General features: G+C 37.0%; 2 protein-coding genes and 1 long non-coding RNA gene across 3 annotated transcripts in view; all 3 read left to right on the forward strand.

Annotated features, from left to right (window-relative positions):
- Positions 1–1,411: 1,411 nt before the first annotated feature.
- Positions 1,412–29,128, forward strand: LOC118808969. The gene is made up of 12 exons (XM_036571847.1): positions 1,412–1,904; positions 4,018–4,362; positions 5,674–6,024; positions 10,541–10,642; positions 10,751–10,846; positions 12,912–13,004; positions 13,229–13,303; positions 14,370–14,486; positions 26,317–26,415; positions 26,786–26,839; positions 28,190–28,213; positions 29,088–29,128. The coding sequence occupies exons 1-12, from the start codon at positions 1,853–1,855 to the stop codon at positions 29,126–29,128; spliced, it is 1,449 nt and encodes a 482-aa protein (XP_036427740.1). The 5' UTR covers positions 1,412–1,852.
- A 19,905-nt stretch (positions 29,129–49,033) lies between these two features.
- On the forward strand, positions 49,034–55,871 carry LOC118808886. Its single transcript, XR_005007315.1, has 6 exons — positions 49,034–49,096; positions 50,414–50,512; positions 52,216–52,234; positions 52,340–52,397; positions 52,780–52,864; positions 55,141–55,871. It is a non-coding gene; the product is annotated as an uncharacterized LOC118808886 (long non-coding RNA).
- A 3,252-nt stretch (positions 55,872–59,123) lies between these two features.
- Positions 59,124–72,089, forward strand: part of LOC118809628 — a 25,539-nt gene continuing 12,573 nt past the window's right edge. Inside the window, exons 1-6 of the mRNA XM_036573098.1 lie at positions 59,124–59,237; positions 60,227–60,568; positions 65,390–65,716; positions 68,820–68,924; positions 69,052–69,156; positions 71,144–71,236. Coding sequence (XP_036428991.1) covers positions 59,186–59,237; positions 60,227–60,568; positions 65,390–65,716; positions 68,820–68,924; positions 69,052–69,156; positions 71,144–71,236 — 1,024 coding nt within the window. The 5' untranslated portion in view covers positions 59,124–59,185. The remainder of the gene's footprint in view (positions 59,238–60,226; positions 60,569–65,389; positions 65,717–68,819; positions 68,925–69,051; positions 69,157–71,143; positions 71,237–72,089) is intronic.

Raw genomic sequence — 72,089 nt, forward strand, 5'->3', positions numbered from 1 at the left:
CTCTGTATGCAAGAGACAAGGCCAAAAACCAGTATTTGCTGGCCGTGATCTTTGGGCCCTCAGGCAGCACTGCATTAAAAACACATTATTCTGTAGAGGAAATCACTGCATGGGCTCAGAAACACCTCTGAAAACCACTGTCTGTGAAAACAGTTCATCACTGCATCCACAAATGCAGGTTAAAACTCTAAAACACAAAGAAGAAACCGTTTATAAACAGGACCATAAATGCTGTCACCTTCTCTGGGCCCAGTCTCATTTAAAATGGACTGAGGTGAAGTGGAAAAGTGTCCTGTGGTCCAATGAATCAAAATTAGAAATTTTTTTCCCAACTTTTTTGGAAATGGGGTGCTCAAAAATACTCAACTCTACACCTAAAAGCTACCACCCAGCAGGGTTGTAGTTCCACCACACCCGACTCTAGTATTCAGATGCTCTTAAAGATGTTGAACAGGTGTATGTTCTAAAGCATGTGAGATCAGGACTGGAACTATGCACAGATTGTCACAAGCAGGGTTGGGCAGTGATTCATTAAAATTAATAAAATTAATTAAAATTCAGTTGAGGCATATTTTACCAAAGTAAAGGTTGTAGTATGTTTGTCAGGCATGTCTCTCTACACTACAAGTGATCTGTATGTTATATGTACGTGACACAGTAGGAATTTAAATGTCATAAAAAATCAAAAAAAGAAATGTGTTATCAAACTAATGGTTGTATTATTTTTGCAAGATGGGTACCTGTACACTACAAGTGACTTTAGCTGTGTATGTCTTATGGGCGTCTCACAGTAGCAATTAATTACATATAAAAAATAATCTCAGCAATTCAACTAAGGCACATTTTATCAATCTACAGGTTGTAGTATGTTTGTCAGATCAGGTCAGATGTATACTTGTTACATCTAGTGTCGGTTATTGATTTTCACATCATCTTTGCATTTCAGTAGGTTTAAAATCTTTATAAATAACGCCAACACGCTCATGTCTTTTAATGTTTTACGCTTTTAAGCAGTACCCGCACTTTACCGACGGTCCCTTATCGTTTTCGGCGCCTACTGCAGCGATTCCGGCTATTTTCATCAAAAGTACTCGGCGAAGTGGAAAGATCGAGTACTTTGACGAAATATGAAGATTGTAGTTTGTTGTCTGTTTTACCACGACTTAGAAAATGTTGATTCAGAATTTGTAAGAGGTTGTTTGTGAGCGATAGGAGGGGCGAAACGCGAATATCCGCCGAATATCCAATATCAACCGAACTTTACACAGCGCGGTGTGTGTCACTGTCTTTATATCTTGGGGTGGCAAAGTGAGGACCAACGTTTCACAGGGCGGGACGCATGCGCGGCCATACCGGCTATAAAAACAGAGGAGCTTGTATTACAACAGAAACAAAGGGGGTGTGACCTCATTCTCCGCTCAGCACGCCGTTACAACGAGTGTGGAGAGAGAGACGAGAGACAGAGATACTGACTGAGGCTTTGTGGAACTGAGGAAATAACACCATTTAAATCGAATAGGATAAAATATCTGCCACAACAAGTACAAAAAACGAAATTGCTAATACACCCTCAGGTTGTACAGTAGTGCAGTTTTAGTGTTGCAGTAGAGCTGCTGAATGCAGCGCAGTATTTGGTAAAATCAGTAAAACACAGGTACTGCGATTCTGAATCAGTTCAGTGAGACGTTCAGTGCTGTATTCCTGTTGGTGATTGGCTCGTTAGTTTGGTAGCTGATTTGTGATTGGCTCGAGTCGTCAAGTGATTGACAGCCTCCCCCCTTTGTCCCGCCCAAGTCTGAGAAATGAAAGTAAAATTGTTTGGTGCAGAACCGTCTTTCTTTCAGATGTGAAGATGAGCTTAATAATTTGTCTTTTTCTGTCAGGAGTTCTGTTCATCTGTGACGGTAAGCAGAGATTTAAACACTTCGTTTAAACAGCTGCTTCAGTGAGGAGAGTCTAATGTAGTTCAGTCAGACTGAAATGGGGAAGCGCACGGTGCGTCTCCGTCTTACACTCCAGATAAAACATGATCTTAAATGCTCTTTCTGCGACACAGTAACACAGTAAATGGTGTTTGAGTCGAGCATTTGAAGAGAAAACAGGTTTTAATTGCGAAATTTATAACCTGAAAGTAAAAAGCAAGCAATCATGTGTCACATTCAATAGACCCACATCTTGACTCAGTAATAGGCCTGTATATTAGGGGTAGAGGACTAGGGCACGAGTTATAATCCCAGTGTTTTTATTTTTCCATTTGAAGAACACGAAAGTAAAGCAGGAAAAGTGGTTAAAGCAGATATTGCATTAAAGGCAAAGGAGGTGTTTTATAATTGTTTTTGTCTTTTGGACGAAAACCAGGATGAAGAAGGAGAAACAGCTAATGCCTTTTTAATGTAAATATTCAAAGGATGTGTTTTGGCCCTTGCAGATAAAACACCTTGTAGGCATACCAGGCCAAAACATTGTGTCATATTATGACGTACACTCTTATAAAGAACAGCATTTTCAGGACACACTCTCTCCTAATTCAACTCATTGTCTTATTAGATAAATAGATAGATAGATAGATAGATAGGCATTGTCATTGTTTAAATATGTAGGAAAAAAACATTGAGCAGCTCCTGAATTGACAGCAAGGACATAAATAGAAAAAGAAAATAAAGATAAATAAGACCAAAGATGTAAAGATAAACACAATGAGATAATATATACAGTGTAAAACAAAATGATATATGGTGCAAGATGAAAAATGTCTCAGTCTTAGTCTCAGTTTTAGTCTAAGGGAGCTGTAAGCTCCTTGTGGGCTGGGTCATGTGTGTAGGGTAGGATAAATGTGCAGAATATGGGGTCTTCAGGACAGGGGTTGGGAACCCATCATTTAGAGAACCCAATGATACCATATTCCGCTGCAGTTATGTATTGTAGCGTTTACTGCTATGAAAGAAGGACATACAGCTTATGCACAATTCATTGTGCTTTGTTAACAGCTGTAGTTGCCCACAGCTTCGCCACACACAAACAGGCTTTAGGCTGACAATTAGCTCAAGAATTAGCTCAGGCTAAGGCACTCCCCCCAGCAGGGGAGAGCACATTTGGCTATGTCTGCACTCCTCGCATCAAAGCCCCCGACTGACTGAGTTTTTCCGGCTTTATAGGCATCAACTCAGAACAAAGTGCCTAATCCTGCCTTTACAATAAATACTGTAATAAATAAATGCCATAAAACACTTAACCCAGAATTAAACATGTAAAACATTTATGAACATGCTACAATATTTTTAAATTGCTTTGACTCCACCCTGTCCTGACCCCATGCTTTTTATCTTTTTTTCTGCTTAAAAGTTATGAAAGTTGAAAAGGTTCAAATATGCACCTTTTCCTCTTGGAGAGTGAATGTAGAACCTTTCAAACCCATTTAATGTATTCAGGTGTGGATACTCCACCCATATTTGAGTAAGCACCAAAGAACTGATCCTTGGTCCGCCAAAAATAATAAGTCTTGGTTCATTTCCAAGTGAACTCTTGTTCGCTGTACTGTCTGTGATAGGAGGCTAAAATCTGTGAGCAGCGGATCTGGACTTTATGGAGTGATAGGCTAATGAAAGTTATAATAAAATACATTTTTTGCACTCATGGAAGCAAATATGAAGGTAACTGAGCATTTGCATCCCTGCTGAATTTCTGCCCAATCAAAGAACGCTCATGTGTGTAATTAGATGAACTTTAGCCATGGCAGTGTGAAACATACTGATCCAGATGAAACACCTAAACTCTGGTGTGGAATTCAACAAATTAACAAGGTGTGAAAACAACCTTATATTGTTTGTACCCTAAGAGAATAAAATTTACCTAGACAGTGCTCCTGCGATGGACTGGCGACCTGTCCAGGGTGCATCCTGCCTTCCGCCCAATGACAGCTGGGATAAGCTCCAGCACCCCACCGCCACCCAGAAGGATAAGCGGTTTAGATGATGTATGTATGTATGTATGTAGACAGTACTCTTTGTCTTCTTTCAGGGCTCCATGTGCTAGGTCCCTCTGATCCTCTGACTGTGGAGCTGGGGGGCTCAGTGATGCTGCCCTGTTATGTTGAAGTCCCAATATCACCGGAAGAGCTGGAAGTGGAGTGGAAGAGAACAGACTCTGACACCTTAGTACATTTGTTTCAAGGTGGAGAAAGTCGACCAGAGGCTCAGGACCAGGCTTACAGTGGACGAGCCAGTTTCTTTACTGAGGAGGTTGAGCGTGGAAACTTCTCTCTCCTCCTCACAAATCTGACCACTAAAGATGCAGGAGTTTACAACTGTTCTGTTTACAGACAACAGGAAACTGGTCAAACATCAATTGAAATAAAGGAGATTGGTGAGTGAAACTGATTTTAATAATGTTCTATAGAAAATTATTTTGACTGTAAAATCCTGAACAGGATGTCTTATTTTATAAAGAACAATATGTGAGAAAGTTCAATCAGTACAAATTATGCACCGGTCATGACTTTTTATGGATTTTTTTTACCAGAAATGTTCAGATTTTCTTTTGCTTGATTTGATTAGCCTTAAACTCACCCTCTGTTAGTTAAATATAAAAATTGATCATATTAACACAATTCTAGTATAGTTAGCCAATTTTACAACATAAATAACATAATGAACCAAACTGCCTCTTTAAATTAGTAAATGAAAAATCAGTTCCATATCACACAATCAAATAAAGTGGCACATTGAAGAGGCAGCTGTTTATTTAACACAATATAGTCAAGCATATGTAAGCTATGACATTTTAGTAGCAGCAGCATTAAAATACAGCACTCATACCTGCCACACATTTCATTAATTGGTATATTAATTGGCCAAAATTAACACAGTGGTAATGCCTATTGTGTGTTTGGTCCAAAAACTGCTAATCTTGACCATTTCCGATTGTGCGTCCCTGTTTTGTATGAATTAGCTGAATCCATTTACTAACAATTTTAATTTGAGATACAGTGAGGTGCCAGTTTATAAGATACACTTATCTTTTATGTAAACTCATCGACAATTTTATCAGGAACACAAACCTTATAGGTGCTATTATATAGGTTTACAATTACTGATTGTAGCTGATTTCTTCCTGCGCAGTTTATCAGCATTTTATCAGCTCTCTATCACATACATTACTGGTCTTTCTGAACACAGGACTGCTGTTGACCAAATATTTTTTGATTGTAGGCAGTTCTCAGCACAGCATTGAAACTGGCATGGTAGTGGCATGGTATTGTGTGGAACACTGGTATGAGTGTATCTGGCTCGGTGGTGTTACTGGTATAAAGGATAGCTAACACAAATTATGCATAGCAAACACCCATAAGTCACCCATAAGAAATTTCTAATAATAAGGGCAGTAAGCTTACAGACTGTGTACAAAGTCCAGCTACACGCTGATGTGCTCGTACCAGTGTCGTACACTACCATCAGTGTCACTGCTGTGCTGAGACTGATAGTTTCTGGTTAGTGGTTTCTTCCATTGATAGATGAGGTAATGAAAGGCAGATAACATATCTAAAAATGCTCCTATCTCCTACCTGGTACAAGGTACCTAATAATCTAGTACACACTGCATATTTTTATTTGTATATTCTGATCTGAGGCTTTAAAATTAAATTCAACACTACTGTTTCAAATGATTGTTTTTCAGAGTATTTGATTGTGACTGGAGGTCATGTTGTGTCTGCATATGTGGGTGAGGACATCACTCTGAATTGTTCTGTGGACTCCAGTGTCCCACCTGAAAAGCTTGAAGAGGTCTCATGGAAGAAAGTGGATCAGCAGATACAAGTGCTGATCTTCATAAACGGTGAGGTCCAGACTGAATCAACCCATGAGAGATACACTGACAGAGTTGAGTTCTTCAGCCCTGAAGAAATCCAGAAAGGAAATTTCTCATTTAGACTGAAGGATCTCCGAACTGAGGACAAAGGCCTGTATATATGTGAAGCATTCTCTGGGGAGTTTGCTGCTAACACAACTGTGGAAGTGCAGCAGCTGGGTAAGTCAACATTTTTGTACTCTTTGTAAGGTGTATAGAGGTGCACCGCAGTCATAAGTCACTAACGGACTTGAAAAGTTTAACATAAAAAGACTTTTGAGTTTTCTTTAAACTAACAGTGTACAATTTTAATATTCTGAAGTTTTAAATTCAAGAAGTGTTGTGGGAAGGTGCTTGAAAAGAAAAAGGAGTCACATAGCAGTACTTCCCCATCATTAAACAAGAAACTAAAGTAGGTGGGTAGACTAGCCTGAATCATTACTCAAGTATTGATACTTGGGTAAAACAATTTAACAAATAAACGTAAAAGTACCTTTCCAAAAAAAAAAAGAAAACATTTTGACTTTATGTACAAAAGTATCAGGTCAAAAAACCTACTTAAGTACTGAGTAACTTAAAGAACTGCAGTGGAACTTGTCAGAACTTCCAACATCTATCAGCACAGGAACTGAAGACATACGGCTTTGGGATTCCTTAGGTCTAAAATAAAAAGCTAAAGGTCAGAAGTCAGAAATGAGATGAATACAAAAAGCAGTAAAGATGTTTTTACTGACAAAACATCATGAAATTAATAGATAGATAGATAGATAGATAGATAGATAGAAACAAAGAAAGAAGGAAAGAAAGAAAGAGAGAACTTTATTGATCCCAGAGGGAACTTGCAGTGTTTCAGTAGCAAGACATATAATTGCACATAAACTTAAATATGCTATGCAGAAAAATAGAAAATAGAAATAAATCTAGACATAAGTTAAAGTACAAAACACAAAAAGTAATTAGTAGAACAAGAGTACAAATCCATCATTATCTTGCTGAAGTACATGTACTTGGGTAAAATAAGATTAGGATGACATTTGGATGTAATTGACAGGCTATTGATTGGTATTTTGATAGTTTCCTACTGTTCGTTTTTTGTGTGGTATCCACTTTTTTGTCAAAATTCTGTCTATTTTTAAATGTAAAGGTTAAATTCAGATACAAAGTCCAGTGCAGATCTGATCACTGATAAAGCAGTGTGATCTAGTGGCAGAGGTGAACTGGCTTATGCCAGAAGAGCAGCAAATGGCAGATGGCAAAACGCCATTAAACCACCAGTCATCGCATCTCCTTCAGTTCCTGACCTGATTTTAGATTGGTAGACCTAATCTGCCTAAGCTTGCTGAAATAAAGTGTCCGTTTGGTTATTATTTACTGCTCCATGTCATTATTTATTGTCTTGCTACAAAACATTACATTTTAACGTACATAGTCCATGACTGGGCGGCACGGTGACGCAGTGGGTAGCGCTGTCGCCTCACAGCAAGAAGGGCCTGGGTTTGATTCCCGGCCGGGCGACTAGGGTCCTTTCTGTGTGGAGTTTGCCTGTTCTCCCCGTGTCTACGTGGGTTTCCTCCGGGTACTCCGGTTTCCTCCCACAGTCCAAAAACATGCAGTCAGGCCAATTGGACGTGCTAAATTGCCCCTAGCAGTGTGTGTGAATGTGTGTGTATGTCTGTCTGTCTGCCCTGCGATGGACTGGCGACCTGTCCAGGGTGATACCTAGTCTAGACACAGTGGACTTCTGTTACAGAATCTCTTCGTACATTTATCTACAAATTGAAATATTAGTTAGATGTTTTATTCAAGTATGCTGTTGTGCCACTGAATAAAAACCAGTGAGATGCAGCATGTTTGTAGACAAAAGGAGTCCTGTAGCATTCTTCAGACAGTCCCAACATCATTTAGCGTTGGTTTAAAGAAATATTTTAATAAAAAAAAAACTCCAGACTACATAGTATGTCATACATACACAGCACATTAGTGGTGACTGTAACTAGCCTGTATTGTAGATGTGAAAAGTCATTCAATCAGTCTCATTACTTAAACTATGTTATGATGTATAAACATTGAATCCATTCACTCTTGGAGTGGATGTTAATCATTTTACAGTACTTCACAGTACTCTGTTGAGAAATCACACCCCTGATGATTTGACTGAAAGCTTAGTGTGTCCAGAGATCTCCAGTACTCATGGAATCATTCACATTTATTGTGACCATCATAGTAGTTGTGTGATGTTGGGAATGTTTTTTTTTTTGACAAACAGTATGGACACTGGTCCTCATTAACGAGCACCAGTATGGCACTGTGTCTCAAGATCGTTAGTGACCAAGTTCCCCCTTCATGGCTTCAGTTTATCTAGATTCATCACCAAATGGTTCCAGAAATATCACAGTGAGTTTGCATTGCTTCAGTGGCCTTCAAGGTCCCAAGATCTCAACCATACGTCTTTGGGATCAGATGACAGCGTTGTCCAGAATAAAGCTGCAGCCACCTAAAGGCTTTTTGTCCACCGGTCAGTGAAGTACAGCAAGATGCATTTACTAATCAGAACTCAGCACTATGTACCCTGCTCAAGTACCCATGTCTGCTGTTTCCCATTATGTAACAAAAACATGAAAACTACATATATATATATATATATATATATATATATATATAAATATGTATGAAGCTTGGTGGGTAGGTTTCACATCATAAGACATGCAAATGGTTCCAGTTTTACGCTCGGCCACACGTCACATAAGTGGGATGGTCTTATTGATGTATTGCACACAATACTGGTCATGCAGATGTTAGAATGTTGTTGGCAGCAGTGGAAGGAGTGGAAAGCATGCACCAGTGACATGAAGAATCTGGAAGACGTACATGAACCACGGAGAGGGAGGACCAACGGATTGTCTGACATGCGCAAAGTGACCCAGCAGCCACGATTGTGGATGTTCAGTGAGCAGTGATGCCCTCCATGAGTCATCCTGTTAGTGACAGCACCATTTGCAGATGGTTGCATGACGCAGGACTACATGCACACAGACCTTACGACAACTGCCTTTAACACCACGTCAACATCGCCAAAGACTGCAATGGTGTCGTGCCAGACTGTCCTGAAGTGACTCAGAATGGCAGCGGGTCGTCTTCAGTGACGAGTCCTGCTTTTGTCTTGGTGGAGGCGACCGACGAATCCATGTGTGGAGGCACCGTGGTCAGCGCCAAGATGAACAGTTTGTTGTCACATGGCACACGTCCAGAAGGCCTGGTGTCATGGTGTGGGGTGCAATTTCGTGCGATTCCAGATCACCTTTGGTCTTCGTTACAGGCGCTTCAGAGACGGAACTGACCAAGATAAAAATTATATTTTTACAGTTTGGAAAGATGTGTTCACATTTTAAGCATGGCTGCTATATTTTATTACTACAGAGCAGTGCATTTCAGCTGTTAATGAAAAAAAAAGGTATTAGGGTGTAGTTACTCTTTAAGTGTTATTTGACATTTACATTTTCAGCATTTAGCAGACATTCTTATCCAGAGGGCCTTTCAAAAGAGTTTTGGTGTATCCTAGTACAAATAGTACAAACTGCCTTTGAGCTGAGATGCTGACAGAAACAAAAGCCAGTACTGAGGCCTAAAAAGACAGAAACACAATACAGAATTAAGATAGAAGTGCAAAACAGTATACTTCAATATGTGCTAGTGTAAATAGCACGTATTGAATCATTTGTACATACTGTATGTACACATTTGACTCAACCCCCCAGCCACCACCACCACGTAGGTATCATTAATTTAACAGCCAATATTTGCATAGCATCGATTACAAGTTTTTTATAGGTAGAATGAAAGGTAAAAAAACAAGCTAAAATGTATACTCATCTGACCATAGCACACATTTCCATGGTCTTTCAGACCATCTGAGATGAGCTTGGCCCCAGAGAACTCTGCATAGAATTCATGTATGGCTTTCTCCTTGCATAATGGAGTTTCAAGTTGCATTTCTTGATGCAGCAGCGGGCTGTGTTAAGTGACAACGATTTTCCAAAGTACTCCTGAGCCCATGTGACTATATGTATTACTAGCATGACACTGTAGTGCCAACTGAGGGCTTGAAGGTCACACACATTCAGTGGTGGTTTCCAACCTTGCCCTACACAGACTGAGATTTCTCTGGATTCCCTGAATCTTTTTACCATCTTGTGCTGAGAGTTTTTTTTTAACTGTTTGACAATTCTCTCATGAAGTTTGGCACAACATGGTGAGCCATGACCACCGTGCTTGCAAAGACAGGAACTTCTTGTTTCTTTTGCATTTTACAAAACGTACCAATTTTTCCGGGAATGGGGTTTGTAGGTACCAATCTATTAGAAAAGACGTGTGGTGGTTGAAGTTTGCATATTTAGTTTTGGAGCCACAAGTAGTGAAACAAGTAATCTCAATTTTGTTGAGTATATGATATGAGGGTAAAAGATTTCTGACTTGTTTTATCTGAACATTAAGGCGATGAGATTTCATTACGTCTGTTTCCGCAAAATGTTAAATTTGAAACTCAAAAACTTAACATACACAACAAGTTACGATAAAGTCATATGCTCTACCTTAATCAAATAAAAACACATTGTCATTTGAAAAGTTTACATCAGCCTGCATACACAAAAGAGCATTTAGCTGATCATAGCATAATCATTCTGTATTTCTACTACAGGTTTTTCCAGTATGCACACAGGGATATTGCTTCTCTGTGTGCTGGCATTTGTATTTCCGGTTTTTCTAAGCTATCCAGCGTCTACCTCTTTAACAAAAAATGGTAAGTCATTTTTTCAATTGATTGCTTTTGACTTCAACAATATTTTTGTGTAACTTTCTGTTAACTTATTATCATCACTCAAACACAAATTCTGTGTTTCCTCTGTAGACGACAGCAGAAGAGCCTTAGCTGTACAGTACACACTTGTCTGTTGTCCGAACATTACTATGTGCCTTGCCTTCATCCTTTGGGGCGTCACTGAGGGTAAGCATTGTGATTAGTTATTTTAAAAACTCTTAATAACTATGCCAGCAAGGCTTTTATTTCAAAAAAACTCCTTAACCAACGAGCACTGGTTGAACATTATGATGATACTATTGTGTCTCTGACCAAGGGGAAATGGAGTAATGTTGACCACATGTCGTTATCTTAGCAAAGCAGATTAGTTTTAGTATTTTAATAGTTAAGAGTTAGATGTAAAGAGTTTGGAACTAATTTTTTCAGTATGTTTTCATATACTCATATAATTTTGTGGTTAATTTCTAGGAGTGTACTGACAAACTAAGCTCAAAATCATTTGATTCCATTCACAATACTGAGCTCATAATTAAATATTCTAATTTAAAAAATGTGAAGGTGTTCATTCTATGGTTTATATGAATAAACATATGGTTAGCATAAGGCTGACATATTTTTATTAATTTTCTGTTCTCTTGGTCAGGTTTTGTTGCTGAAATTCTTATAGCAAGCAAGAAAGGCCTTGAAATATTTTTGAAATATTATTTTGAAATTATTTTGTATTATTCAGTTTGACAGAGATATTCACTGTCAGCTGTTTGTAATGCCTGAACTCATGTGAAACTGAAAGAAAAAGCTCAACGTCATTTATTTTTTTAATTATTATTTATTATTACTTTATCACATCTGTTGCACTAAAGCTGTCTGCTGCAGAGAAAAAAGGTCAAAGTTCATAGCTCTCAGACAGTTCTGTAGCCTGAAACCATCCCTCCTCCCCTTCAACCCCTTCTTCTCCTGCTAAAAAGTTCTTAATTCAAATTGATTTGTTTTGCCCTTTTTACAATTACAATTGTCACAAAGAAGCTTTCCAGAAAAGTCCAAGTCCAAAAAAAATAACAGAATCAGAATCACTTTCTTTCACCAAGTAATCTGTCTTGGTGAGTACACACATATATGACATGTAACATACTGAACAGTACTGAACACAGACTATTAAATGTTACTTAAGATAATAAGGCATTTAGCTAAGAGACAAGAAACATAAAAATGTAATGAATACAGTGTTGCTTGAAAGTTTTCGAACGCTTTAGCATTATGTGAATTTCTACATAAGTGTGACCTAAAATTTGATTAGATCCTCATTTAAATTATAACAATAGATAAGGATAACCTAATGAAGCGAATTACACAAACAATTATATTGTTTTTCATTCATTTATTTAACTAAGTGGCCCTTATATTTTGGTTGGCAAAAGTATGTGAACCACCTGAATCAATTGGGTGGCATTTAGGTATGAGTGCAGTTGACCCTGTCCTATTTCAAACATTAACCACCATCAAAGTCTGGCCTTAACAAAACACATTTGTTAGCACATGCCATGTCTCAGTTAAATGTTATTTCTAAGGACCTCTGAAAAACATTTGCCATTGGACTGGAAGAGGTTCCAAAAGAGTTTCACCAGAGTTTAGACTTTACCAATCCACCATCAGACAGATAGTGTACAAATGGAGGGAATTCAACACCACTCTTACCCTTCCTAGAAGTGGTCTTCCAACAGAAATGATTGAGCTAATTGAGATGCAGCCTAATTTGCAGCATTTTTGGCAACATTTTAGGTTTTCTCTTGAATTCTTGAGTAAAACACAATCAAAAGCCTGTGGAGTGTGCTAAAGGCTAGATTGTACAAGCAAGGACCGATGACTCTGAATCTGTTAATATTCTTTGTGGAGTAGTGGTCCAGATGCCTTACGATGTTTTCCCGTGTTATTAAAGAGGCCCATATAAAACCTAAATTTCCTCGCTTTTTTGATACAATAAGAGTTGCTGTATTGTGTAAACCTTCAAATTTCAAAACATTCACCTCAGCAGTCCATATATTTGAGCTGTGAAGATTTTAGTACCGTCACATACCGCTGACCACCTCTACTTCTGACTTACAGTGTATTCAGTAGTTCTGGAGTACAGAGACACAACTGTGGCTGAAACAAAAATGCTTTCTGTTTAGCTTACTGTATTTTTGTTGGTGTAACACCTTGTGTTTTGACTTGAAATGTAAAGGACACTTTATTAAAGCTGTTTGTTTTGCTCCAGGGTTCTTCACCGAGGCTGCCACTTGCTCGGCTCTTAATCTGCTAAGAATTCTTTTCCTGTTTTGGATTGCTCCTTATCTAAAAACATGGCAAGGTATGTTTTACTGAGCAATGTGGAATAATGGGCAGTTACTATGAAGAAACATTAACATTTCCTGGATATTTGTTTTATTTACTTGAAAATAAAACAAATGGGAAAAAAATATATATATATGTGTGTGTGTGTGTGTGTGTGTGTGTATATATACAAGGAATGTATATTTATAATGTTTCCCTGATGAAAATAATGACTATAGTTGTGGGCTTGTTGTCTTACAGGAAACATCAGAAGATTCATTAAACAATCAGCAATCACACTAGGGTATGCTGTGATAACTAGTTTTGCTTATTCAGGTACGTATGCATAAATTATTTTATGGACAGGTTACAGTTTATTCATATATACACACAATCATAAAACTATGGAAGCAAGTATACTTAACAGCAGCTTGCACTGTCAGCAGCACAACTGCCTTTTAAAAAAATAAGTGTGCAGTTCAGTGTCCTTAATGCATCATCTGTCATGTATAACTAAATCGTCACGTTTTTTTAGAGCCAATGTTTGGCTGAGCTATACTATTTATACATAAACAATTTTGAAGAAATAGTGGAATAAATCTGTATAGTATTTCCATATGGGAATAGTTTGGCAAAAAATCAAATGTATATGATTTTCCACTTAGCCCAAATGCAGTCAGCCACAACATGTTTGTTTCTCAAATTTTCCTTCTTTAGTTTAGAACAGGAGCTGCTAGGCTAACATTGCTAACGAACACTAGGAGTCAATAGTCTCTCAGTGCGTTTGCAGAAATATATGCCCAAACCGCAGTGCTATACTGAGCATTTAACGTATCTATGCGACACTGTGTGCTAGAGGCCTTCTTTAGGAAGCACACCTGATACTAGATAGGTTTACCTTTTGAAGTGTCTACTAAGTTCCAGTTGGTTTTTGGTGTTTGATTACACATTAAGCTATAACCTTTACTAGGCCTCAAGCACTAAATACAGATATTCTCAGAATTTGATTTGAACAAATCTAGTTTCTTGTAAAAGAGACTTACTGTGGTGATCTACGCAACTAGTTTAAGAAACAATAATATTGTTCAGAAATGTAAACATTGTCAGTGTCAGTAATAAAATACACTGGTTTCCTTCATTTGGGCTCAACAGGCTGTTCTGGCTGGGTACAGGCTTACATGAGATTTAAATGACATGGTTTATTTCAGTGTTTTTAATCCTCCTCCGCCGCACAGTTTTAACTATTCCCTGCCTCAGCATACCTGATCCAGCTCATTATCAGCTGAATATCAAGCCTTTCATGAGCTTGATCAGGTTGACTGTGACAGGGTATAGTGCAGGGCAGTAGGTCCTCAGCAGCAGGAGCAGGAAACATTGATCTGTTGTTTTCTTCGTGTTCTAGGTCTTGCTCTGCATTCGTGGCGGTTATATCAGGGAAGCCAAAATATTGGAATACTGGTTCCCTCCGGATTTCTGCTAATACCACTGCTTCTGTTGTACATATTTAGCTTAATTCAAGGTAGGAATTAAAGCCCTTTATTGCATTACATTAAGCACAGACACTTAAAGTAACCTGTCAGGTTGCTGAGTTCTGTGTTGTATTTCCACATGCTCATTGCTTAATACTCTGCTCCAGATTTATTGCAATTATGTATCAGCTTGTAAGATTGAAAAATACAGTTCAAGTCAAATGTGACATTCCTTCTCATCACAGTTGTGTGTTAAGAGAAGAGTGAAATATAGCTCCTCCAGAACACAGTGCTACATTTAATACAGAGCAGCAGCAGACAAGTGGATGGTGACAACAGTACAAACATTCAGTAAATACTGGCCCCTGATCCTGATCCCAAAAATTGCCTGACCCCTGATCCCAAAAACTGTATAACCTTTGGTGTCAAATACTGCAATGGGAGTGTACACTTACGCACTAATAAGATCATTATCTAATTTCAGCAGTTCTCAGATTATTGAAGTGGTCATATCAACAGAAATTATTATTACTGAAAAAAAGAAAATGATTAAATCCTTTTCAATGATAAGAATTCAAAAGCTGTAATTATTTTTCCACAGTTCATTTTCAAATATTGCATTCAAGAGTTTTACCATTAAAATTATATTAAAACTTGGCAAAAAGTGGCCTATAGCAACTTTCTTATAGATCAGTATCAGTCTTTCATTAAATAGTGAATTCAACTGTATGCAGAATGCTACATGCATGTCTGCACAGTGTTATATTTATATATCAGAGTTGGAGTGGCCTGTGGTGGTGGGTGGTGGTGCCCAATGTGATATCTATTCATGACACTTAAAATCCCTGGTGGCACCCATGTATCAAATTAAAGCCATTGTCATATTTCAAGGATTTCAAGACAACTGGACTTTAGCCAAATAAACCGGTTATTCAGTGCGTCTATACTGTTAAAAGGATATCTTTCCTTATTTTCTACATTTGCGTACATGCACAAAGAGAGCTGTGACGAACTGCCTGCAAAGCAGTATAACAGACTTGCTCATCAAATTACTTCATTGTGTGCAATCTGGAACAATATTGTAGATAGAGCAAAGTATGTTACAAACAAAAGAAAACTTGGCAAGAAGATAGAATTTTACGTCACCAGCTTCTTCTTCAGTGGGTTTATTGGTGGGCCCAATAACTCAGCTTTATTTTTATGTTGCTGAAAACACACCAAACTGTGCCAAACACAGTGAGGAGAAACTCTCTCCAGCACTAACAGCTAAAACCACAGATTGGATGTGGATTTTCTGATTTCTGTATTTCTTTTTCACCTCACCAGTTTGTTAACCACCATGTTAGCTGTTAGATTCGAAGTGACGAGTACAGGAAGAGCCAGAGGGATTAATACAGAAGGAAGTGTTTGGGTCTAGACAGAGGATTTGCCAGGAGGAAGAGTCCCATACCCACACTACATAGTTGTCCCCATTTGCTTTGAAAAAATGTCACCACTTTTAAGAGTTCTACAGTGACCACTGCTTTATTGTATTAATTCCAAAGTTAATAAATAAACAGATAGACAGGTGGAGAACAACTTTACACTATCATACCTTTTTAGCTACCATTTCTTTAGAACATTTTTAAAACTATTCTCTGCTTGTTACTGTTTAAAGTACCCTTAGTCATAATTTACCACAGTCAACCACAAAATTAAATTTATCTTGAATAATAAATTGTTCAATATTTTAATATATTATTGTTGTGCCCAATAAACAACTAAAATGACACAGAAGCATCCCTAAACCTCAACACTCATTAAGAAGTAAAGATCTCAGAATATGTGTGATTATGCAAATTGTAACCATCCCCTTGCCTCCCTATTTCTAAACTCTGCCCCTTTCCCTCACTAACCTGCACATTCTCTCTTTGTTTTATGAGTCAAGGCAGAAACAAAGTTCCCACTCTAACTTTAATAATCAGAAAGATCCTGTTTTTCTGTCACTCAGGTTCTCAGATTTTATTCTTTATCCTCCAAACTTGCCTCAGTGCAGCTTCACTGAGCTGGAATTGCTGGTAGTGTGTGAAGTTGTTTTAGCCTTTTTGCTAAGATAGCGTTAGCCTCTGATGCTAAACGGGTGAACCAAAGGTAGCTTAAGATCACAGTGCCACACACAAACACAGGTTTACTTGCTCAAGTTTGAATCTTTATCCTCTAAACGTGCACAGGGGGTGGTCTTTGCACTAGGTAGAGGTAGGCAGCTACCTAGGGCCCCAGAAGCCAAGGGCCACCAAGTTTGTCACTGCACTCCCAAAGCTAACCTTTGTTTTTTCAGTAAGTGCTGCACAAACTCAGCAGACTGTACATAATGCTAGCATTAAAGTTAGTATAGATAGCTCCAGTATTGGGCTAATAACTCAAAAAATGAAATCCATTACAAGTTATTAAATACTGCTCTCAAACTGTAATGGGATTACTCTACTAGTTACTTATTGGAAAAAGTAGCATCTCATTACTTATCACTTTATAAGTGTACCCTGAGGGACTCCACACAGGCTTAAGGTCTGAAAACTTCCCATATTTTGTGAACCTAAGGCAAGATAAGATTCGACTCATGTAATGGCCATCTCACTAAAATGCTTTTAGTTTATACTGTAAAATGTCATGATCTGCTGTGTTTCAAATTTCTAGAAATGTTTGGTCCGCCATGACCATACCACTAAAATTACTTACACTTTCCTCCTTTTTGATAAGGTCAGTAGAGGTCAATTTTCTTTAGAGCGGACTCTCTGTAGCTCATACAGTGTATTTTGACTTAAGATTTGACTCTTTTCTTAAAGAATATTTTCCATGACCTTGGTACAATATGAACAAAATTGAGATACTGAGTCTATAATTCCCCTCCATCTCCTTGTTCTTTTTAAAGAGAGGAAGAATTACGCAACGTAACAGTTTGTCTCCTCTGTAGCATGTGTTGCAAAACCCAATGGCATGTAGCTTGGTCAATCAGTAGTATTCATTTTGACACTGAATGCAGCATCAAAGCACCTGTGAAGCAAGAATCTGAATAAGGATCATTTTTCCAGAGTATCTATTGATGGAACTTTTGACCTTCAGTCTTTAGAGATTTTAGTCTTTACAACTATTGTAAGAGCATCCTTGTTTCATTTACAATATCAGCAGCAAACTGTAACTTTAAGCTCCGAAATGTAAAGATCCTGTTCTTATTTTTCAAAAACCTTTGCTCAAAAGACAAAGACTCACCAGCATTATTGTGTTCATCCATTAACATTAAGTGTGTGTTAAAAGAAATGTGAATCTAAATGTAATAGATACTCACTTACTAAATAAATGCTGATTATATTTCATAGACTTGTGGAAAAGCTTAGGGCTGAATGCAGTAGGTATTCACTAAAACAACGTAGGCAGATATTACTTGTGCTGTAACAAAGCACACTCACTTACATCAAATAGCATGAGGAAAGAAAAACACCCCTGGTTGGAGGACAGTACAGATTGTTCCTAACTTTAACTAGTTCAATCTCTGTACTATGACAGTGCCCTAATATACATTTGCTGTCAAAGTATTGCTGAGTGACTGGAATAGGGAATCAGAGTATAATATGACATCTTCCAAACTTCACAGAGAAGAATCAGTGGTGGTGATCAGAATTTCATTCTAGTTTCAACAAATCATGTAACTTGGTTCCAATCAGAGTTCCATGGTGAACTGAGGGACAGTAAAACAAAAGGGAGCGCACTAAACATGGGAGTCTGGAAAAACTCTAGGAAGCTGAAGGGTCAGATGCTTTACATTTATGATTTGAAGTTTAAAATAGTCTAGTTACACAGGCAAGCTTTAGAGGGCCCTGTAATGAATTTCAGCTTACTGGTGCACAGTAATTTTCACAGCCTGGAAAATCTCTAGGAAGTACTTTATGCTTCTTCTGGAAAGCATACCAAATAGCTTGTAATCTAAAATAAAGTAACCGTAAAAGTGCAGCCATCTCCAAAGAACAGCCTAAAAATAAATTGTCTTATTTAATTTGAAGAATCTTTCAATAATGTTACGCCCACTTCCAAAATTGGAATTCCAACAACCATGGTGAAGTGAGGGACAGTAAAACAGAAGGGAGTGTACTAAACATAGGAGACCAAATATCAATCAGCCTTTATTTAAACTCAGGGTACATTGACGGAGACCTTCATTTACACTGTACCTGAACGTTATAAAATAAGAGACTGAAAAGAAAAAAATATAAACCTGTGATCATAAAAGTGTAACACAGAAATAAAAACAGAGCCCAGGGGCCGTATTATAGAAAGTTTGTATCTTTTTGTGTTAACTTAAGATCTGACAGGTCAAGATAAGATTTTTCACAAATTTGTATTACAGAAGCAAATCTTATCTTAATTTAAGAATCTTATCTTACAGCATCTTTTATCTCAAGTTAGGAAATCTCAATTTCCTCGACTGAAGTCGACAATCAACTGTCGCGTCTGCTACCTAGCATCCGACCATGCGCACAGCTGAAACGTAAACAAGTTAGTTAGTCAGACAGCTAACGTTAGCTACCGTTACTGATGTAAAAAAGGTCAAACAAAACTAAAGGGCGATAACTTAAAGGTAAGAATATTATGTCAGCGTTTTGTGCTGTTTATCAGCGTTTTATGCTCCCTAGTTTCACTTTCAATACCCAAACGCTTTAGCCGAGCGCGCTAATGTTATTCCTCCTAATAAACAACACACGCTCAGCTCCGTCTCCTCATTATTCACCACCATCACTGTAATTTTTTATCTGACGAGTTTTCATCAACAATAACACACAAAGGTAATAAGAGGGGCGGTGATTGTGTCTGCAGCGTCTGGGGCTTTTAAAATGCTGTAGATGAATAACATCGTTATGCTACTTCCAGTGAACTGTGCTGCCTATCACTGCACAAAACAATGAAAACAGACAGTTAAAACAGAAGTTAAGAAGTTAAGCTCTGGGGTTTATCTTAAAGTTTAAGGATATTTAGGATATTTTGGCAACTTAGGGTGTCTCTGTAATACCGTTTGCTTATCTGGAAATAAGATAAGATTATAGACTTAATAACTGTTGTTCTGTAATGGCTTCTGTCCTAACTTCAGTCTTAACTGAAGTTGCCATGACAACAAAGCAGATAAGATATGATCTCAGACTTAAGAATTTTCTGTAATATGGCCCCAGACACATAACAATAAGAACTGCAAAGTAAAGGTCAATTAAAACAACTAACAGTATCAAAATCAAATGAACACCTGAAGTTAAAATAAATAAATACATACATAAATAAATGGAATAATATAAATATAAAATAATAATATTAAAAATAGTGAAAATATAAAATAATCAATAAAAATGAACAAGTTTCACCTACTAGAACCTAAAACTAAAAGATTTAGAGGGCGAGCAGTGGTGATTTAGAGATTAAAAGTTTAAAATAGTCAAATTACAGCAAGCTTTAGAGTGTCCTAATTTTCCCACATAAAATTTTGTTTCACATAAATAAAAGTAAAGCGAAAAACAAAAGGAAAAATAAAGACAAAGTACTTTGTACACAAAGAGTGAAGAAAAATTAAACTAAAGTGCTAAAAAGATACAAAGTGCAGTGCCTTAAAGAAATGAAACATCATTAAAAGGAAGTACAAAGTACAAGTACAGATAAAAAACCTAAAAAGCAAAGGTCTTAAGTGTTAATAAAATTAGCTTATTAAAGGTAAAGGGCAGTAAGAATAAAGTGCAAGTCTTAAAGCTCAATTATAACCACATAAGAAAAGAGGAACTTTCAACTTGGATTAAAAATCACTACATTTGGGCACATCTGCAATGTTCTGGCAGTTTGTTCCAGTTGTATGCTAGATAAGAGCTAAATGCTGTTTCAACGTGTTTAGTTTTGACTCTGGGCTCTACTAGCCATCCTGTATCCATGTATCTAAGAGACCTACTCACTTTATATTCTTTAGACACATCTTAGATGTATTCTGCACCTGAACCAGGGGTGAGGAACTGAGGGCCGGAGTCCAGCACAGTTTGGTGATTTCCCTGCTGTAAAGGAGTATATAGAGATTGAATAAAAGAGGTCTAAGAACTGATCCTCGGTGGAATTCCGTGTGCCACTGGCACACTGTCACGTTCATAACCGCAAATGGTAACACAGTAACTCCAGTAACTTCTAAATAAGGCCTGAGCCAGTTAAAGACTGTGCCAGAAAGTCCTTCCCAATTGTGCATCATGTCTAGAAGCATTTCATGATCTACAGTGTCCAGTGTAACACTAAGATCTAGTAATACCAGAGCTGATATGTTACCTGAATCAGTATTCAGTCATATATGATTTAACACTTCAGAATAACCATTAAGTTTAAAAAAAAATGCTGAGTTGATTGAAAATAACTTTTTCAACTGTCTTAGCTCTAAAAAGCAGAAGCATCCAGAGTTTTCTTTTTAAGAGTGGCTTAATGGCAGCTGTTTGTAGTGACTTTGGGAAAATGCCTGGCAGCAGTGAGCCATTAACTATTTGCTGCAAATCAGTTACTACAGAGTTAAAATGGTTTAGTTACATGATAGTGTGAGACAACATCATTGATTTAAGGTGCCAAACCGTTTCTTAGTCACTTGTATTAAATTGTGCCATAACAATCAAGTTATTTCTAGATGGGTCATAGAGACGGCATAGTTTCATTATTTTACTGTGTGGTATTGATGGTCAGTCTAATTGTTCTATCCGTATTTCATGCTGAACAGCACCCTCTACTGAGGAAATAGCTTGGTCTTATACTCCAGCTGCCACGCTTTGCTGTGAAAGATTATCTGGTGCAATCCTGTTTGTTTACCCTGTCGAAAGCATCGTCTGTAAGTGTTTCAGCCGCTGTCAGCTCAACCCATGAACATAAGTCAGAACACAGCATTCAGCTAACACCTCTTCCTACGGTAAAGCAGGAACCCAGCCAGCGTGTCGTCATCGACACGTCCCGGATAGAATGCGGCCCACCAGGACACCAATCCAGTCCACTTCATCTGAAAAATAGAGAGATTCCTTCTCAACGTGAGAGAGATGACCCAAAGCCTAGTGATTGGTTCAAACAACCTAAGCCAGCCCACAGCTCACAACATATAGCTTCATCAGCACCAGCTCCCTCAGACAGTCCTCTAATGATGGATCTAGCTAGATATTTAGCTCGACGAGAACTTGTAACTACCGGTTTATCTCACTTCGATGATCATCCTGAAAACTAAAGAGCATGGAAGGCTTCTTTTGTCAATACAGTTTCAGACTTAGGCCTTACAGCTAGCAAGGAGCTGGATCTATTATCAAAGTGGTTTGGCAAGGAGTCCCCTGCTTATGCGAACCGCATTAGGGCAGTTCACGTAGACGACCCTGAGACAGCTTTAAAAATGGTGTGGGACTAAATGAGTGCTACAGTTCTCCCGAAGTCATCGAAAGTGCTCTCTTTAAGAAAGTGGACAGCTTCCCTAGGATTTCAAGTAAAGACAGCCTAAAGCTGAGAGAACTTGGAGATCTCTTGATGGAATTGCTTTCTGCAAAGGAAGATGGCTGTTTACCCGGGTTAGCCTACTTGGACACTGCCCGTGGTATCGGGCCCATAGTGGAGAAAGTCGCCTATGGTTCACAGGAGAAATGGATTTCTCAGGGCTCAAAGTTTAAGGAGGAGTATAATGTCTCCTATCCACCTTTCTCTTTTTTCACTCAATTCAGACACGACCCAAGCTTCAATCTGCTAAACAGCAACAGCTCTCGGAGTGAAAAACCCTCACAGAAACATGCCAGCTACAGAATGCCAGTGTCTGTACACAAAACTGATATCTCTCCAACTGTAGATACAAACACAAGCAGCACTTTCAAAGACAATCCAGCCAGACACTGCCCTATTCACAACAAACACCTGCTGAGAAAATGCCGTGGCTTTAGACTTAAAACTACTGAAGAAAGAAAAGCTTACTTAAAAGAGAAAGGAATATGTTTCAAGTGTTGCGCGCCAGCTTCACACGTCGCCCGCGACTGTGATGAGTGTGACAGCAAGAATCACAATACAGCCCTCCATCCTGGTCTACCCCCATGGGCACCGAAAGCATCAGACCCCTCATCAGAGCATGGAGGGGAGGAAGAAGTGCGTGCATCATCATCACCTGCTGTAAACTCTCTGTGCACTGAGATTTGTGGCAAAGGGCTTTCAGCAAAATCCTGCTCGAAAATATGTCTCGTCAAAGTATATCCAAAAGAGAATCCTGAACGTGCCATTAAGATGTAGATCTTTGGCTACATCAGAGTTCTTTGATCTGTTAGGTATTTGCAGCAGTGAATTTCCTTACACGTTAAAAACCTGTGCTGGAATGACAGAAGCTTCTGGTAGGAGAGCATCCGGTTATCAGATTGAAGCTGCAAATGGTGGAGTCAGTCTAACACTCCCAACGCTAATTGAGTGCAATGAGATATTAAATAATCCTCACCTTCAGCGCATTGCTACGGAAATCCCGGCATTAGAACCTGATGCCCACATCAGTCTCCTCTTGGGCAGAGACATCCTCAGAGTTCATAAAGTGAGACGACAGATCAATGGACCTCTTAATGCAGCCTTCGCTCAGAAACTAGATCTTGGGTGGGTTCTCATAGGTGATCTTTGCCTAGGAAAAGTCCACAAGCCCACTGTGCACAGCTTTAAGACAAATGTGCTGGAGAATGGAAGACCATCATTCTTCACTCCATGCCACAGCCACACCTACTTAAGAGAAAGTGTCAACCACAGCCTTGAGTTACATGCTTCCAAAGGCCACTGGGGAAGCAAATTAGACGATGGACTTGGGCTCATTGTCTTCAAAAGAACATGTGACCATGACAGGCCCGCTCTTCCTATGGAAGACAAAGTCTTTTTAAGGCTTATGGATAAGGACGTCTACCAAGACAATTCAAACAGCTGGGTGGCCCCTCTTCCTTTCAGAAGCCCCAGACTGCCCCTTCCTAACAATAGAAAACAAGCCTTAACTTGCTTCTCCTCTCTAAGGCACACCCTGGAAAGATATTCGACAGCGATCACGCTGAGCCTGCACCTCCACTCAGAGAGGGAAAAGAATGCTGGTATTTACAGACATTTGCTGTTTATCATCCAAGAAAACCAAATCAAATCAGAGTTGTATTCGACTCTAGTGCACAGTGCAATGGCTTCTCCCTGAATAATGTTCTCCTTACAGGACCAGACTTGAATAATAGTCTCCTGGGTGTCCTAATCTGCTTCAGGAGGGAATATGTGGCAGTGACAGCAGACATAGAACAGATGTTTCATTGTTTCATTGTGCGGGAAGACCATCGGGATTATTTGCGCTTCTTCTGGTTTCCTGATAATGACCCCAACAAAGATATCATGGAATTTAGGATGAAGCTCCATGTATTTGGGAATAGCCATTCACCAACAGTGGTGATCTACAGCCTGAGGAGAGGTGCAAGAAAAGGCGAACAGCAGCATGGCCCTGACACTGGCAGTTAAAGGGGCGCCAGTTCTCTGTAGATGATGGACTTTTCACGCTTTGCTGTGAAAGATTATCTGGTGCAATCCTGTTTGTTTACCCTGTCAAAAGCATCGTCTATAAGTGTTTCAGACATGATATAGACACTAGTTTAATATTTTATAAGTATGTGAGATTTATGTTCGCTTTAGCTCTTTTTTCTTATTCATGTTGAAAAGGGCTATGTAGCCTTGTTCTTATATCATCCCATCAGAGCTTGTTTGAACATCCCGAGTGATTAGTAAGTCAGAGAAGATTCAGAAATGATCATGAAGGCAAAAATGTTGAGACCTTATCTAGAACGTGGTCTGAGTGTGCATCGGTTCTTTCACATGCTGTGGGAGACCAAAAGTGTCAAGTAAGGCAAACAGTTCTTCAGCATTATTGTCCATGTTGTGATCTATGTGGATGTTAAAATCACTGGTTATAATAAAATTAAGTTGTAATTAATGGAGATAACTGACAGTAGTTCAGCAGTCATCAGTAAAAGTTGCAGCTTATTTTTTGGGTCTGTAAATGATGAAAAAATAAAATTCTGGGAGCACCCTTCAATATGAAATAGAGGTATTCAAAAGAAATAAAGTTAACAAGTGCAATCTCTTTGCATCTTTAACTAAAGCAGCCACTCCCCCTCCTTTCTTACCAGTTTGGTGCGTATTCATAAAACTAAAATTTCTAGTGGCTGTCTCAATGAGAATAGTAGCACTGCTGTCTTCTGCTAACCATGTTTTAGTGAGAAACAGAAAATCTAGTTTTGTGGTGTAGAGATCTCATATTAAATAGAGTTAGCTTTGTAGAGATATAGGGAGTCCCTGTAGCAGTCTGAAGTTGTCGTGATACAGGAAAAAGACTAGAGTGGTTTGGTGACACCAATGCTGAAAGCTGAATGCACTCGATTCCTTCGGTTTCTAATCAACACAGGAATAAAGAACATAAGAGTCCTACTGGGTCCTGGTAGTTTTGCATAAAGATGCATGTTGTAGTGTAAAATGGTAGTGGCAATTTCATTAATATAGATATTGATATTTACAATAAATCACCTGGTAATTTGCTTAGTTGGCACCCTTAAGAAACTACAACTATAGTCCCTTTCAGAATTATGGGTGCCCATGGTACATACTATCCATAAGGAAAAAATAGTCATGGTTTATCAGCTCAGCTCAAACTATGGGAGAAACAGTAAGCTTCGACTAAAATTAAGTTCAAAGAAACAAAATATTTGAAAAATACTTAGTGTGGAATTGGTGTAGCTCCATTGCTGCTGTCCATGAATTTGTGTGCATGAAATCTGACAATGTTGCATAAGCTACATGTCCAAACGATTCTATTAGTACTCCATAGTGGCATGTGGAGGAAACACTGATGTTTCCATCCCTCCATATCTCTAAAATACTTCCACTTCCCTGTATGACTTCTTTAAATGTGAAGACGTTTTAGTGTAATCAAACTAACCTGTTTCACTTTATACGCACAAGCTTGGCCCTACACAGGGATTTTTTGCCTTCTCACAGTAGCAAATATTCAGCGACTGGCTCTCTTCCCAAAAATAGTTTTGTTGCTTATACATCATAAAGCATGACATCAGCTTTGGTTAGATCAAATTCAGCATGCTTTTATGAGACCACAGCGCACGTGTCTACACAGCACCCCTTCAGACCCAGGACAACTCTAATGCTTATAAACAGACACTGTTTAAAAAGGTTCACCCAGTCTGATGCTATCTTTTTTAAACAACGGTAAAAACTAGAGTCCTGTGTTTTTGAAGAAGGACTTAACTACATTATTGAATCTGTGTGATATGTACGTTTGTTTTTCCTATTAGAAATGCAATGCTTTCATCTTGACACAAAAAATAGTTTACACTTGTTGTCACTCTTCACCTGCTTGCCAGCTGTACATAAGTGTTGGATTTTAAATTATGGTTCTAACCCTTCCCATGTGCTCAGTCTTTAACTTGCTTTTTTTCATAATAATGCTAATGTTAATTATTAATGTTGAGTTTTAATTAGGGTTGCAACAAATATTGAATAAAATATAATAAATTTGATAATTAAAATATTATTGCATGCTTTCCACTGCATGGTGAGTCAACTGTCTGTCTGACAGCAGAAAGGTACTTAATGGAACTCCACTGGACATCAAGAGTAATACAGCTGAGTGTAGCACACGCTTGGGTACAGAGTGTTTTTTGAGCAGCTTTAAAACACTTGATCCTATAGAAGGGCTGTAGTCAAGCCCATCTTTGTAGAGTCCAAGATCATAACTATTCGACAAGGTCAAGCTTTGTCCTTTGCCAATGACATGTCATTACAGATCCTACTAATTATTTTTTGATATTTTCTTTTTGAATAAAGGACTTAAAAAAATCAAAAAAGAAGAATTATGGAATGATTGTCTAACAGAAGCTGTTAATTTTGGACGAATGTTTATTTCCGTGTATGTCACTACAGTAGGTAAGTAAACACTTTCTGTTCTTTTCACTGTTCACTTACACATTGTTTGATTTTTGTTCATATTGTCTACTATATTTCTCTTGCTGAATTGTACACCTTTTGTGACTTCAAATTGTGACTTCAAAATTTCAGTTGATTTTCAGTCTTAATCATTTGTCTGATTGCCATGAGCAGTGTTTAAGTTGAAGCATATCAACCTATGTAGTATTATTTCGGTTTTTCATTTTATACACATCTCAGTAAGTAAAATGTGTGTGAAAATGTGTGTAATGTGAAAGATCAATATGAAATAATTATATCAGCACAAAAACTTTTTTGAAGGCAAATGTACTAGACCACATTAACATAAATGTCATTCTCTCATTTTCAGCTATTGTTTTGTTAGCATTCCTGCAATTTCTGCAAGTATTGTTAATCATGTTAAGTAAGTACAATGCTCTACATATCCTTGTAGAATTCTATTTAATTATCAAAGGAAAATATGTGTTTCCTTGTGGAGGAAATTTTGGACCATTTACTGTCATTAAAAAGGTAATGAAACAAGTATGCATAAAAAATGCAGTCTTCAAAAATTCTTCTTCCTCCATACACAGAGCTGATCATTAAGACCAAAGAGTTCAAGTTTAGTTCCACCTGACCAGAAAGCACTCCTCCAAAAGGCTGCATCAGGTTCTAAATGTAGGCCCTTACACCAACTATCTTCTGATTATGACAGTTGGCCAATCAGAAGCTTCTACAAAAAAGTCATTACATCAGTTTCTGAACTGGTTAAAGAGACAGTGAACTTTTGGCCCACTGGAAATAAAATACAGTGAATGGAAGCTGAAATAAATCAGTTTTTTAAAATGACCTCTGATGTAAATAAAGCAGATGCCCTGACTGACTCACAGAAACAAATGTGTGGCAACATTGTGTGCAGTTGTGAAAAATTGAGTTTGAATGTCTTTAAGTGTATGTAAACTTTATACGTAAATATTTCACAAACATAAATGTCAGTGACAGGCAGGCAGCCTCCATAAAAGCATAACAATTTCCTTGAGCTATTATTTTGAATGATAAAACATTTTGAAATGCATTCCTCTGCCTGTGCTGTCATGTTAAAAGGCATGCCAAGCCCTATGTTAATTTTGGCTGGTGTCTGTTTTTTTTCTTTTCTTTTGTTTTTTTTTACCGTTGTTGTTTTTCCTTCCCTGCTATTAAGCAAGTTACATTCATGGACTCAAATATGCGAATTCCAGTTTTAGCTGAAATGCACAATGCTAGTCACTAGAGGATTAATATTTTAATCAACTCAGTCATATGATGGTAGTGCCTGATACAGCACCATATAGTAGCAGGCATATGTCTGAATCTGGCTTCCCTAATGTTCAGTAATTCATGTTAACACAGGATCAGGGGAAATGGTAAATTTAAGATATTTTCATGAAATAAAGCGCAAAGTTTAATTTGGTCATTTTAAACAAAAGATACATTTTAAGTGCTAAATCCTTCACATTTCACATTCAATTTGTAGTACTTTTGTAGTCTTTGTTTTAATTTACTTTTCTATGGAGCATTTAAAGACACATTACATTTCACATTATTGTTCAGTTTCAAATATTTTTTTTGAAATGTGCAGCACTTCCTTAGATGTAAAATGCAAAATTCAGTCTACACTGTTGTAATATCATTGTGTTGATGAGATTTTATTTAGGTTTGCACAGGGGTAACTGGAATGTTTGCTAAACTAATGGCAAACACTATCATATACCTTTGCTTGTTTTCTTTTACACAGGTGTCGTCATCATAATATTGAAGGGTAAGTCTAAATCCACATTGTTCATAGAGTTGTAAAGTCAGTTACTGTACTATACTGAAGAATGTTTGAAGTACATACAAACTATGAAATATCACCATTTTACATTTGCAAAAGAAAGCAGCAAACTCAAGAAGTATTGAAGTGTTCTAAGCTTTCCCTTACAAAACAATGTTTATTCAAGCGTGCTATTAGTATACTTCTTTTAAATTAAAAAATAAGGGACTTATACTGACAACTATACAGAAAAGTCTGTTTGGTGCATACTTGAACTTAATCTTTTGATCGAGATATACTTAAAAAAATCAGTATTTTTGTCTTATGCATATATAGTTTAAGTATACTTGGTTTGTAGTCTGGGGTGGGATAGCTTAGGGTAAACAGTACATGGGTAGAACTGAACATGATCTTTTAGGTGTTATTAACCCACATAGAATCAAAACATTTGACTGTTTTTATTGACAATTTTTGCAAGGTCTGAGTTTGATTTTTTTTATTTATAAAGAAATTTTTTATTTATTTTTTTTTTATCCTGAGTTTGTCTAACGGATTTTATATGTGTAGTTCACTTGTAGTGTTCATGTTAGTTAACTTTAAATCTACTTAAAGTACAATTAAAGGTATTTTTCAAGTATATAAATTAATACCTAGTAAAATGGCAAAATAATATACAAGTAGTGATCTACAAGTATTATATTAAGATCACTTAAAGAAAATTTACTAATATACTTGCAGTATAAAACTATTAAAGTAAAAGTTTACTGAGAGTACATTTAAAAGTGTATTTTTTATAAATTAAAAAGTGGAATAGAATTATTACGGCAATGGAGAGGCAGAGATGGCCACACATGTGCAAGGTGCTCCTCTCCCTGCTCAGGGACAGCTGAGGCCAATCCAGGTGGAGCATGGACTCTTTAAAAGACTGGCTGTCTTCAGCATGGAGGGGGGAGAGAGCCTGGTCTAAAGAGACTGAGGAAAAAGGACCTTAAGATAAGAAAGAAATGAGAATAGTTCAGATTGGTTTCTGTTTTTGTTCACTAATGTGTAAATAAAGACTCTGTTTCTTGGCCTGCATGGGCTCTCAGCCACAGCAGCTCAGCCTCTCTCCAGGCCGCCACCAGAGTATATAACTAGTAAACTAAAAGTATACCTATAAGTTTACTTATAGTGTAGTTCACAGTATAGATGCAGTACAAAGTGAAACTATGTAAAGTGTAGTAGTTGTGTACAACAGAGAGAAAATCTAATAGCGTGTTGTCTGTTCGTGTTTATGGGTTTATTTAGTCTGATCCGTCCCTATAAATGTGTGTATATATACCGTTTGCTTGTGGAATACTTCAAAGTCACTTTCATAAACTAGAAAGTGGACTAGTATTATGTAATTAGTAACCTAACAAACTAACACTGTGTATATATATACATTTTACTTGGGAAATACTTCAAAGTATAAAAAAAAATATTTCATAGCAGGACAGTTAGTATAGAACTGTATGATTATTTTGGAGATTAATGTGCAGCACTCCCTTAGATGTAAAATGACATTCAATGTACACATCTGTAATACCATGTCAGTGTGTTGATGAGATGTACTTGGGTCGTGCAGGAATATTATTCTGAACTAGTCGTAAACACTATCATACAACTTTACCTGTTTTCTTTTACACAGGCAGATCATTCAGAGGATCAATGGGTAAGTCTAAATCCACTTTGCTTAAACAGTTCATAGGTCAGTTGTTGCACTCAATGGAATGTCTGAGGTAAAAACGAACAAACTGTGGAATATCATAATTCTACATTTTCAAAAGAAAACAGAAAACTTACGAAGTATTGTAGTAGTCTTTAAGATGTTCATCTAGTGTGTCTTAAAGCTCTGTTGTAGACCCTGACACCCCAGCCAAAATGAAAAATACAACCTGTAACTATCACTACATCTATCACTATCATGTGCAACCATGACTGCTATCAAGACAAATATTTTATAACAGGACAGTTAGTATAGAACTATAGGATTATTTTGGAGATTATTAAGGATATATTAGGTTTTGATTAGCAGGACAGTTAGTATAGAACTATAGGATTATTTTGGAGATTATCAAGGAGATTTTAAATTTAGATTAGCAGGACAGTTAGTATAGAACTATAGGATTATTTTGGAGATTATTAAGGAGATATTAAGTTTAGATTAGCAGGACAGTTAGTATAGAACTATAGGATTATTTTGGAGATTATTAAGGAGATATTAGGTTTTGATTAGCGGGACAGTTAGTATAGAACTATAGGATTATTTTAGAGATTATTAAGGAGATATTAGGTTTTGATTAGCAGGACAGTTAGTATAGAACTATAGGATTATTTTGGAGATTATTAAGGAGATATTAAGTTTAGATTAGCAGGACAGTTAGTATAGAACTATAGGATTATTTTGGAGATTATTAAGGAGATATTAAGTTTAGATTAGCAGGACAGTTAGTATAGAACTATAGGATTATTTTGGAGATTATTAAGGAGATATTAGGTTTTGATTAGCAGGACAGTTAGTATAGAACTATAAGATTATTTTAGAGATTATTAAGGAGATATTAGGTTTTGATTAGCAGGACAGTTAGTATAGAACTATAGGATTATTTTGGAGATTATTTTGGAGATATTAGGTTTTGATTAGCAGGACAGTTAGTATAAAACTATAGGATTATTTTGGAGATTATTAAAGAGATATTAAGTTTGGATTATTTTGGAGATTAAGGAGATATTAGGTTTTGATTAGCAGGACAGTTAGTATAGAACTATAGGATTATTTTGGAGATAATTAAGGAGATTTTAGGTTTTGATTAGCAGGACAGTTAGTATAGAACTATAGGATTATTTTGGAGATTATTAAGAAGATATTAGGTTTTATCCTTAGTCTAAAAAGAGGTGAGGCATGAACATACATACTAGCACTCACAACTCAGACAACAATACCCCCTGTAAATATTATATCTGCGATGTAAATTATGTATATAATACAGTATGCATATGCAAAACTCACCTTTAAAAGTAAGAAAAATGCGAAATATTGCAAAAAGGCAAAAGAGAAATATTGAATTTTTTATTATTATTTCAATTATTTTCATTCGCTTCTCTTAAATGTTGTACTAGAGATATTCACTCAACACTCTATGGCCGCTTGACATATAGCGTTTAACGCAATTACTGCCATTTACTGGTGAAGAAAAATAGCAGTACCTTCCAGCTGCGAAAACAGTTGAAGTGTTCCATTGCAAAATGCTGTGTTTCCATCAATAAAACATTTAGATATAGCAAATTTTTTAAAAAGAATAATAGATGTATAATGGGAAACACATTTTCATTTTCTGAAGGTGGTATTTCTCAGAATAACTGTGGCATATATTAAGATTATTCACAGTTTTAATTAAATCAAATGCCTATTTTCAGTAAATAAACTAGTTTACAGTTTATTAAACATACAACAGTTCATGTTGTGCTCTGGTGCTCTGTAGCTAAAAGCAGATTTTTCATAGTTCAGTAATAACGCTCGGTCCCTGAAGGAGGTTTTTGTCCCAGTTTGCCTGCAAAGTTATTGATATGGCATCTAATAGTACATTTGTCATCTAGCCTTATGACAAGGTACTTATATTCAGTGACTCTTACAATGTTGAATCCTTTCAGGGTCCTGATTTTCAAAATGAATATCAATCGATGCTAAAAGCTCTGAAAAAAAAATGACTTTTCCACATTTAAAACTCATTTATGGTTGTAAAAGGCAGTTTTTATTGCATTAAAAGAGCGCTGCAATTTTTCTATTGCTACAAAGATAGAGTCGGTAGAACAGTTTCATCTGCAAAGAGAGGCACTTTGCAGTCCACAATGGAGGTGGTGACAATTATTATAGATATAAAATCGGTCCCAAAACTGAGCCCTGAGGAACACCTTTAAGTTTATTTTGCTCCAGGGCAACACACTGTGGCAACAGATAATGCTGAACCTATCTAGAAGCATTGTGGGCAAATCCAATATGTTGTAGAATTTTTCAAAGTAGCCAATGACCATCTGTATGACATGGTTTGGAAAGATCATTACAATCGGATGCACAATGTTTTGTTCTGTCTATTGCAGTAAAAATATCATTTAAAATAAGTGTGGTAGCAGATATGTTTTCTTCTGAAATGGGATCGGTAGGTACACAAAATGGAGTACATGGAGACATGACATGAGTTGATTGTTCACAAAAGATTCTAAAATTTTTGCTAAGCATGACAAGGTACATATGCTGTACATACAAACAAACTATGAAATATCATAGTTTTACATTTGCAAAAGAAAGCAGCAAACTCAAGAAGTATTGTAGTGTTCTAAGCTTTCCCTAACAAAACAATGTTTATTCAAGCGTGCTATTAGTATACTTCTTTTAAATTAAAAAATAAGGGAGTATGCTTTTAATTTACTTTTTATATACTTGGCTTATACTGACAAGTATACAGAAAAGTCTGTTTGGTGTATACTTGTACTTAATCTTTTGATCGAGATATACTTAAAAAATATAATTCAGTATTCTTTTCTTATGCATATATAGTTTAAGTATACTTGGTGTGTAGTCTGGGGTGGAATAGCTTAGAGTAAATAGTACATGGGTAGAACTGAACATGATCTTTTAGGTGTTATTAACCCACATAGAATCAGATAAATATTTGACTGTTTTAATTGACAATTGTTCCAAGGTCTGAGTTTGTTGTGTTTTGTTTTGAACAGTAATATCAATTTAAGTTTTTATGTTTTCTTAGTTTGGTATCCAAAACAATATTTGTTTGAATTTTTTATTTATAAAGAAAACAATGTTTTTGTTTTTTTTTAATCCTGAGTTTGTCTAATGGATTTTATATGTGTAGTTCACTTGTAGTGTTCATGTTAGTTAACTTTAAATCTACTTAAAGTACAATTAAAGGTATTTTTCAAGTATATAAATTAATACCTAGTAAAATGGCAAAATAATATAAGTAGTGATCTACAAGTATTATATTAAGATCACTTAAAGAAAATTTACTAATATACTTGCAGTATAAAACTATTAAAGTAAAAGTTTACTGAGAGTACATTTAAAAGTGTATTTTTTATAAATTAAAAAGTGGAATAGAATTATTACGGCAATGGAGAGGCAGAGATGGCCACACATGTGCAAGGTGCTCCTCTCCCAGGAGCAGCTGAGGCCAATCCAGGTGGAGCATGGACTCTTTAAAAGACTGGCTGTCTTCAGCATGGAGGGGAGAGAGAGCCTGGTCTAAAGAGACTGAGGAAAAAGGACCTTAAGATAAGAAAGAAATGAGATTAGTTCAGATTGGTTTCTGTTTTTGTTCACCAATGTGTAAATAAAGACTTTTTCTTGGCCTGCATGGGCTCTCAGCCACAGCAGCTCAGCCTCTCTCCAGGCCGCCACCACAGTATATAACTAGTAAACTAAAAGTATACCTATAAGTTTACTTATAGTGTAGTTCACAGTATAGATGCAGTACAAAGTGAAACTGTGTAAAGTGTAGTAGTTGTGTACAACAGAGAGAAATTCTAATAGTGTGTTGTCTGTTCGTGTTTATGGGTTTATTTAGTCTGATCCGTTTTTGTTTTTTTTTCATATAAATGTGTGTATATATACTGTTTGCTTGTGGAATACTTCAAAGTCACTTTCATAAACTAGAAAGTGGACTAGTATTATGTAATTAGTAACCTAACAACTAACACTGTATATATATACAGTTTACTTGGGAAATACTTCAAAGTATACTTTCATAAACTAAAAAGTTTATGAAACAACTAGTTGTGTGATCAAAGTTTACTACTCTTTCACCTAAAGTAAACTTAAAAGTGGGCCAATTTAGTCCCAAGAAGCATTTAAATAGTAAATTTACTAGTATACCACTACAACATTGATGTTACTATACTTACTATATAGTGTATACTTTTTTTTTTACTAAGGGTTAAGATGTTCAACTCACATGTCTTAAAGCTCTGTTGTTGGCCTGGACACACTAGCCAATATGAAAAAAATGTAACTATCATGAGCAAACATTACAGCTATCAAGTCAAATATTTCATAGCAGGACAGTTAGTATAGAACTGTATGATTATTTTGGAGATTAATGTGCAGCACTCCCTTAGATGTAAAATGACATTCAATGTACACATCTGTAATACCATGTCAGTGTGTTGATGAGATGTACTTGGGTCGTGCAGGAATATTATTCTGAACTAGTTGTAAACACTATCATACAACTTTACCTGTTTTCTTTTACACAGGCCTCTTCAGAGGATCAATGGGTAAGTCTAAATCCACTTTGCTTAAACAGTTCATAGGTCAGTTGTTGCACTCAATGGAATGTCTGAGGTAAAAACGAACAAACTGTGGAATATCATAATTCTACATTTTCAAAAGAAAACAGAAAACTTACGAAGTATTGTAGTAGTCTTTAAGATGTTCATCTAGTGTGTCTTAAAGCTCTGTTGTAGACCCTGACACCCCAGCCAAAATGAAAATAAAACTGTAACTATCACTACATCTATCACTATCATGTGCAACCATGACTGCTATCAAGACAAATATTTTATAACAGGACAGTTAGTATAGAACTATAGGATTATTTTGGAGATTATTAAGGATATATTAGGTTTTGATTAACAGGACAGTTAGTATAGAACTATAGGATTATTTTGGAGATTATTAAGGAGATTTTAAATTTAGATTAGCAGGACAGTTAGTATAGAACTATAGGATTATTTTGGAGATTATTTTGGAGATATTAGGTTTTGATTAGCAGGACAGTTAGTATAGAACTATAGGATTATTTTGGAGATTATTAAGGAGATATTAAATTTGGATTATTTTGGAGATTATTAAGGAGATTTTAGGTTTTGATTAGCAGGACAGTTAGTATAGAACTATAGGATTATTTTGGAGATTATTAAGGAGATATTAAGTTTGGATTATTTTGGAGATTAGGAGATATTAGGTTTGATTAGCAGGACAGTTAGTATAGAACTATAGGATTATTTTGGAGATTATTAAGGAGATTTTAGGTTTTGATTAGCAGGACAGTTAGTATAGAACTATAGGATTATTTTGGAGATTATTAAGGAGATATTAGGTTTTGATTAGCAGGACAGTTAGTATAGAACTATAGGATTATTTTGGAGATTATTTTGGAGATATTAGGTTTTGATTAGCAGGACAGTTAGTATAGAACTATAGGATTATTTTGGAGATTATTAAGGAGATATTAAGTTTGGATTATTTTGGAGATTAAGGAGATATTAGGTTTTGATTAGCAGAACAGTTAGTATAGAACTATAGGATTATTTTGGAGATTATTAAGGAGATTTTAGGTTTTGATTAGCAGGACAGTTAGTATAGAACTATAGGATTATTTTGGAGATTATTAAGAAGATATTAGGTTTTATCCTTAGTCTAAAAAGAGGTGAGGCACGAACATACATACTAGCACTCACAACTCAGACAACAATACCCTGTGTAAATATTATATCTGCAATGTAAATTATGTATATAATACAGTATGCATATGCATAACTCACCTTTAAAAGTAAGAAAAATGTGAAATATTGCAAAAAGGCAAAAGAGAAATATTGAATTTTTTTATTATTTCAATTATTTTCATTCGCTTCTCTTAAACGAGATATTCACTCAACACTCTATGGCCACTTGACATATAGCATTTAACGCAATTACTGCCATTTACTGGCAAAGAAAAATAGCAGTACCTTCCAGCTGCGAAAACAGTTGAAGTGTTCCATTGCAAAATGCTGTGTTTCCATTAATAAAACATTTAGATATAGCAAATTTTTAAAAAGAATAATAGATGTATAATGGGAAACACATTTACATTTTCTGAAGGTGGTATTTCTCAGAATAACTGTGGCATATATTAAGATTATTCACAGTTTTAATTAAATCAAATGCCTATTTTCAGTAAATAAACTAGTTTACAGTTTATTAAACATACAACAGTTCATGTTTCTGTTGTAACAGTGTGACATTGCAGTATGACAGGTAATCATAAATTGCATGAATAGAATGAAACTAACAGAGCTTCTGGCAGTTTGCCAATGTGTACTAACGTTCTTTTTGTATGCTTAATTAACACATGAATTCCTAATTAATTCAGGCACTGAATAAAGCCTTTATTACCTTCATCTTCATTCATTAGTACATGTGTTAGTAATTTAGTCTTGTGGTTGTTAATGTATGACTTATTCATTTGTTCCTGATTAATGACTCATTACTTTCTGATTAGTTATTCATTAGTAAATGCCTTAATTACTGCCAGTTCATGTACCCTTATTATAAAGTGTTACCAGAAATTCAAAACATCATTAAAACTGTCACAGATTCCTCTGTCCCTCTTCATCTGTTTCTTCCCCTGTGTTGTAGCCATGTGCTTGTACAAATCGACTAGTCTTTGCAATTCCTAGTTGTTAGAAATGAAAAGTTTAGTACAGCTCTACAGTATCCTGCAATAAATTTGAGCTCACTGGTGCTCTGTAGCTAAAAGCAGATTTTTCATAGTTCAGTAATAATGCTTGGTCCCTGAAGGAAGTTTTTGTCCCAGTTATTGATATGGCATCTAATAGTACATTTGTCATCTAGCCTTATGACAAGGTACTTATATTCAGTGACTCTACAATGTTGGATCCTTTCAGGGTCCTGATTTTCAAAATGAATATCAATGCTAGAAGCTCTGAAAAAAAATGACTTTTCCACATTTAAGACTTGTTTACGGTTGTAAAAGGCAGTTTTTATTGCATTAAAAGAGTGCTGCAATTTTTCTATTGCTACAAAGATAGAGTCGGTAGAACAGTTTCATCTGCAAAGAGAGGCACTTTGCAGTCCACAATGGAGGTGGTGACAATTATTATAGATATTAAATAAAATCGGTCCCAAAACTGAGCCCTGAGGAACACCTTTAGTTTATTTTGCTCCAGGGCAACACACTGTTTCTATCTAACAGATAATTCTGAACCTATCTAGAAGCATTGCGGGCAAATCCAATATGTTGTAGAATTTTTCAAAGTAGCCAATGACCATCTGTGTGACATGGTTTGGAAATCATTACAGTCGGATGCACAATGTTTTGTTCTGTCTATTGCAGTAAAAATATAATTTAAAATAAGTGTGGTAGCAGATATGTTTTCTTCTGAAATGGGATCGGTAGGTACACAAAATGGAGTACATGGAGACATGACGTGAGTTGATTGTTCACAAAAGATTCTAAAATTTTTGCTAAGCATGACAAGGTACATATGCTGTCTTCCAGTTACAGGGAATTCTGCTTGATGAAGCAAAAAGATTAAAAATGTACATAATATGTTCTAAAATAATGTTGGTTGCAAGCTGCAGAAAAAAGGATTGAATCTGTCCTCACATGTACTTTTTCTTGGGTTCATAACATTGAGAACTTCAGCTATGTGAGGAGAGAGAGGGTGAAAAGTGAAATGACCATGGCTTACAGTTGGGGTTACATCTGTACATTAAAGGTGGTTCCATATCACTATTGTCAAATAATTGTCCAGCAGCTGAGAAATGCGCTTTAAAGGCTTGACAGAGCTCTTTCTGATCAGGGGGTTGATGGGTCATTAAGTGAGACCTGGTCAGAAGGGGTACTGAGTTATAACTGATGAATTAACTGCCTTCCAGAATTTGAAGGCTATTAACTGAAACTTGCAAAGAAATTAAGATAATAGTTTGATTTAGCATTTCTGACAGAGGAGATGCATTTATTCCGCAGCTGCCTAAATGTGAGCCAGTGATCTCTGTCCCAAATGCATATGGTGAGGGTACACACTTTGTTTCTTGCTTTAAGCAAAGAAGAAATTTCAGAAGTGAACTAAGCATTGAATCTGTCCTGAATTCTGATTTTTTTAAAAGGGGTGTGCTTATTGACGACTGCAAGAAATGTTTTACTAAAATGATCTAGTGATATGTGTGATTTCTAATTTTTGTAAAACTTTGATTCTATAGACGGAGGGTTCCAGAAAAGATTAAAATTGTTGATACAAGTCATTTTGTTTACTGGAAGCTTCCTGAAGCCAACTATAGAGACTCAAAATGCAGCTAATATGCCTTCAGCCTTTTGCCAGGGGTGGGATGGTGCCAAAAATAAAAATCCTTTTGCTGCAGTTTCTTAAGAATGAAAAGAGTCACAGAAAATCTAATTTCAGGATTTCTGATTTTTAATCTCTAATATCATTACATCTAACATGAATAATAATGTTGGGAACACACATCGAGTGTATAATTAGGAGACTGAGAAGCTGCTGCGTAATGTCACTGACCTTGGCGCATGACAAGGAGCACTTTAGTCTCCTATTATGAAGAAAAGCGGTGGAGACTAATGAGTCGGCAGCCTGATGGAGTTCACCAGTTGGGATCTGTGAGAATGTTGTGCATTGGAACCCAGCAGTGGGGATCGCCATGAATGCCGCTCTGAGGTGGCCTGTGGTGAAGGGCTGCATGAGTGCTTCTCTGAGGAGGCCTGTGGTGGGGAGAAGAGCAAATGCCACTCAGGAGGCAGAGAAGGGCATTATTAAGAGCATTATTTCTTGTGTCAGTATTTACAAAATGATCATGAGTGCTTTTCTGATTGGTGACATCGTTTGCTGTGTTGTGTTGTATGTGGCCGATGCTTCGGTTTTTTGTGCACAGATGCTACTGTGTTGTATTAAATGCTTTTACCATTCTAAGAACTGCACTCAGAGAATGAGAGCAGTCTACTGGGAAATACATTGATTAGTTATTAATGTAAATATAACTGTGACTTTTTTCAAAACAGTGAATGAGAAAATTTAGCACTTAAAATACTAAACGTTTAGCTTTGAAAACCTTAATATTTTGTCTTTTGCAGTTTGATCTGGATGTCAGTTCTGTTAATCTTGGAGGTCATAAGCGCATCATCATCAGTCTACATTCATTATGTCTCACTGGACACCTTGGATACTCAGAAAGGTAGGTACCTGCACATCAGTCAACTTCAGAGCTATTGGCACCACTTAAGAAACTGGAATTAATTTTAATTTTATGCAATATATTTAATCATTCATTCAAATGCTCCTTAAAATGTTTCTTCAAACACGATCATGGCAATAATAAAAGTTTGAAAAGTATGGAAGTTTCAGAACTGCACAGTTTAGCTGAATTTTGGAACTGTCATTTTTACACTCCACTGTCAGACACCACATCCATGACCAGAATCTTTTTGGAAGAGTTCCATGAAGGAAGCCTTTCCTGAGAGCAAGCATAAAACATCATTGGAACAAATGGAATTGTGTGGTCAGATGACAAAAACTGAACTTTTTGGTTATGCACCCTAATGATACAATGAAAAATAAAAGTGGGCCTAAGACAGAGCCCTGTGATACAAAGTCTATATGTATAAAGTATAAAATATCAGATATGTTCCACGATTAAAATACACAATTTTAATGCAGACATATGTGGTAGTATTATATATACAGTCAAATTTATAGATGCCCTCCAGTCTGATTCTGTGCCCCTCTAAAATTGGTCTGGATACCACTGGCACTGTTAGAACATAAGTAGCTTTTGGTGTTTTGTAACAACAGTTTCTACAAGAATTTGTAGAAGCTTTAAAAAATGAAAACAATCTAACTCAAATCCATCCAGCCCTCATAGTAACACCTGCTGAGAGAGCAAAACAGAACCAACTACAGTAACACAACGCAATATGTATTGAGAAGTATATATTAGATGTTTATTTTTGACACAGATTCAGAGACACTCAGAGCCACCAGAAGGATCAATGCCATGACTCACCAAACACGACATGAATAAAGGACAATGCAAAATGTTTTTCTCACAATGCAGTCAGGCAGGTAGCATTCCCCTGGCATTCACCAAACTCAGATTCATCCATCAGACCAAATAGAGAAGCATGATTTGTCACTTCACAGAATGTGTTTCCACTGCTCCAGAGCTGTGTGTAGCTGCTCGGCCGTGGAAGCCCATTTCATGAAGCTTCTAACGCGCAGTTCTTTTGCTGATGTTGCTTCCAGAGGCAATTTGGAACTCTTTAGTGAGTGATTCAACAGAGGATAGACACTGTGCACTTCAGCACTCACCAGCCCCAGTCTGTGAGTTCGCGTTGTGTACGGCTTCAAGGCTGAGTTGTTGTTGATCCTAGTTGCTTTCATTTCACTGACTTGTGGCTGAGGTGACATCCTATGTCAGTGCCAGGTTTAAAGTCACTGAGCTCTTCAGTACGACCCATTCTACTGCCAATGTTTGTCTATTGAGACTTTCAAGGCGATGTGCTTAATTTTATCCACCTGTTAGCAATGGGTGTGGCTGAAACACCTGAACTCAATAATTAGGAGGTGTGTCCCAATACTTTTGTCTATATAGTGTATTATCAACTTGCTCAAGTCAATTTACTGTCTCCTGAATAAATTGCATGAGTAAATCATGTTGGGTGGGTAAAAGCATTTCTAAATAAATTCTAAAACAATCAATAGTAAAGGTGGCAAGTGACAATGCTAATACACATGCTTATGTCACAGGTCCCCCAGTCAGACTCCACCCCTTTGCTTTAAGGGTTACTTTCCCTGCCTTGGGAAATGAGCATGCCACACCTTACCAATAAGTCACTGGGCAAGACTCTTAACACTACACTCACCTCTGCACTCACATTTTCTCTGTAATATGATTCAAGGATAAGAGCATATGCCAAATGCACCAACGTAAATAGATCTTGCATTTACATTGTATCTCCTTGTCTGCTGTTGCCTTGTTACAGCTTGTGAATTCATTTTTCTAAAAAACTTCTTTATAGGGGGTATATAGCCTAGTAAGCTCTTTCTTGACATCTTGGCATTTGGTCATTCAGTGTTAAAGCACTGCTGTTCCATTGTTACAAGTAATAAATATTTTTTGTTTAGGAGTTACAGTTGGGATATAACTTTATTTTTGTGTAATAGGTCTTAGAATAGTTCATGCTAGAATATACATTTTATATTGTTTGTGGTATAAATATCTTTAACAGAATGCAAAAACCATTATGTTTTGTTGTTTGCAGGCACATTATTTTGGATGGTTGTCCTGGCTAAATCATTACATTTCTTTTTTTTTTTACAGAACGTGTAGACTGATCTGTGTGACGGCATATCTGTACATTTTGTCTGGGATGATATTGTTTAAAGCACTGTTTCATGTCTATGGTAAGGTATTTGTTGTTTGCACCAGTCTTTTTCAGAAAGTTCTGCTAATAGAGCAAACAGAAAAAGTAATGCATGTTGGCCTTTTTCATCAAAGTTATGTATAAATGGGCACAGTTTGGAAGACCCTAAATAAAGTACAGACTTCCCCATCTTTGAATCATAAAATATGCAATTGATGATTGACCTTCAGCTGCATCCACTTTCCTTATGTACACAATGAGAGATTGTGTTTGAGAAATATGTTTTCTGAGTTGTTTGTTCTCTCATAGTTATTCACTGGTTTGTTCTGACCAAGGACTTTTATTCTGAAGGCAGGCTAGCTGCAAGCAGTGTTTTTGCCTATACAATATGAAGAACTGTGTCAGCTGGGGGGCTCACTCAGCCTGCAATTGTTTTATTTGATTCTAGTAAACATTTAATATGATTTTGGTACCTTTTAGTTATCATTCTTTTTATGTATTCTATTACCAACTATTACTTTTTAGTTACTGTTAAGTTATTGGTTTACTTTTACTTTTTCTTTGTCTTTGTTTTTTTTTTTAATTGTATCCCTTTTTTCATCTGTAAATTATTAGTATTTCATTTTTGCAATTTAATCAATTCTTTTTAATATTAAATTTACTACAACCCAATTTCCAAAAACGTTGGGACATTGTGCAAAATGTAAATAAAAACAAAATGCAATGATATGCAAATCATTTAAATCCTATATTTAATTGAAAATAGTACAAAGACAACAAATCAGATGTTGAAACTGAGAAATTATATTGTTTTTGAAAAATATGATCCAATTTTGAATTTGATGCCAACAATGCATTCCAAAAAAGTTGAGACGGGGCAACAAAGACTGGTAAAGTTATGTAATGCTAAAAAACACCTGGTGGTTGATTGGCAACAGGTCAGTAACATGATTGGGTATTAAAAGCGCATCCCAGAGAGGCTGAGTCTTTCAGAAGTAAAGATGAGGAGGGGTTCACCACTCTGTGAAAGACTGTATGAGCAAATAGTGCAACAATTCAAGAATAACGTTTCTCATCATAAAATAACAAAGAACTTTTGCTTTTCATCATCTACGGTACATAATATCATTAAAAGATTCAGAGAATCTGGAGAAAACTCTGTATGCAAGGGACAAGGCCGAAAACCAGTATTTGCTGGCCGTGATCTTTGGGCCCTCAGGCGGCACTGCATTAAAAACAGACACAATTCTGTAGTGGAAATCACTGCATGGGCTCAGAAACACTTCTGAAAACCACTGTCTCTGAACACAGTTCATCACTGCATCTACAAATGCAAGTTAAAACTCTAAAACGCAAAGAAGAAACCAAATCAGGATCCAGGAACGTTGCCACCTTCTCTGGGCCCAAGCTCATTTAAAATGGACTGAGGCGAAGTAGAAAAGTGTTCTGTGGTCTGACGAATCAACATTTGAAATTCTTTTTGGAAATCATGGACACTGTGTCCTCCGGGCTAAAGACCACTCAGCTTGTTATCAGTGCACAGTTCAAAGTATTCGTGATGGTACAGGGGTACATTAGTGCACATACCATGGGTGATATGCACATCTGTGAAGGCACCATTAATGCTGAATGATATCTACATGTTTTGGCAACATATGCCGCCATCCAGATGATGTCTTTTTGGGGAAGGCCTTGATTATTTCAGCAAGACAATGTAAAAACCACATTCTGCACGTATTACAACAGCAGTGCTCCGTATTAAAAGAGTCCGGGTGCTAAACTGACCTGCCTGCAGTCCTGACCAGTCACCCACTCATAACATTTGGCACATTGTGAAATGAAAAATTTGACAAAAGAGACCGCAAACTGTTGAGCAGCTGAAATCCTATATCAAACAAGAGCAGTTTCTACATTTGTTATGTTGTCTTTGTAGTATTTTCCTTTAAAAATATGGTTTGCATGATTTGCTGATCATTCCATCCTATTTTTATTTACATTCAGCACAGCATCCCAACTTTTTGGAAATAGGGTTGTATGGTGATTATTATTGTTTTTAGCATTCGTTCAGTTTTTTCAGATCAAATTTTTTCAAAACCTGATTTCTGTTTCTGTTAGCCTCAATATACTCCAGGTTTACTATTTTTATTCATTATTAAATTTCAGTTCTTACATATTGCATGCTGTCAGTATTCAAACTGAATTACCCATTATTTTCATTATTGTCATGTGCAGAATGATGATATTGTTGATCATGATGATGAAGATTTATTATTATTATTATTATTATTATTATTATTTTCCATTTAACCGCTGGGATAGGCTTCAGCTCCCCCATGACCCAGAAGCATAAGAGGCTTAGAAAGTGTGTGTGTGTGTGTCTGTGTGTGTGTTTCATTTTAATATTATTACTGTTTTAAAACAATTTTCTGTATTTAACCACAAATCAAGCAGGCTGTTAGGTTATTAAGCTCAATTTTACCTGCACTCTGACCAGACATATGTTTGATTATGCAGATACCCCAAAGATTAAATCTTTGAACAAAACTACCTTAGAAATTTGTGTATTTTGACTTTAAATCAGATTTGAGCATGCACAACTTTGATGGATAAGGGCCAAAGTCTGTTATTTAAGTGTTTTCTGACACCCCGGCTTATCTGTGTTATACTTGATAATAACAGCACTTTTACTAAAGATCAGCTCTTGTGTTGTATCCACTGCTTTTCTCAACAATTTGTCTAGCATGTACTTTTTGTTGACTGCATATAGCTTTGAACTGGTTCATGTTAACAGACAAACCTTTTTTCAAGATTAATTACACCACACCTTTAAAATATACCGTACACATTTAAAACTATAAAGCATAAGACTTACAACAAGTACTTGTCAGGCAGTTTTTCAGTGTTAATTTTAAACATAAAATTTGAAAGTAGCATTTAAAATAGGAAACCTTCAGAACAAAGTTTGCTTAAACCAAGATTCTTTCTGTACTGTAATCTTTTACTGTACTGTTTTTTTAATGGATGAAACACTTGTAGCCACAGTTCTTTCTTTCCCAATTTTAGCAAAAATAAATGAATGAATTACTGTGGCCACAAGTGTTTTATTTATTTGCTTGTATTAATTCACAGATTGTAGCCTTACCTCTGGAATTTGATATGTACCCCAGCACATCTCTCCCTTTGTTGTAAAAGGCCAGATCCCTCCCTGAAATGTCTAGGTTACTGCTTCCACTGGCTAGTCAACACTTTCAACTCTAACCTTTTACCTTTGCACAGGATGCTTCACCAGAAGACCACATTCTAACAGGACACAGCAATCAGTGGGTGAGTACAAATCCACATTTTGCAGTGTATGCAGAAGTTTAACCACCCTAGGGTCAGATCTGTGCTTCATACAATAAACCACCAGGTTTACTGTGACCGTAAGAGTAAATAGCGTGGCAGTAACGTGTTTGCACATTAATGAACAGGATTACTGGCACGTCTTACCACTTGTGCAATATGAGTCGTGGTCACACTATTATCTCATTTCAATATAATGTTATCGATTCATAACATGGGACAATCTCAGAAAAAACAACACCTGGACCACTCTGACAGTAATATCCCTGGTAAGAAACCGATGTGGATTAAATGATACTTTCTCCCATATTTCTAAGCGGGTTTGATCTCACCTGCAACAAAACGCACATAGACACACTCAGCTATTATTAACCAATATATTTAAAATATACGTTTTGATCTGTTTGGACAGAGCAGCACGACAAACCTAGCCATAGTTGTAGGAGTACAGAGGAGAAAAAAAAGACTTGAGCAGGATTTCAGTTTAGCAGACTTACTGGCGCTCTGATTTAAAACAGCCCCTACTTTCTGCATCACAGTTGTTGTTTCTGAAATCCTTCCAGTGTGTAGAAAGTGGCTTTAGCTTCTAATCCAAATAAATTGATTTAAATTGATACAATTAAAGAGTAATTTGACATGTTGAGATTCTACATGTTCAAATTGATTTTGCTGGAAGCAGTTTAAGGATTTAGTAGTATTTTTCAATTTGCAATGGATTTTACAAAATAACTTGCAATTTATACATGTGATTACTTATTTACTAGTAAAAAATAATTTCTTACAAGTAAAAAACATGTTTTTACATGTGCAAATCATATTTCTGATATCAATAATGAAATATTTACTAGTTGAAATTGAATTTTCTCATGTGTAAATTGAATTACTGAGGTCAATAAAAATAGGAAATAAAAACTAAAATAGCTTGCCATAGCAATTAGAATTTTAGCATGTCCATTTGAAATTGTAATTGTAATAAAAATACCATGTTACTTTCATTTATGTTAGTAAAAATTACTGCTGTAATTACAATGAATTGGAAAAGGGGTTTTGTTATTATTATTATTATCATTATTATTATTATAATTGTTTAAATAGAAAAATTAAATTGTGCATGCTAAAATAAAATTCCTTCAATTAAAATTTGAATTTTAAGATGTTCTAGTCAGATTTTTTGTTTGTAAATTTCATTTTTGTTAGCGTAAAAACATTTTCTGATAAACCTTGTTTCTTGATTAAAAGTTGGAAGGATCTTTAATAAATTATTTATGTAGACTGTTTTTGTTGGCACGTCTTCTCTTAAAATTGATAGCTCTGTTTCAGAGAACTTTGGGTTTATTTCTTTGTTTTTCATATGTTTTTGGCAGCCGAACAGAGCTTCACTTAACGTGAGTCTTTAATATGTCTGAACTCATTTACATGTTGATTTTCACTGGCTCTTGTCCAGAACATTGCGGTCTCAGCGGACATTTACTGTATTTCTCTTATACATAACCAACTCAGACTTTTCACTGCCTTTACTCAAGTCAGATTTTTCTAGCACACTTTTCCAGCAGTCTCTTCTTTCTGCTGACTGTCTGTATGTCTTTCTCCCTTTATCTGCCCTCTTCAAAGACACTTGCGCTGCCAAAGCCAAAGCATCCTCAACTGGCTCGCTTTAAGGGGAGCACCTGAACCTAGAGTGAGAGATCTTGTTGCTCCACCTCCATATCACCTTCACCCTCTCTACAGCATGACCACCAGGGTCAAACATCATGTTGTAGCAGGAGGTGGGACTCAGTCCTCACGCAGCCTATTGGGGCTCTCGTTGGTGATTAGGGCTCAGCTGCCTGGCACAGTATACTTCATTGGATTCTATATCAGTACTACAACACTAGTACATACACAGTTCAGAAGTAGTTAATTGATAAACTTGCACACAAGCGTGTGGGTCATTATCTGGCTAACTTGTCAGCTCGCAAGTTAACTAAATAACAATAGCTAAACTGGAGTTGCATTCATTCGTCAGTTAGCATTCACTTGTTCTGAACTACAGTTAAATTTATCTCAAGACTTATTTTCTTAATCCTCCAACCACTGCTCAACAGTCGTTGCTATCAAGCTTTTAGTTCTTTATCGGCGCGCCAGTGTGCCTAGTGTTTTGAATTTAAAGCTCCAGCTGTGGTCAAAAGATGTGCCAAGATGCATAAAAATCAAGACCCAACAGAGTGTCATTTTCTACCCATTTCCAAAGCCAAAAAAAATTACAAAATGTCAGTTTGTGTTAAAAAAGTTGCTATGTTTTTGGTCTGTGAATTTGGTGTTCTTTTACCACAAAAGTTACTACAAAATATCTTCTTCCATGCATAAACCATCAAAGGTAAGATATAAATGGTCTGTAAACATTTTTTCATGTGTTTGGAAATAACACAGGATTTTTATTCCAGCTGGACCAGTTATACATCATTGATTCACTTTTCGAAGTAACTAATTCAATCATTGTTTTCCACACAGAGTTGAATTCTACAGTCACAGAGGCACAGCAAACATCAGGTAATTGTAAAACTCTGTTTTCCTGCTCTACCTGATCCAACTAATCAGCTCTTTAACATGCCTGTCATGAAGGGATGCTTTAAATAGGTTTGACGTTTGTTTTCTGCTGTCTGGTTGAATTGTTAAGTCAGCTTCACTGAACAAAGTTGTGGTGAGGGGACGCATGCTTTATAATAAAAGGTGTTGCAGTGTTGGTTGGCTTTATGTGTTAGTGTGGGCTTGTCAATCATGGCTTTATGTTAATCTTGTTTTCTGTGATCATTAACACAATATTATTTCTTACTGAACACTGTATTATATTGTGTATTGTTTGTGGGTGCTTTATAAAAGCATTAAACCATTTGAGACTTAATTCTGCATTACAGTCATTTCACTACGGATAGAGTGTTTAATTCTCTGTTGCATTGTGACTAGCATCAGCATTTAACCTGCAGCTTAATGCTGTTTTTACCTGCTGTGTACAGTAAGCTTTGAGGTTCAAACCACTAACAAATCATAATACGCCCACCTTGAGAGGTTTGTCTCTCTGTTTATATGAGTCAGAGTTCATTTGAAATGATTACATAAAGCCAGGTCCATAAGTATTTGGATAGTGATACAATTTTTATAATTTTACCTCTGTTTTACCACCACAGTAGACTTGATATGAAGCAAGATGTGACTGAAGTGTAGACTTTCAGCTTTAATTTGAGAGATTTAACAAATATTACATTACCGTTTAAGAATTATAGCCATTTTTACATAGTCCTTCCATTTTGACAGGTTAAAAAGTAATTGGACTTTTGACTGATAAACAGTTTCATGGCCAGGTTTGGTCTGTCCCTCATTATTTCATGACAAATTAAGGATATAAAAGTATTAGTCATCATTAGGCCGAAAAAACAAGGCAAACCTATCAGAGAGATAGCAGAAATGTTAGGAGTGGCCAAATCAACAATTTGTGACTGCTGATAGAAGTGGCAGGATGATTCTGAAGTATATAGAGCTATAATTTCTGCTTAAGCTCTGTCAAATGTTGCAAAACTGATAGGACAGCACTTCTCAGTTCAATGGATCATGACTCAAAACGTACTAGGAAAGCAACCCAACAGCTTCTTAAAGAAAAGAAATTGAATGTTCTTCAATGGCTGAGTCAGTCACCTGACTTCAACCAGTTGAGCATGCTCTTCACTTACTGAAGACAAATCGAAGGCTGAAAGACCCACAAGCAAGCAGCAACTGAAGACAGCTGCAGTAAAGGCCTGGCAAAGCATCTCAAGGGAGGGAACTCAGCATTTGGTGATGTCCATAGGTTCCAGACTTCAGGTAGTCATTGACTGCAAAGGATTGCAAATTAAAAAAAAAAGAATCCTTGCATTTATAATCATGTTATTTTTTTGTATGTTATTACATTGTGTGGATTTCTGTGTAGATTAAAAATGCGACCTGATCTTCAGTCGTGAAAGTACTTATACACATTTAACAACACACACACAAAATAATTTAACATTGTGCTTTGCCTTATTTACATATGCAAAATAAAGGGTTATAACACATAGTTCCCAACCACAGTTGTGGCATACTGCTGTCCTGCACAGTCTTTTCCTGTTCTTATTCTACGTCAACGCAGGAAGGGTTTGTTCATGAGCTTATTAGTTGTATTAAGTGTCTAAGAGCAGAAGAAACACACCATATATTTTATGCAATTAGGTGTTTTATAAATCTCTCTTTTTAAAATTACATCACGTTTTATATTACAGGTCATGCCATTGTGTACATGCTGGGGCAGTGGGTCTCAGTTTTGTGAATTCCATTGCACTGGCAGTAGAACTGATTCTGAAAGCACGTGAGTGAGATCAACAGTGTTTACCAGCAATGATTATCATTTTATTACACAACCAGTGTATTTTCATATCACATGAAGATTACAGAATGTGCGCATAACAGGAATTCGGTCTATATAGGTTTTCTATGATCTTGTTGCAAGATACTGCTTAATTGTACAAGTGACATTAAATTAGATAAAGATTATTGTAACACTCGGACAGGGTAGTGAGATGCAAATGCAGAGAATCTTTATAAACAGAATCCCACAGAGCAAAAATCAGAGTTGAGACAGGCAAAGGGTCAAAAAAACAGAGAATACCAAAACACAGGATCACAGCTCAATAAAGTCACATGAGAGTGGCAATACCTCGCAAGGAGGCAGAGTGAGAGTCCTGGTTATAAAGGGAGGCTGATGAGCAGATTGTAGGCAGGTGCGTGAGTGTGGGAGGAGTCAGTTCTCAATACTCCGGAGAAGCTGATCTCTGAATGAAGGACGACCAGTGGGTGTGACAATTATCCCTCACTATAAACCTCAATTCCAAAACGTTTGAACAGTGTGTGAATACTAATAAAACAGAAAGCAGTGATGTTGAAATAAGCATGTACCTGAACAAAAGTGTCTAGAAGGCAGCATATGTTGCTCCAAAATGTTTTGTTATTTGCGCATGCCACCAGCACTAATATACCCCCAGACCTTAACAGCAACTTTTGAACTGTTGAACTTTACATTGCTAATAATCTGGATGGTTCTTTTTTTTTGGCCCGGACAACATGACATCCATTATTTACTCATCAGACCTACATGTTTCTACTGTGCATCAGTCCATTTCAGATAAGCTTTAGCTCAGAGAAGCCAGCAGCATTTCTGGACATTGTTCATGTGGTTTCCATTGTGGATAGTACAGTCTTAACTTGCATTTGTGGACACAGCAACAACACATGTAGTGACCTCCATCACAGAAGCATGTTGGTTTTTAATGCATTGCATTCAGTTGTGGTTTTCAGCCTTGCCCTATGCACAGAGAATTTTCCAGTTTCCCTGAATCTTTTAATAATATTATGCAACACAGAGGGTGAAATACCTAAAGTCCTTGAAGAAGTAAAACATTAAATATTCTTTCTTTGCACTGTTTTTGTCAGGTAGAAGTGGATTTACAAGTCACTTCCTTCTGTTTTTACTTGCATTTTACAGACTGTAAATTACCCCAGTAACTTTAAGTGGAAGAATTATTCATTAATTTCAATAGCAGCATTATTATAAAGTTATTGTAATGTTTGCAAGCAAAGATTTGTGTTTTCCTGATTTAAAAAAAGAATCATTCCTTTTGTCCATTAGGAAATGGTGAGCGTACAGTGGAAGACCTGCGAGTTATTCTCATACCCTCTGAAAGTGTCTTTGCTATAGGCTGTCTTATGCTACAGATATCTGCATTCTGTAAGTATAATCTACAAATATGACATAGTCTGTGATCATATGTTCACCAAAAGTTTAACTTTGCAGCTAATTTTGCTCTTAAATCCCCAAATTTCCTGTATGCCCTGACGTATACCTCATGAGTCCAAATTGATATTAAAATGGTTTTCTGTAGTTTGTAGACTTTATGCAAGCGTTGTGTTTGAGAATGCATTGATACCATTTTTTAGACTGAGTGTAAATTCATATTTTTAGTACTTGCCAATGCCGAGTCTGATACCATACTGAGTAGCCTACTCAAAACGAAGTAGTTATTAGTGTAAATGAGTGCAATGTATCTTACCAGTTAAATTGTAAAATTTAGCTGATTTTAAATAACGTGCATTCACTAGCTATGCTACATTAGTTACCCTGGATTGAGTAGAGTGGTAGTTGAGAAGAGCAGGTTTTGTTCTTTATCAGAAAAGTGCTTCTGTACAACTGTAAGTAAAGTATGTTTCATAGTTTTGATCCTCATCTGTCTCCTTTAACAACAGTCTCTGTAACACAGTGACAACAGGAATCACATTTGAGGTTGACATTGAAATAGACCATCGTGTATGGACAAGGCCTACGTTTTATATGCTCACACTGTACAAAAAAGCTCAGTCTTACTGACATGCTATGTGAAGTGCCGCCCCTACAGAGAGCTCTGTCTTTAGACAATTATCAGTGAAGCTGTTTCATTCAAATAACGACCTGCACACTCGAGTACTGACCAAACGTGTGAAGGAACAGCGGCTTTGCTAACACTGCACTGAAGCTGAAAGCAGGCAGTTATGTACGTGATAGAACAATACAGCCTATTTTATAATGACAGTTTAAAAAATCAACATTTTAATGTTTATACCTAACAAATATATTCAGTCAAACAGAGTAAAGTCGGTATATACAGACTTTGGTAGCAAATGTCAAGTTATTAGCCTCCTAAGCTTAAGTCAAACGGTATCAGATGTTGGTATCTGTGAATTTTTATGATGATGAGTATGAGTAAATAAGTATCCAGTCGATACTCAATACCAGTATCGGTAACGATGCATCCCTAATTGTGTTTTGCTGGTTGTTGCACCTTCTTGTTCCCGGATTTGAAGGCTGAGTCAGAAGCTTTCAACAGGGAGTGCAAGGAACCAGGGTTATACAAAAAACCCACCTGTTCTCCACCAGTTAGCTCCAAGCCATCATGCTTGGGAACATATAAAATAACACATTAAAGTCTAAAATAAGCTAAATTCACCATCGTCACTGTTAGAACAAAACCTCAAAATTGTAACTAGTATTTTTATCAATATGGAATTAATGCTGTATAGATACTGTAATATTTTTTGAGAGTTTGCTGGCTGTTCATTTTCCTTTGAAAACATTCCAGTTTTTTCCAGCGATTGGTTTTATAAAAAAAAATTATAAGCAAATTTTAGATTGCTCATTTGTGTAAAAGACTTGATGATGTAACGATTTGGATATTAGAACAGTGATGTGATTGAACAGAACAAAAAACTGTAAACTTGTGCCAGAAACAATGTAAACGAAGTCGAGAAGGCTGAAATTTCTGCAGAACAGTACGACAGATCCTCAGCTAGGATACAACAAAATTTATTAACACAACACTATATTTTATAGGCTATGTATTTACTGATGAACGGTTTCTAATGTAAATAACTGTCTTTGTCTCTGTCCTTCTGCTGCAGGGCGGACAAACAGAGAAAGGTAAGTTTATATTATAGAGGAATAAATACTTAACACAAGATTCACTCCTTATCACTTTTATTCACAAAATATATTCATGAATTATTTTTGCTCTGACTATAACAGGTTGATGTATGACCTGAAAGACTTGCGTCAGTTGTGCAGGTGTAAACAGGTGTCAGCGGTGAGTGTATCATTTTTGCACATTAAAAGTGCAATAAATACAAATGTCCATTTACAAATTTAATTGTAGAAAATACATGGACCCCAATTTTATTATACTTAATGGGAAAATTTGGGAAGATCTTCTTTCTGTTCTGTTATATTCACACAAATTTTTGACTAGTGCTGTCTCAGCAATCCTCATAGAGCCAAAAATATGAAACTGCCAAGGAAAAATGCAAAAATGCTACTTATTACTTTTTTTAAGATTTGATTTGTTGCAACCACTACAACTCAGTAAACGTTTCTTTGCGAATATTAGTGCAGTATGATATAAGATCACATAATAGAATTGTCTTCGATTGTAGTGTCAGCTTAGAAATGTCATCTTACCTTAAATGCAGGACTCACCGGTACAGAATCATGAACTTCAGGCTCTACAGAACTCCAGAGGCTGATTCTGCTCCTCAGGAATTGGCGTCTTAGGAGGTAAGATGTAGCTCACATTCTTGTGTAAGAAGTAGAAAGTTAAAAAGGATTTCAGACATCTGAAGTTGAACACTGACCGTCCGCAGAGTTCTTAGAAACTCTCGCCTCCCTTACTTATTGTTGCTACATCTGTCAAACTGTCAGTACAGGCTACATCTTAGCATCCATAGCACATACATTTTAAAACATATAGTGAATATTTTATTATTCAAAAATAAACTGGCTTTACAAGATGTTCAGTGCAGATACACATGTTTGAGAACTGACAAAACGTGCATGTATGCCAATGTAAGGCAAACAAAAAAATATTCTTTAAATCTTTAAACCATGTTTACATTCATCAAAGCAGGGAAGTCTTTAGCCACTCGATGTTAAAGCAGCAGATTTTCACGTCAGGTAATGAGGAGGTTTTAGCGATGGAAGCTGCTCCTTCGGATGAGCTAGTTTTGAAGTTAATGCTGGAGTTCATCAGAGCAATATCAGGTGCACACATTAACCCTTATTTATAAAAGTTGTGTACAATCAAATCTGATTGTAAAATTAGCTCACACAGACTTCCAACAGTTTTGTTATTCATCAATTTCATCTTTGGAGAATCTGTACAATCAAGTGTACCAGTTCAGCAAAAAAAAAATGCCTGATTTGCAGTTAACCAACCAAAGCTATTATCAGTAACATCTGTAATACCACTAGTAAGAATAAAAAAACAGAAAATAATCATTTTTTATTTATTTAAACAAATTGATATCTGGTTTTCTCTGGAGTAAATAAAACCCCCGAATACGCAAAAATGCACTACAACGACATGGTCAGCATGGTGGACTGTCCTTGCCAAATTTTCAATATTATTATTGGGCCTCTAATATTAGGGCTTTACTGTACTGGATTAATATTCCTAATGATCAGATTATTCCCAAGTGGTTATCAATGGAAAGTGCATCCTGTAGCCATACCTCACTGCACGCGCTACTCTGCTCAAGGAAGCCTTCTATTTTCTATTTACAGCCCAATAGAGAAATTTCCCTCTGTTGCCGCTAGTGCCTTCAAATGATGGGTTGAGAATCAGGAATCAGAATAATTAAAGACCTGATTGTTGAGGATACCTTTATATCTTTTGAACAACATTAGAACACATTTTAATATTCCTCAATCACATTTTTTTAGATACCTACAGCTTCGTAGTTTTATATCATGAAGCTATTCGCAATTTCCATCATTACCACCTCACTCCTTTTTAGATACTATATTGAAAACCAGCCCACAGTCTAAGAAATGCCTCGGTGTGATGTACTCTCTGCTTAATTCATATAATTTGAAGCCTCTAACTTTATTGAAACAACAGCGGGAGGAGGAACTTGACACGCAGATATCAAGGGAGATGTGGCAAGATATTTTGGATGGAATACACTCCTCTTCAATTTGTTTAAGGCACACCATCATTCAGTTTAAAATAGTCCATCGTCTACATTGGTCCAAGGATAGGCTGGCTAAATTTACTCCGAATGTTGATCCTATATATGACAGGTGTAAAATAGAACCAGCCACTCTCTCTCATATGTTTTGGTCCTGTCCAAAATGAATTATATTCTGGCAGTCAATATTTGCTTTTCTCTCAAGTGTCTTTAAGAGATCACTGACGCCGTCTCCTATTACGACAATATTCAGAGTGACTTTACTGGAGTCTCGCAAAGATAACTCTGCCAAAAGGGCGATTGTTTTTGCCACTCTCTTAGCCAGGCGGCTTATCCTACTGAAATGGAAGGATGAGTTCCCACCCACCTTTAAATACTAGTGCAGTGGCGCAGCGTTATTGGGAGGGTTTTTGTCTGCTCTCTCATTTTTCTTTTTTTTTTATATTTTTATTTTTTTATTGTCTAAAAAACAATAAAAACACCTTGGTTAAAAAATAAATAAATAACAATAATCCTAATCATTTGTGCATAGTGTGTGTCTGGCACTACACGTTCCTCAGTAACACCTTTCCACCATCTCTTAATATAATCGTTCAGAATAATGTCGTTTTAGCTGCAAGTTTGTTTTGGGCAACTCTGTCAGAGCTTGTCCTTTGATTGACAGAGGATGATTGGGATTGGCTAAGAGGCCTGTCATTCCTCATTTTGTCCTTCATAAAATGGTCAGTTGTTTAAACACAGCACAGTTAACTCAAGCACGCTAAAACACTTTCTCCATTCTGTAAAACAACATTGCATTGAGTTTTTCTGTGTGTCTAAGTTAAAAAGGCAGTAAAAAGATTTTTGTGGGTTTTTTTTTAACAGGTATTGAGGAATTATTGCTTCTTGTATGCAGACCACGTACATGATGACATGTAGGTTTGGAGCCATCTGAGGGACACAGATTAATGTCTGCTCAAAGAAACTTTGTATTTGATACATACAGAAAATCCCAGCAGGCACTGGGCCAACCAAAGACACAGAAGCAATTTCTTCTTGGACATGATTTCTTCTAGTGACATGGAAGAAAATATGAACAGTTGCATTCAGAGCATTTTTGGTCTGAACTGTAAACTTTCCATTCTGCTACCATGCTGGTGCCACTGCTGTGTTGAGAATCATTCACCACCTGACCTGTGGTCAGAAACTGACCCAGTGCTCTGTGCTGTCACCAAGGGGGTAGAAAAATAGTGCACAGGATTATGTGAAATCTATTTTGGTACGCTTTCTGTACGATAAATTTGCACATATTCATCACTGTAAAATGTATAGTTATTATATAGCAATGTTTAATGCAGAAACCTTTAATTTGCTTTATAAGAAGGCTTTGTTACAAAAATGCTAATTTCCACTGGTCCCCCTTTGGAATTTGCAAGTAATATTGAATGTTTACATTTGATGGCAGCTGTGTCTTAGCTGGTGAACTGAGGCTAGTAACATAAACTGACTTTGTCAATTTGCCAGCAGCACTGCTGTGTCTGATCCACTTGTAACAATACAACACACACTAACACACCACCACCACGTCAGTGTTACTGCAGTGCTGAGAATGATCCACCACCCAAATAGCACCCACTCTGTGAGGGTCCATGGGGGTCCTGACCACTGAAGAACAGGGTAAAAGGGGGCTAACAAAGTATGCAGAGAAACAGATGGACTACAGTCTGTAAAGTGCACCTATACTGTAAGTGAAGCTGATAAAATAGACAGAGAGTGTAGAAACAAGCAGGTGGTTTTAATGAGGGGGCTGTTTGGTGTATATGCGGTCTGTAAAAATGCTATGATATACTGTAGTATTGGTGGGATAACTGTGTTTGTACTAAGCTGGTATGTTTAGACAGATGTAAATAGAGCTGTGCTTTCATAATCTGTATTTCCCTCATTTGTAACAGGTCATTTGTGTTACCAATTTTGTTTGTCTTTCAGTAGAGTAACTTGCTATTTAATGGATATGTAGTTCTGTGTTTGCAAGAAAGCTGAATATTCTGAGCTGCCAGTAAAGTTAGAATTTTCCAATTTTATATCTGATTTCTTGTTACCTGTTGGCTTTGAGCAGCCTGGGAAACCCTGTGGTACAGTCTTCTACAACAAGAATTTGACTTGTGTTAATTAATATACTGAAAAAAAATACTTTGAATTAATAAAAAGACCACATAACTTACATGTTTATTAGATATTGTTACATTTCAAACGAGTTGATGCTCTCAAAGCATGCCACTCCACCTGCTAGAATCTAATGTATTTGCTTTGTTATATAAAATCGAAATAAAAACAAACACGTCACTATTTTCTGAACAAAACCTTGTTTCATGCATTTTTATCGTTTTTCAGTTGACACAGTTTGACAATGCTTGTTGTCCTTTGTATTGTGTGTAAATTTCTTGATTAATGGACCAAAAGAAACGGCCCAAAAGCCATGAAGTTAAAGAATGTTTCCACATGATTTAAGCTGTTCTGCTAGTTTCTGTTTGTTAAAAAAAAAATGTTAATAGTTAAGCTAGGAAGCAGAACCTGGACTACTAGAGAGACTCCCCTTCTCCTGAACGACTGCCAGTTCACCAATGACCTGCATGAGGTCCACAGCAGATTTGAATGCACCAAGGACCATCTGAGTCTGTCTACAGAGAGGACGTTGAGCAGCTGATCTCCTGGGTCAGCAGCAACTACCTGCTGATTAACACCAAAGACTGTAAAGATAACGGTGGAAATCAGGCGCAGTGATCCCTCCCTACCCCCCCCCAACATCAATGGTTCTGTGGTTTCCACTGTGGAATCAATTTTCTGGGCCCCACCATGGAGGTCAAGCAGCTGGTCTCCTGGGGCAGCAGCAACTACCTGATGCTCAACACCAAGGACTGTAAAGATGGTGGTAGACTTCAGGTGCAATCATCCCTCCCTACCCCCCTCAACATCAACGGCTCTGTGGTTTCCACTGTGGAGTCAAATTTCTGGGCACCACCATATCCAGGGACCTGAAGTGAGAGAGGAACACGCTTTCCTAGCCAAGAGAGCACAGCAGAGAATGTTCTTCCTGAGACAGCTGAAGGAATTCGACCTGCTGCAGGGCCTGATGATCCAATTTTACACAGCGATCATCGAGTCCATCCTCACATCATCAATAACCATCTGGTTTGGTTCCTCCACCTCACGAGAACGAGCCAAACTCCAGCACATAATCAGGACAGCGGAGAGGATCGTTGGGTGTAGTCTGCCAACGCTTCAAGACATCTACAACAGCAGAGTGACAATGTGATAACATCTGACCCCTCTCATCCTGGACATCACCTCCTCCAGCCACTTCCCGCTACTGAAAGATTTAAGGCCATCTAAACCAGAACAACCAGACATGTTAACAGCTTTTTCCCCAGAGCTGTAGCGCACATTAACCACAGTGGACACCTCGCACTTCACCATCAAACCTCCTTGCTGTATTACAGTAACTCCGCTGTAACATTATCCTGATTTGCACAGCTGTACAGATGTTAATTTTTACAATGTTGTTAGCCAACAATCTTCAGTCAGCATCGGATCATGTTCTTTCCAAAAACAAAAACTGTAGTTGATTATATTTTTGTTTGAAATATAAATATATGTATATATGTCTATACATTTCTACATATATGTATATAAATATTTGTGTATACATATTTTTATTAAAAGTTAATGAGATTACTCCCAGAGTGGCTAATAAATACACATGCATCATGTGGCTTCCTAACAGTAATGCTAGCTATCTGGATTCCTTCTGCATTAGCCAGCTATCAAAAAGAAAAAAAGAAAACAAACAAACAAAAAACACATTTCAAAGTTTGCCCTCAAGTTCCTCCTACAAAATGGGTTTTTCTAGTCTTTAAACTAATAAATTTCACTCTTGAGATTTTATCCATTTGGAAACTAAATACTCATTTAAATCAAGTACATCCTCTATTCCCTTCAGTGTATCTCTATGCAGCCATATTTTCTGATATTGATCAGCCAATGGGATTAAGAAGGCAGCCCCTTCATTACCATAAGGACCGTAAGGAAAACAAAAACAAATAAATTGGAAATTAAATAAATACAGAGATAAACAATGAAAGAACTAAAATAAACTAATTGTAAATGAAGAGATACACATTGTCAGGTTTTTAAACATTTATTTATTTCATTTTTTTGCACTGTTTTATGTTTATATTTGTTAAAAAGGTCATTATAGTATTTTTATATTGGTAGATCTGGACCTCTGCCACTGAGTAGTGATGCACGATCCGAGTCTTCTAGAGTCAACTCTCGACTCCTGCCGCTGGAATCGACTCATCGACTCCTCTTCATTTTGACCGTGACAGCGCCAAAGTCGGTGATAAAGAGAAACAGCAGAGATTAAACTATCCTAAATGCAGTTTACCCAGTTTTCTAAGTAGGTATAGACTACAGTGACGGGATGAAAAGTAGTAGATTACACCGCGTATTTTAGATTTGCAATTATAAACACATCCTTAGCATTCTGATGGTTGGTATCGCTGTGATTCATCTCCTCCAAACTTCACTGATACCGCGACCAGAACAGTTATAATGACGGTAAAAGCAGCACAGAAAACTAAATTACTGAAACATCCAAAAAGCAGCTCTGCTGTTTAACTGAAGCGTTTAAAATGCAGCGAAGTTTCCAGTCAAATCAGTGAAATTGATTCAGTACCGAATCAGTTCTGCAAGAGCTTTAGTGCTGAATTTCTGTTGGTGATTGGCTCGTTAGATTTCGGTAGCTGTTATGTGATTGGCTAGAGTCACTACGTGATTGACGGCCATCCCATTTGTCCCGCCCACCGCTAAAGTCTGAGGAGTGAAAGTAAAAAGTTCGTCTGACAGGACCGTGTTTTTCCCAGATGTGAAGATGGGATTAACCATTTTCCTTTTTCTGTCAGGAGTTCTGTTCATCTGTGACGGTAAGAAATGATTTAAACACTTCATTTTCGTTCATATTTACTGTAGAGCTCCTTCTCTGTGAACGCCCTGAAAAAGAAAACAGCGCTGATTTACTTGGTTCAAATGTGTTCAGCGACTCCACATCAATAAGATACGTTACACCCACACAAGCCTTATTTCAGCTTATTGAATGGCTGTTTTGGGCAAGAATTTAGTTAGTGTGATATATTTTTATCCATGTGGAACCGATATAAACATCAGAACCAAGTAAAGTTAGCATATTTTTCAGTGTGTGGAATTCAGGATGAACGACAGGAAGGCGCCTCCACCTCCCTGAGACACAGTAAACCAATAATGGTGTATAAAACTGTGTTCGAGTCGAGAAGTCGATAAGGAAATGGGATTTAACTGCAAAACGCACACTTTCAGTCGAAACTGCAATTAAAAGGCAAGCAATCATTAATGTGTCACATTTAATACATTTTGACTAGTCTATTTATTAAGGGTCATAGGCATCGCTAGGCCAGTTTTAGGCTTTAGCCCCTCCTCTATGCATTATTAAGCCCCTCTTCTCAAATAAATATACATTACTAGTTCAAATCATTTATAGTTTGTTATGCCCAGTAAACTGTAATAGCAGGGCTTGACGTGTTGGAGGTGCTGTTCTTACTATAATGCAGTGCTGCCTCTGTTGTGCTACCAGAGACTGACTAACGTAAAGTGAAAAGTGGAAACCCCGGCTCGACCAATAATATTAGACCTCGTAAGTTGTAAGCCAATCATATCAGATCTTATAAGTTGTAAGCCAATCATATCAGACCTGGTGGAGGGGCTCTGGTTTTACTTGATCGGCCAAGTAAGGTCAGTTGGCAACTGCTGCAAACTATGAATGAAAACAGTGTTGTATTGTTCGTACCCTGAGGGCATAAAATTTACCTGCAGTGCCCTTTTCTGACAGTGTATGTTGTGAAAAATATTACTCATCTCATTGTGTTTGTTCTTCTCTCAGGGCTCCATGTTCTAGGCCCCTCTGGTCCTCTGACTGCGAAGCTGGGGGTCTCAGTGATGCTGCCCTGTTATGTTGAAGCCCCCGTACCACCGGAAGAGCTGAAAGTGGAGTGGAAGAGAACAGACTCTGAAACCTTAGTGCATTTGTTCCAAGATGGAGAGAGTAAACCAGAGGCTCAGGATCAGGCTTACAGTGGAAGAGCCAGTTTCTTTACTGAGGAGGTCAAACATGGAAACTTCTCTCTCCTCCTCACAAATCTGGTGACTAACGATGCAGGAGTTTACAACTGTACCGTTTACAGACAACAGGAAACTGGTCAAACATCAGTTAAAATTGAGATTGGTGAGTGAAACTTCGGTGTAATTTTATTTGTTACACAATTAAAAAATGTTTTGTAGAAAATGATTTTGACTGTAAAAGCCTAAACAGGATGTCTTGTTTTATGAATAATAATGTATGAAAAATTCACGTTATAGTAGTTAGGCACTGATCATGAAAATTTACAGCCAATTCCAGTTTTTTTTACCAGCGAATGTTTTTTGATTGCTTTTATTAGCCTAAAACTCACACTCTGTGGGTTTATATATATATATATATATATATATATATATATATATATATATATATATATATATACACATGTACACACTATATTGCCAAAAGTATTCACTCACCCATCCAAATCATTGAATTCAGGAGTTCCAATCACTTCCATGGACGCAGATGTATAAAACCAAGCACCTAGGCATGCAGACTGCTTCTACAAACATTAGTGAAAGAATGGGTCGCTCTCAGGAGCTCAGTGAATTCCAGAGTGGTACCATGATAGGATGCCACCTGTGCAACAAGTCCAGTCATGAAATTTCCTCACTACTAAATATTCCACAGTCAACTGTCAGTGGTGTTATAACAAAGTGGAAGCAATTGGGAACGACAGCAACTCAGCCATGAAGTGGTCGGCCAAGTAAAATGACAGAGCAGGGTCAGCGGATGCTGAGGCGCATAGTGCGCAGAGGTCGCCAACTTTCTGCAGAGTCAATCGCTACAGACCTCCAAACTTCATGTGGCCTTCAGATTAGCTCAAGAACAGCGTAGAGAGCTTCATGGAATGGGTTTCCATGGCCGAGCAGCTGCATGCAAGCCTTACATCACCAAGCGCAATGCAAAAGGGTCAAATGCAGTGGTGTAAAGCGCCGCCACTGGACTCTAGAGCAGTGGAGACGTGTTCTCTGGAGTGACCAATCACGCTTCTCCTTCTGGCAATCCGATGGACGAGTCTGGGTTCAGTGGTTGCCAGGAGAACGGTACTTGTCTGACTGCATTGTGCCAAGTGTAAAGTTTGGTGGAGGGGGGATTATGGTGTGAGGTTGTTTTTCAGGAGTTGGGCTTCTGGAAGAATAGTCAAAAATTCCCATAAACACACTCCTAAACCTTGTTGGGTTTGTCACACAAGTTCAAGTATTCGCTCGTCTATGCATATGAAATTGAGTGATATCCCATTCTTAATCCATAGGGTTTAATATGATGTCGGTCCACCCTTTGCAGCTATAACAGCTTCAACTCTTCTGGGAAGGCTTTCCACAAGGTTTAGGAGTGTGTTTATGGGAATTTTTGACCATTCTTCCAGAAACGCATTCGTGAGGTCAGACACTGATGTTGGACGAGAAGGCCTGGCTCGCAGTCTCCGCTCTAATTGATCCCAAAGGTGTTCTTTCGGGTTGAGGTCAGGACTCTGTGTAGGCCAGTCAAGTTCTTCCACACCAAACTCGCTCATCCATGTCTTTATGGACCTTGCTTTGTGCACTGGTGTGCAGTCATGTTGGAACAGGAAGGGGCCATCCCCAAACTGTTCCCACAAAGTTGGGAGCATGAAATTGTCCAAAATCTCTTGGTCTGCTGAAGCATTAAGAGTTCCTTTCATTGGAACTGAGGGGCCGAGCCCACCTCCTGAAAAACAACCCCACACCATAATCCCCTCTCCACCAAACTTTACACTTGGCACAATGCAGTCAGACAAGTACCATTCTCCTGGCAACCGCTAAACCCAGACTGCCAGACGGAGAAGCGTGATTCGTCACTCCAGAGAACACGTCTCCACTGCTCTAGAGTCCAGTGGCGGTGCTTTACACCACTGCATTCGACGCTTTGCGTTGCGCTTGGTGATGTAAGGCTTGGATGCAGCTGCTCAGCCATGGAAACCCATTCCATGAAGCTCTCTACACTGTTCTTGAGCTAATCTGAAGGCCACATGAAGTTTGGAGGTCTGTAGCGATTGACTCTGCAGAAAGTTGGTGACCTCTGCGCACTATGCGCCTCAGCATCCGCTGACCCCGCTCTGTCATTTTACTTGGCCGACCACTTCGTGGCTGAGTTGCTGTCGTTCCCAATCGCTTCCACTTTGTTATAATACTACTGACAGTTGACTGTGGAATATTTAGTAGTGAGAAAATTTTCACGACTGGACTTGTTGCACAGGTGGCATCCTATCATGGTACCACTCTGGAATTCACTGAGCTCCTGAGAGCGACCCATTCTTTCACTAATGTTTGTAGAAGCAGTCTGCATGCCTAGGTGCTTGGTTTTATGCACCTGTGGCCATGGAAGTGATTGGAGCTCCTGAATTCAATGATTTGGATGGGTGAGTGAATACTTTTGGCAATATAGTGTAAATACCATTATTATCGCTTTAATAAGCCAAACTGTTACGTTAGTTCAGTAAAAAAATCAGTTTTTATAACATGAATAAAAAAAATTCAGCTTTGAAACTTAAGAGGCAGCTGGTTATTTAACACAGTCTTGCATGTTTATGTTACATTTTGGTACAAGTGTAGCAGCAGCATTCAAGTACAACACACATACTCGGCACACATTTCAAAAACCATAACAGAGATTGGACAAAATAAAAATAATAAATTGGCTGATTGACAATTGAATATTTGGTGCAAAGAACAGTTGATCTTGGCCTTTTATGACTGTGCGTTCCTACTTTATATGAATAAGCAGAATCTATTTATGAAACAATTCTGTTTTAAGATCCAGTGAGTTGCCAGTTTATTAGGCGCAAGCAGGTGTATCTTGTATGTACATTCATTGACCATTTTATCAGGAACGCTTAACATATAGGCTTACAGTTACTGACAGTAGCTGACTTGTTTTCCTGCACAGTTTATCTGGCTGCATGTAACTGGCACAGTGTATCTGGTGTTCTGGAATAGAGGATGGCTCACAAATTAGACATGGCAAATGATCCATAGTTCCGATAAGTAAAGAGAATTCTAATAAAGTGGCCAGTAAGCTTACATACAGGTGTAAAGACTTCAGCAACACAACTTTACTCTCCAGCAACCCCCGATACACTCGCATCAGTGCCACACACACAACCATCAATGTCACTGCTGTGATAAGACTGATCCACCACCCAAGTAATTAATAAAGCATCAGTACCTATACTGATATCAAGTATTGTCCCAATACCATACTCGTTTACTCATACTCATGAAAATGCATCGATACCAACATGTGATACCATCTGATACCATGTGACATAAGCCTAGTGTACGCTGCCACGCTAATGAACAAACGTCTCGAGCTGGCAGTGAACGAGGGTCTGCTTGCACAGGGAAGTGTTGCTGATGCCGTTGCGGTTGCTCTGTATTCGGGTGCACATCTTGTTATTTTAAGTGAAACAGCTTTATTTTAAATTGTTCGTAGAGCTTTCCAAATTAGGCCCCGAGGGGCTGTGTTCCAATATAAATTGTGTGTGGACTCTTTAAAGTTTGTCTGTGAGTCCAGTGTACAGTGTTAGTCTCCAAAGATTCTTAAGTCACACAGTGTATGTCTGCCTTTAGAAGACATTCAGCTACAGCTCAACCAGTTAAACAAAAGACCCCAACAAGTCCACAAGTGAGTTCCTCAGAATAGCCTCAGATGTGATTCCTGCTGTCGCTGCACTACAGAGACTGTTATTGAAATAGACAGGCCAGGAGCAAAACTAAGAAACCCTGCTCTTCTCTGCTAGGGTTTGGTGATGTCAAACATTGACAATGTCTGGGAGGGGGTAGTGTTAGTTTTGCAAAGGTACTATAAATACTTGACACTCATTAAAATACATATTCATTAGTTCAGATCTCCAGGTAGGGAATAAAAAATAAACATAGTTTTTTATAGCAGAGACAATGAAATTATAGCAGGCACAGCATAGAAGCGGTGCAGAGTGCAAAGTGGAGCGGCGTGATGTTTGCTCTTTTCAAAAAAGTCGCCGCATCAGTGTTCTCTCTCGCACTGAAACCCCTCCAGTATCGCTCCATCCCGACAGCCAGTCTTTATTTTACACTGACTGCCTCTGCATGGCATGAGTGGTGCGGCAGTGAGTCAGTCTTGTATCATCCATTTTGCTGCAGGAATGATAAAGAAGAGCGTGTTAACAGCATGTGCAGATTTCTGATTGGGCCATCACTTCAAGCCTAAACCTTGCAAAAAAGCCTGTGTAGCATAGAATGTTTAAAGAGTTTTTTGTCTAATACACGGGGGCAGCATTAGGGCGGGGGTATGGCATCACGTTACTGGCTCAACGTTGTGATCAGCCATCGATGATGGATGATAGCATTATGTATCCAACCCTATTCTCCACTGCAATGCTACTCATTCCACTGTAACTGATGTAGCATAGCTAGCTAAAGCATGTATCATCATTTAAAATTAGCTAGAATATAACAATTTAACTGTTTAATGATGAAACAATTTAAGGTATAATGCACTCGAACACTTAATTCTAAGTGCTCATTATTACTTATTTATTATGGTATCATACTGGCAAGTCCCAAAAAACGTACTCATGCTTGTACTTGGTCTGAAAGAAATGGTATTGATGTCTACAAATAATACCTGATCAGTGGTGATCTGTCCATTGATGGATGAGGTAGGGAAGGGCAGATATAATGTTCATTAATAGATGAATTGTGCGTCGGCCCATAATTACGAACCCACAAAATGCCCCTATATGGTAGGTGCACTTGGACAGCGATTGTAGGTACAAGGTCAGCGTACTGAATGAACTAGCATGCAGTGTGTTTTCATTAGTATATTCTGATCTAAGGCCTTAAAATGTAATTTTACACTGTACTATTTCAAATGATTCTTTTGATTGCCTTTGATTGACCGTAGGTCATGTCGTATCTGCGTATACGGGCGAGGACATCACTATGGATTGTTCTGTGGACTTCCATATCCCACCTGAAAAGCTTGAGGTCTCATGGATTAAAGTGGATCAACAGATTCCAGTGCTGATCTTCCAAAATGGTGAGGTCCAGACTGAATCAACCCATGAGAGATACATTGACAGAGTCGAGTTCCTCAGCCCTGAAGAAAGGCAGAAAGGAAACTTCTCACTTAGATTAAAGGATCTCCGAACTGAGGACAAAGGCCTGTATGTGTGTAAAGTGTTCTCTGGGGACTTTTCAGCTAACACAACTGTTAAAGTGCTGCAGCTGGGTAAGTTAACATTTTTGTACACTTTGCATGTAGTGGTGCAGGGTTGTTTTTAAACTAACCGTGTAGAATTCTAATATTCTGAACTTTTAAATTCAGAAAGTGTTGCGGCAAAGCACTTTAAAAATAATTATTATTATATTAGTATAGCGTTGTACAGGTACCCCTGTCGTAAAAAAAAGTAGAGTGTAGAGTAACCTTTGATACTTGATACTTATTGATACGTGGGTAAAATAATGACACAAGTAAAAGAAAAAGTACCTTCCCAAAAACAACTTGAGTAGAGTAACTTCTTAGTAAATCCAGCATTTATCAGCACAGGAACTGAATTGGCTATTGATTGGCTAATGTAGCATTAAGTTAACATGTCATTTTATTCATACAGTTAAATTCGATCGCTAGCTACCGCGCTCTCATAAATGAAGTTAATCACTTACAGTAGGTGGCTAATGCAAGTAGGAAGCAGCGTTTAGCTGTGATACAAACAATGATGTAATAAACTTTCACAACAAGCTCTGTTAACAAATTTAGAAATGCTTAAATAATCTACTCACTGGGAGTTTTGTCTGTGAGGGAGAGGAACACAAGTAGCTAATGTATACACATTACTAACACTGATTGGTACTTCGGAAGATTTGACATCACCTTCGCCAAATTTTGTCCCACTAAATCAAACTGAAGAAAACGGCATAAACATTTCAAACATATCTCAACAGAAAAGACCAACATCATTCTTTTTCTGTCAGGTCATAGTGAAAACATCACAAAAACCATAGATAATGGAAGACAATCAATAAATTGAGTAGACAGGGGCTTTAAATATGGTGTTGTGCCAGTAAAGAGATCATAAAAGATGTGGAGCACAGTGTTTAGCCTCTGTCATTTTATCAGCAAGGAAAACCAGCGAGATGCAGTATTTTTTATAGAAAAAGGGAATCCTATGGCATTCTTCATCAGCCTGTTGATTAGAAAAGTCAGTAGAGAATGGCAAGATGCATGCAAGCCAATGGACAGTCAGTTTTAATGCTTGGTTGGAATGAAAACTTGGCTACACTGGGCTTTTGTGGATAAGATTGGAACACTCTGTAGCAGCCATACAGGAGCCTAAGCCAATTATGCCCAGCACCAAGCATCAGCTAGAGAGGAACAAAGCGCCCCAGCAATGAGCTGAGGAAAAGTGGAATGGTGTTCTCTGTAGTGATGGAGCTCAATCCACCATCTTTTGAAGTCTGTTGCACCTCTGTAGTAGGAAAAAAGTTTCTGAAAGAGAACAAAAAATGGAGGTTTTTGATGGCTGAAATTGTATAAGTGATGCTAGAAATATTTATTATATATTAATATATTATATTATATATTTCAACTGTTTTTGGTGTGTTATACAGTCAGAAAAATAAATAAAGTGCAACTTAGGCTCAGAAATGCACTTTCAACTTCTTTTTTAAGCCTAGACTAAAAAAAAATTTGCAGTGGTGATTTGCCACTGGCATTGCAGTTTAGCCCAATACTAGATTTAATTGTTATACAGGAAAACATAGATTTTACATCATGCTGTACAGTATTTTTATCACCCTCAGGAACATCAGGGTGCAGTTAGCCTGGTGAATTGGTAGACACCCCTCTGAAGTGGATATTCATATTTTACAGTGCTTTAAGAGGACTCTGTTCTGATGCTCTGAAAGCTCAGTGTGTTCAGAGTAGAGCTAGGCGATATGGCCAAAAATGTTTTCGCGATAAACAAAATTCATATCGTTCAATATCGATACATACCGTGTCATACATGTCAAATCATTATTTCTTTCAAGTTTGAAGGCTGATTTTTGCTCCTGGGTGGTCAGTTGCTGTTTTAAACTATCCTTTATGGTCGGAACACAACAAACACTCACCAAACAGTGGAACATTTCACAGAAATGTCATGGGAGAGTGGGAGAAAGTGTCTGGTGAGCTGTTTTACCAGCTGGAAAAGCATGGCTATTTTGTAATAGTCATAATTTAAGAAAGAAAACAGATTATTTTTAGCTGGTGCCGAGCGCTCGGCTACCCCGCTACAAATGACATCACAGTATTCAGACACCAGCTAGCGACGACTGGATTTCTCTATACTATCGTAGTACTTTAAGTGGTGAACCGCAAAATATCAACACCAGACAAACGGAGTCCTTTTTTTAGGTATGTTTAAACTGAAAGCGGTGCTTTTGTGTCGTGTTTGATCTACAGTATCATCAATCCTCCGTGTTGTGCAGTGACGGAGCTGCTTCAAGTTAGCCAGCTGCTAAAAACAGCTAGCCTGGAAAGCTAGCGCTCTCCCGCTCTCCACTGCCACACAGCTTCCTCAGTTTACTTTCGTTTAAATCAGGGCTGTAATTTACATGAACCCACTTCTTCTTTTACTTTTGTTGCTTGTGAATGCATTAATACTTAAATATGACTGTCCGAGCGCTGTAACAGCACTGTAGTTGTGAGGATTGTGATTTAACGCTGCTAAAGCTGGTTAGAATATACAGAAAGAGGTGAGTTTGCTGTAGGACATTACAGTTACATTACAGGACATTACAGTTACACCACTGACCTCGTCACTCAGACTCGGTCACAGGAGAACAGATCGCCTGTCGCTCCGCTCAAACAGGGACTGTATAACTCCGCGTTTCAGCCGTTGCTAAAGACTCATCTTACTCGTGGCCCCCTCCCTCTCTAATCATGTTGGAAAAACTCGGAAGTGCGCCCTCTCCTGGCGACAGCAGAGTAGTGTCGCTTTCCTTGCAGTAGAAAACGCCACCAAGGCTTTCGCTGAATGTGGAAGTGTGAGAATGGTGTATTATATTGAACATTTATCGAACATGTCTTATCGCTCTATCGAGGAAAAGTTACATTGCGATAATTATCGTTATCGTTTTATCACCCAGCCCTAGTTCAGAGATTTGCAGACATACTGACCTTGTAAAATGGTGGGCATGGACAACAAACATCACTCCGTCTTTTGAGTGTAATTACCTTTATTGTGATTGGATAGAAGCGAAACATTTTATAATTTGACTAGAGCATTAAAAAGAAATAATAATAATAATGCTAAGTTAATATACACTTACTGATCTGTTTTTTGCACACACAGGTTTTTCCAGTATGCACACTGGGATATTGTGTCTCTGTATACTGGCATTGTTTCTCTGTGCACTGGCAGTTTGGCCAGCCATCCGTAATACTTTAGGACCTAAAGGTAAGGCAGATTCCATTAATTTACTTATTTGATCACAGTGATTGACTTAATGGAACTGTGTGTTAAGATTACTTTATTAAGTTGTAATGAAGCACTGAAAAGCAGCTGTTGTTTATTATCTCTGTAGTTCGCAACAACAACAGCAGAAAGACCTTAGCGATACGGTACGAACTTGTCTTTTGTCCGAACATTGCTGTGTTCCTTGCCTTCATCTTTTGGGGTGCCACTGAAGGTAAGTACTATAGTCAAAATCCATGGGAAATATATTGTGCAAAAGTTTTAGCTAGTAAATTGTTTAAAACTATATATCTCAGCAGTAGCAAAAACACTGTTTAACCTTACAGTAATAAATCTAAATGGGTCCGTGACAAATAAGGTTTTCAAAAATTACAATTTTTAAAAATCTTATTAAAAAAGACATATATATACTTTTTTAATAAGACATATATATATATATATATATATTTAATGCATATATATATATATATATATATATATTTAATGCAAGTATATATATATATATATATATATATATATATATATATATATATACACATATATATACACTCATTTTTTAAAATAAACCTTATATATAATTATATAATTATTATATTATATTATATTATAATAATTACACATAGTTCTCCAATGACTCAAAGTTCTACCAATGACTCAAATATCACATTTTTTCCAAAATTTGTGAACGTACTACTGACCTTGGCATTGTACCATGAAGGTCACTTCAGTTGAGATCTTCCTTATGATGCAGTACCCTTGCCAGCATCCCCATTTTGTGTGTTCAAACAAAAATCATGCTAAACTGTTTTATTTTGGATTTTATATAACTAAAATATCTGATAGTTTACTTAATCATCATACATGGTTGGACAATTGCACCACCTAACATTTTTAGACTTTTGGTGGCAAAAACAAATAAAAATGTTTTTATTTTATATGGATGCACTTAAAATTGTTTCACATAAAAGAGATATTGTTGAATAATTTGATATATGTCATGTATTTATTGCATTATTTTTAGGGAAAATAATGGACTTCATCATGTCAATGACCCAAATAAAAAGCAAAAAGAACTTGTTTTCAAAAATGTAATTGATGTTATATGAGCTAGTTAGATGCACCCAGTCATTGCATTGACTTATTTAATAATTCCATCACCAGCACACCTGATTTAAGTTGATTAAGCTTTGTTTAGCCAAACCAGGTCCTGGGTGACGACTCTGACTTCATCAAGGGGAGATCTGGAAATAGTTAAGCTAACATTAACATACATCGAATCACTACTTACTGTACTAAAGTTATTAGTGTTTATTTCAATATTAGTGTTTTTCTGAGCAAATAAACACTTACTTCCCACATGAATACCTTTTTAAAATATAATTTTCTTGGGTGCCTAAGAAATGTTTTCACTGTGTCATGTAAATCAACTAAGTATTGTCAGATATATCCTGTGTATTGTGTGATGTATAAAATATACTATCAAAATATTTTTATATTCACAATACACAGAAATACTACATTGGCTATGGAGGTTAAACCAAACAGTTTTGACTTATTTAAGTGTGCCCACTTTATTTAAGTGCACCCATTTCAACTATACAACTTTTTGGAAAATATATTTTGATGCTAAAATTATTTAAAGAGTAGAGATAATTGCGCAGCTATTGTTATTATTTATTTCATTTACATTTAGTGTGTATGTAGAAGACAGTCTTACCTCCTAAAAATGAAGAAAAAACGTTTTGCTATGTTTTCTCCAAACATCAAATATTTTACAAGATATATGCAGCTAATTATCCAGATAACGTTCACTAATACAAGCGCTAGCTGGCTACCCAGTGTTAAACTTATTGGACGTTGGAGTCCCTTGGAGTCCAGAGCACACATGAACTTCAGATACGCTGTGCAAAATAATGACAGAAGGCACAGAGCAAGATAAATAAATAAATGAATGAAATGAAACAAATGAACAAAAATAATAAATAATGATAATAAATTAAAACTATAGTTTAACTACAGGATTACCAACTCAGAAATATCAGACTACAGGGTACAGTGGAATTTAGCATTTGCTCATCTGACATAGAGATGAAGTGGTTGTTTTCCAAATATTTATTTACCTCACTGTTTTTTTACTGGTGTAATATCTTGTTTTTTGACTTGTGAAGGACACATTATTAAAACAGATTATTTTGCTCCAGGGTTCATCACTGAGGCGGCTACCTGCTCAGCCCTTAACCTGCTACGGATTCTTTCCCTGTTGTGGATTGCTCCCTATTTGGATGCATTTCAAGGTAAGTTTTACTGATATAGAGTGATCATCAGTTAATGTAAAGAAATAAAAACACAAAAAACATAAATGAGTCAGTATATTCCTTCTTAAAGTAGAGGGTCCCGAATATTTTTTGAAGATTTTTTTACAACTGGTCATTGTGAAATGCATCCCATTTGAAAAGAAAATATATTTCATTTTCAAAGTATGTGTCAAGTTCGTAATATATTTCCATTTATGTTTAACAGATAAGTACAAAAATGTACACTATTACATATTTAATCCACATACAGTGGGGTCCAAAAGTCTGGGACCTTTAGTGAAAATGCTATTTTGCATTGTTTGCTGGTTCATAACAAAGGTTTTCATTTCAAATTATATTATCAGCAGAACAGTACATGAATTTCAGAATTTCTTAGTATTTGGTACAGTGTGTCCACCTTCTGCTTTAACGACAGTGTGCACTCGAGCTGCACTTGTCCCCACAAATCAAATCCACCAAGAGTTGTGTGAACACAAGCTACAGTAGAAGAGGAAAGACTAAAAAATCTGACCTTGTACAAAGGCTTTAACATGGTCAGTGTCCCAAATTTGTTTACATTTGATTAGAGACCTAGAAATAGTGCAGAATTTTGAACACTTCTTCATTTTAAGTGTCATAGCTTTGCTTTGTTTTTAAAATAAAAATTCTAAAATATCCTTTTGTTCATTTACAGGTTTAAATGAACAAATTTGTATTTCAGTTCCCAGATTTTCAGTGTGGTCTCAGACTTTTGATCCCCACTGTATGTGCATATATTTCTGTATATATATGTATTGACATATATCTGCATATATTGGTATATACATTTAAATTTTCAAATATAGTTAAATAT

Source organism: Colossoma macropomum, unplaced genomic scaffold (genome assembly GCF_904425465.1).
Source record: "Colossoma macropomum unplaced genomic scaffold, Colossoma_macropomum, whole genome shotgun sequence".
Classification (NCBI taxonomy): Eukaryota; Metazoa; Chordata; class Actinopteri; order Characiformes; family Serrasalmidae; genus Colossoma; species Colossoma macropomum.

Bases quoted from the DNA above. Each gene is read 5' to 3' on its own strand.
- LOC118808969 (XM_036571847.1), top strand. From the start codon at position 1,853: ATGAGCTTAATAATTTGTCTTTTTCTGTCAGGAGTTCTGTTCATCTGT. The intron at 26,416-26,785 runs GTAAGTAAACAC...TCTCATTTTCAG, and splicing joins CGTGTATGTCACTACAGTAG to CTATTGTTTTGTTAGCATTC. The intron at 26,840-28,189 runs GTAAGTACAATG...TCTTTTACACAG, and splicing joins AGTATTGTTAATCATGTTAA to GTGTCGTCATCATAATATTG.